Below are 69144 nucleotides of genomic sequence, written 5' to 3' on the forward strand. Positions count from 1 at the left end.
GAGGCGCTCTGAAAGTCCACCGCAGGCTGCCAGCCTCACGCAAAGTGGGGAAGAAGTCACGAGTCAAGAACAGAGCCTGGCAGCAGCCCAAAGTTGTCTTCTCCCATCAAATGCTCTTTTGCAGCTTGACAGCTTGACTGCCATGGCAGAAGGAGCCGAAGCCTTCACCCTGGCACAGATACCACCCCACACTATGCAGAAACACTTCCAGAGAGGCTCTTGCAGGGCATGGAGCCAGGCAGCTTTTAACGGGCACCCTGCTAAGGAGAACCGGGCAACAGCAGGCTCTCCACTAAGCTGATCAAAGACCTCCTTGAAGAGAAAACCAACTCACAAATGTCCCATCACCGGTACTGTCAGGTTCAGGGGTGCTGCACCTTTGGATGCAGAAGTCTTTGGATGAAAACCAGAGTTTTCACCCGCATGTGAAACCAGCACCATGGACGCTAAGCCCATTGAGTGCAGCTCACAGGTTCATGCTAAATGTGAGTCTGTGCACAGACGGGACCACTCAGAGTGCCCAGGCACGCTTTTGCATCACAAAGGGCTAGTGCCTCATGTCCAAGACGCACAGGGGAAAAGAAATGATAGAAGGAGGGAGACGAGCTAGTCCCCGGCGAAGCAAGGAACGGGTTACAACCCAGTGGGCTGGCAGAGCAGACCCAGGATCTGACAGCCACCCTCAGGTGAGGACACATGGCACACAGCCAGTTGCCACCTCCTCAGCAGCCAAGCACTTGTTGCAAGCCCCGAGCACCTGTGTGCATGGCAGCACCTTCTCCCAAGGCCCGGCTACCAACGCACTGCTGCACAGCAGAGGCAGCCCCCGGCATCCACCCGGCTCCTACTCACTGGCCTCCCTTTGCTGGCAGGCTTTTTGGAGCTGCTCTGGCTGCCTGGTTGTCTCCTCTTTCCCTGCTGCTGCTGTTCTTGGCCCTCAAGCTGCTGGAGGCGGCGTCGCTCTTTCTCAAGAGCCTCCAGTCCTTCAATCCGCTTCTCGATCACGGTGAGATGCCTGTCAAGAGAAAGGCAGGCATCTGAGAAGGAGCCGCTCTGTCCGTCTTGCACAGGCCATTTTCTGCTCAGCCACTCCTGTCATCCTGCTACGTGTTGCGCTGCTCCAGCAGTCCCTGCAGCAGCTTACAGCTGCCTGTCCAAGGCTCCAAACACAGACCCCACCGATGGGTTCGCAGCCAGCACAGGCTCCTTCCACCGCTGGGCTTCGTGTGTTTACTGGAACGTGAGGCTCCCGGACTTTGATCGGGGATCACGGGCCCCCTTCAAGAGCAAGCGTTACTTGGCCTTTTCTTACCTCTGCCTCTTCTTTGCAGCTGGCAAACTCCTCCTTTGCTCCTGCAGCAACCACTCTCGCAGGCAAGAAACATCAGTCCGTCCTGGCAGTTTGGAGGTACCCTCTAATTTGGCCAGGTCTTCCCAAAGCTTTTTCTGAAAGGTGACACCAAGTTGTGGCTTGCTGTTGCCTGGATGAGCACTCCTGCCCGCGTGTGCTAAGGCATCCCACAGGCCCAGGGCAGCGCTCTGCTCCAGCCACTCAAGGAGGGCAGAAGAGAAACGCGGCCCTCGGGGCTCTGCATGCTTGCATGTGACTTTCCTGCCTGCGCCCTGCACTAGCTCAGCCGCTGCAGAGCCCAGCCCGGCAGCACAGCCCTCACCTCTCCTGCACTGACCGCCTCCCCAAGGTGCCACAAGTAAAGCCCCAGCCCTCGGCACCATGCATCCACAAACACTCCGCTTTGCTCTACCTCCTCTCGGATGAACATCTTCTCTGCCTCCAGCTTGAGTGTGGTCAGATACTGCCTGTAATCATTGAACTCCTTCAGAGTGCAAACCACCTATGGAGAGATGAGGGGAGACATCCCTCAAGAATTTGCCAGCCAGCTACGCAGACTGCCTTCCCCAAAACAGCCCAAACCCAGCAGGAGGGGAGATGCTCCTCTGCTCACCCTCCCCTCCCCTTCCCGGCGGCAGGGCCCCTGACTCTTCCACCACGCCATGGCTGAGCGGTGCTCCTAGCTGCAGCGCCAGGCCTCGCACCGGCTGCCTCCTCAACACTCAGGCAGTGCAAGGCGGCCTGAGAAGAGCCGGAGTGGGACTTGCCAGAGGGATGCTGGCGCTGCTTCTGCTCCCAGGGAAACGAGCCCCACAGCCCTGTGCTCCCCACCAGCAACAGGCAGCTGCAGCAAGCGCTCTGGGAAGCCTGCTTGAGGAGGGCTGCTTTTATCAGCCCCATGTCCAGACCTACTTTGTTGTCACTGGTGATGTAACCCTCTCTCTTCAGCCTCTGCAGGTTGTCCTGGCGCTGGTGGTAGGCCCGCAGGTGCGGGTCATGCAGGCTCTTGTATTCTGTGCTCAGTAGGCGGCAGTACGGATCTCCCAGATTGAAATAACCAGAGGGCTGGTGAAGCTGTAGGAGAGATTTTCCAGAGTGTAAAGGAGGCAGGAGACCACAGCTAAAAGGTGCCAGGTGGTGCTTGTGAAAAGGTAAAGGTCACTTGAAGACCAGCGCTCTGCTCCATCCTTCTGAACGCACGGAGAGCACCACAGCCAGACTGTGGGGGCCAGGCTGGGCTGGGCTGGGCTGGGCTGGGGGAAAGACCTGGACACACTGCAGACAGGGCCCGGGCCACACACTTTCACAGTGCCAGAAACCGGTCCAGAAAACCCACAAGTCCTCCTCTTGATCACCACACCAGGGAGTCAGGAGCTTCCCTCTACTCTCCAGTGCTGCCACATGGAAGGGCTACAGCACTCGCTGTCGAGCGGGTGGCCACAAGGACTTCTTGGAATGGTGGGGACACCATCAAAGCGGAGAGCTTTTCTACCCCTTTCTACTTTACCTTTTCCCCCAGCCTTGTCCTGTAGAAGACAGGCCTGGAGCTAGGTGACACGGGGATCTTGACCCCAAGTGGGAGGTTCAGCAGCCTAGTAGCTCCTTCTGCCAGTGGCTGTCTCCTGTTGCCGAGCTAGAAAGAGGGAGACGCGGGCACTGAGGCACTATCTCCGTAAGCCTGCTGCACAGCGCTCGCAAGGTTCTTGGAAGACTCCAACCACGGGGAGCGCCAAGAGCAGCCCAGTCAAAAGCTGCTCTCTGCTTCCTTGCCCCCCTCCCCACAACTCCCATCCCTTCCGCAACCCATGTCTGTGTCCTTTTGCAGCAACCCCTCCCGCCTGCTTAGCCGTAAGCCACGCTGGGCAGAGAGGCAAGGCTGCCTACAGACCCTCCCTGCTTCCACCCAGCTTTCGATCCTTGTCAGCTCCCCAGGCACTTCCTGAGCCCCTGGGGCAGGCCTGCATGTTCCAGGCTCCCAGGCTGAGCCCTCCCCATCGGCTGGTTGCTCACCTCTCCCCTCTTCCTCAGTGCGTTCAGCTGTGCATCTACATTTCGTGCACCACCAGAGAGACGGTGCTCCATGGCTCCTTCCAAGAGCTCTCCTGGAGCTCTGATCCTGCGCTGGCACCCCTTGCTCCAGAGGCACCCAACTGTGGCCACCACGGCTGGTCTCCCAGCGAGATGCTATATAGAACAAGCGCACATTGTTGCATCATCACGTTGTCATGACACCACATTCTGTACACCTGCATCCTGGGAGGACCCCACGCCAGAGCAGGATGCCTGAAGGAGGCTGTGACCCCACGGGAAGTCCACGCTGGAGCCGGCTTCCGACAAGACCTGCATACCCATGGAGAGGGGAGCCCACGCTGGAGCAGGTTTGCTGGCAGGACTTGTGACCCCACAAGGGACCCCCACTGGAGCTGGGGAAGGGTGTGAGGGGTCCTCCCCCTGAGAAAGAAGCGGCAGCATAAACAACATGTGATGAACTGACCACAACTGCCCTTCTCCCTCCCCTGGCGGGAGGAGACAGGGAAATCGGGAGTAAAGTTAAGCCCGAGAGAAGTGAGGGCTGGCAGGAAGGTGTTTCAGATTTGGGTTTATTTCTCATTATCCTGCTCTGATTTGAGTGGTAATAAATTGAACTAATTTCCCCAAGCTGAGTCTGTTTTGCCCACGATAGTACCTGCTGCGTGATCGCTCCATCCTTACCTCGACTCATGAGCCATCGAGCACCTCCAGCCCAGAATGCAGCCCCAACAGCGTCCCCTTCCACAGGCTTCCTCCTGTGTCTTCTGTGGCCCTTCCTGCATCTGCCTCCCCATGGGTACCCCCTGCCATGCACCCCCACATGTCTCCCCCCACCTCCCGCCCCAGCAGCTCCACACAGGCCAGAGCAGCGGAGCCGGGCGCTCCTCTGACTGGTCACAGCACCCATGCCACGAGCTCTCTGTTTTGCTGATTGACTGCATACCAAGCACAAATGAATTCCAAGTCAACTATAAGAATGAAGGCCACTTACTAGATTACAGTGTAATACAGGAAAATAGCATGCAGTATGATAAAAGGAAACGGTACTGGTTCCGATGCACAATATCATAGAAGAGCAACAGGAGCGAAGCATCAAAACGTTACTGCAAAGCATGACAGAGTCTAAGAGAAGGATACATCACCAATTACCACCTGAACGTCATCCAGGCCCGCCCTTCGGCTGGGAGCCCCCTTGCAGCCAGTGCCACAAGTCTCTCGGGAACTGGGACAATTTCTACATGGTGCATCCGCACATCCGTGAGGCTTCTCGCCCGGGCCCGCAGCTTGCCCGCCTTTATACTCAGCAAAAACCAAAAATACCTTACATGTCTGGCGTATGTATGTCAATTTCTAAGTTTAGGCTAAGTGCAGGCGCGCACTATCTCATGCTGCATAAGGTTCACACACGCCGGGGCATCGCCCAGACGCCCGAGCGCGGTGGAGTGACCACCATGACACAGCTGCGCACAGTATCAATTGTCCGGATGGCGCTGCTCACATCTCGCTTGTTCAGGGGCTCAGGACAAACACCACCTGCTCCTTACAGTTGTCCTGGAGCTCCCCGAGTTCACTGCCCAAGTGAAGCCATGCCTAGTTAAAGACAAAGACTTTTTCATAAATATATTTTACAGTATTTCTTAGTGTAATAATATCATCTTAAACCTCAGCTTTTAAAAAGTTTTTTTTTTTGAAAGAAAATGGGGAACAGCTGATGAGCCAGTGTGTTCCTTCACCTCGGTTTGCTTTCCTCTTCCTCCCAAGACCCACATCCAGACAAGTCCCTAGCAGTCAAGCTTGAAAAAATCTGGTTTCTCTCACAGCAACAGTGTGATTAGAACTGTAGCACTCTTCTTCCTTCCAGACTTCAGCCATCAGCATCATGCATCTCCACCCCACTGGCCCTGCAGCAATTACTCACCGATATTTTAATATTTCCTCTGCCAGCTGAAGTAAAGCTGATGTTCCACACTCTTCTGTGAAAGCAGAAGGACCTGAATAGAATGCACTTGGAGAAGTTAAACAACAGAGTGGGGGTGGCCCTGGACCAGCTGTGGGTGCTGAGCAGTGGGAAGGAGGCAGCGCAGGAGGAACGAGAAGAGGAGGAGAGAGGCAGTGGCAATGACAGGACCTCCATCATCCTTGCCATGCCCAGTGGCTCCTCCGTTTCCACTTTTGGGTGAGCGTGGTGCCACATCCCACGGCCGGGCAGGAGAGGTTCCCAGCCGTGCCCACACCATCCCATGAATGGCCTCTGCCCCCCATGCAGAGCATGGGCAGGGGGCAGGATGCACGCCAGCAGGGAGGGAGGGAGGGGCAGATGTTTCCATGTCTTGCACCCACTGGTCCCCTTTCGGTTTCCAGAAGGGAAGGGCTAAAGCAGCTGCTCAGGCAGGACGGAGCAAGCCAGGCCTTGGGAAATGTCTCTGTCCCACCCCATGGGGCTTTGTCCTGCCCCTGTGCCCTTCCCCATGGGGCAGGGCCGTGCAGGCACCTGCGTCTGCCCAGGGCTGGGGGTCAGTGGGGCCTGATGCTGTGTCTCCTCTGCCTGCAGCTCCTGGGTGCTGAAGGAGCTGTGGGTGGGCACACTGCTGGGGTAACTGGGGGGATGCTCCAGGCACAGCAGGGGGAACCCAGCCCCGCAGCTGGGCACAGCTGCCCCTGTGGCTGCAGGCAGCTCTCGGGCAGAGCTGCCTGACAAGAGAGAAGAGGTGACTTGGGGCTCACCCAGCTCTCTCCCTCTCCCTTCCCACTGCACAGGCCACCAGAAGGAGCCAAGGGAGCCCGGGCGACCTGTCTCCCATCAGTCAAGCTCCTGGAGAAGGAGCTGAGCTGCCACTGTGCCATGAGTGTCTCTCTGCTCTGGGCCCTGTCCCCAAGCACTGCTCCTCCAGCCGAGCAGCAGACCCGTGGCTGCTCACCTTCTTCCCCTCCTTCTCTCCCGCCCAGTGGAGGACATGAAGTGCCAGGAGCCTGGAGAGGCTGACGGAGGCACAGGCAGAGTTGAGAATGGCTGCCTCGCACCTGCCTCTGGCTGCGCTGTAGATGTGCAGTGAGTGGTATAACCCTGCTTTGTTTGGAGGGAGGGAGGGTCCCAAGGTGCCACTCAGGGAGCAGACAGGGCTGGGGAGCCGCCAGGAGTTGTGGAGGACAATGAGGAGTGAAGTTGAGCCTGGGAAGAAGGGAGGGGTCGGGGGAAGGTGTTTTAAGATTTAGGGTTTTTTTCTCATGACCCTACTGGGATTGGGCTGGCTATCAATTCAGGTAATTTCCCTGTGCCAAGTCTGTTTTACCTGTGATGGTAATGGGTGCACGATCTCTCCCTGTCCTTCTCTTGGCCCGCAAGTCTTTTGTTGCCTTTCCTCTCCCCTGTCCAGCTGGGGGGGAGAGTGATAGAGATGTGCTGGCAGGCACCTGGTGTTACACTGGGGTGAAGCCAGCACCGACTCAAAGGCTGCAGACCCAGGCAGAGAGGCTGGGTAACAAGAGGAGGCTGCTGTCCTGAGGGAGAGGTCCCCACACCCCGGGACAGGCCACCCACACCCCAGGCACAGGCACTCGGCACCCACAAAGCAGAGCAGGCGGCCCGAGGAAAGGCTGCCAGGCCTGGGGAACAGCAGTGCCAATGGGTATCTTTATCGACAATGTAGACGAGGGGATCGAGTGCACCCTCGGCAAGCTGGGCCAGGGGATGTTGATCTGCCTAAGGGTAGGAAGGCTCTTCAGAGGGACCTGGACAGGAGATCCGTGGGCCAAGGCCAATTGTATGACGTTCAACACAGAGAATGCTGAGTCCTGCCCTTGGGTCACAACAACCTCCTCCCACAATGTTACATACAGGCTTGGGAAAGCTGCCTGGACAAAAAGGACCCGGGGGTGCTGGGGGACAGCTGGCTGACCATGAGCCAGCAGTGAGCCCAGGTGGTCAAGAAGGCCAACAGCATCCCAGTGTGTGTCGAAAAAGTGTGGCCAGCAGGGCCAGGGCAGTGATTGTCTTCCTGTACTCAGCACTGCCAAGGCCGCACCTCAAGCGCTGTGTTCCGTTTTGAGCCACTCACTACAGGGAAGGCGCCGAGGTGCTGGAGCGTGCCCGAAGACGGGCAGTGAAGCTGGTGAATCAAGCACAAGTCTGATGGGGAGCGGCTGAGGGAGCTGGCGGTGTTTAGCCTGCAGAAGAGGAGGCTGAGGGTGGACCTTCAGACTCTCTACAGCTACCTGAAAGGAGGCTGCAGGCCGGTGGGGGTTGGTTTGGTCTCTTCTCCCAGGTAACAAGCAATAGGACAAGAGGAAATGGCCTCAAGGTATGCCAGGGGAGGTTTAGATTGGATGTTAGGAAAAATGTCTTCACTGACTGGTTGGTCAAGCATTGGAACAGGCTGCACAGGGAGGTGGTGGAAACACCATCCCTGGAGGTGTTTAAAAACCCACCTAGATGTAGTGCTTAGGGCCATGCTTGAGTGATGGACTTGGCAGACCATCAAGTTAATGGTTAGACTTGGTGATCTCAAAGGCCTTTTCCTGGCGGGCATGCCGGGGCGTCTGAGCAAGGGGCTCTGGGATACACTGGAGGTCAAGGAGGGGCCTGGAGGCACCCCGAGAGCACCCAGGTGCCCACGGCTGAACCAGCCCCATGCCCCCCCCGGGGGCTCCGGGCCCCTCCCTCCTGGGCCAGTGGGTCACAGTGAGGTCTTTGTGACCTCATCTGGTGACACCACACTGCAGTGCATGTACTCACCACAGCTGTGGCCCCAGCCCACGGTTTCCATCAGGACAGCAACGGGACAGGGCAGGAGCATGGAGTGGGCGAGGAGCCCCCGAGCACAGCCCACGTCTCTCCCTGCTGCACCCAGCAGCCCCACGGCGCCCAGGCGTCTCGCCAAAGCTTCCCTTTTCCCCACACCTACCCCTTTCTGTCCTGCAGGATGATGAGGAGATCCCCCAGATTCCCCAGTGTAGCCTGGGAGAAGGATGGGGCTCCCCAGGAGAGCAGGTCTCCACCGGAGCCCCACGAGGTGTGCGTGGTCCAGCCACTGGTGACTGGTGAGTGAGGGGCCCTCTCGGCCTGGGCAGGGCTGAGGCCAGCGAGCGCCCCATGCTCAATGCCATGATAATCTTTCCGTGGCACACTGGCAGCAGGGGTCCCATGGCTTGGGGACACGATGCTGCCTGGGTGACAGGGCTGCTCAGCGCTGGAAGTGGCCCCAGCACAGCCTGTCCCAAGGAGGGAGAGAGCAGAGGGGGGGGCCCAGCTCCTGGCCTGGGGCACAGGCAGCCAGAGGCAGCGGTGCTGTGGGATGGGGACCTCTCCTGCCCGTCTGCAAGCCAGTTCCTCAGCCCTGGGCACCGGGGCTTTCCCCACCGCACCGTGCCCCAGCATCACAGCCCATTTGCCAGGCACCCTCCAGCCCTGACACACACGGGATGACTGGGCCCGGGGAGTGGGCACGGGCTGGACACAGGGCACATCTTCCTCTGCTCTCCTGCCACCCGCAGCCTCTCTACAGCCCTCCCTGCTCTCCCCCTTTATTAGATGCCAGCTGGTTGCCTGTGTACACACAGGAGAAGCAAAGCGTGGACTTCATCCAAGCCTTTGCCAGCAGCCCAGAAAAGGTAACCACGGCCCTTCCGAATGTGGCTGTGCCAGCCTCGGCAGACAGGGGCTCTGCTGCCGGGCTGGGCAGAGCTGCTTCTGCCAGCTCTCCTGCACCCCCAGTGCTGTGGTGCTGCTGCCCCTGTGTGTCCCCCTCTCACACTCCCCGTTTGTCTCTCTGTCCCCCCGCTGCCAGGAGGAGGGCCAGGAGATGAAGTTTCTTGAGAGCATCTGCAGCCTGTGCAGAACCGCCAAGCACCATGGCTTGTCACAGGGCCTGGATATCTTCTGCCACGGATACGAGCTGGCAGAGAAGGTCAAGGTGAGGGGACACCCGGTGGCTCTAGGGAAGGGGGCAAGGACCCCCGGCACTGGCACCCTGTGAGGACAATGCTTGGCCACAGCAAGGGGCTGGTGGTGCTGGGTGCTGGCAGCTGCCAGGTCCCATCTCGGTTGTGCTCTGTAGGAGCTGGTGGAACAAGAGCCCAGGGACCAGCTGCGCACAGCAGTGCGGCAACTTGCCATGCTTGCCATCGCCGAATTGAGGTACCTACCCATCCCTGCTGGGGACCCCTTCCTCAGAGGCCTGTGCGCACCCGCGCGAGGCCTCGAGGCACTGCTCCCAGCATCGGTGTCCAGCTGGCCCCTCTCTCTCTTTGCAGCTCAGTGCAGACGGTGCTGGAGGGCAAAGAGAAAAGCAGTCTACATGCCTGCTGCTTGAGTGTCTTGGGGCTTCCTCCAGCAGAGGAAATGGAGGGACTGGACACTTCCCTCTACTTCAGGGTACGTGCTGGGTACTTCAGGGACCTGCAGGAGCGCCCAGTCCCTCTGGGCTGCTCCCTGATAACCCTGTGCTGCCATACAACCAGAGATCTGAGGCAGGGCAGGCTCTTGCCTTTGCTTTCCCACCCTCGTCCCTTTGTGCCCTTCCCGTGGGCCTGGCCCCATCCAATGCCACAGGTTGCTCTGTCGGCAGCACACTGTCTGCCCCTGGGTCTCTCCTGGAAACTGCGAGGCCGTGTGGGACTCCTGCCGTGGCTCTGGGAGTTCAGATCAGTCTCCTGGGGGTGGAGGAACAGTAGAATCGCTGCCACAACTCTTTGTCCTCTCTGCAGACCCTGAATGCCATGGACACCATGCTGGAGACAATGGTGCTCAGCTCTCCTGCCTCCAGAGTCAGCAAGGAGAACTTGCAGAGTATCTTTCAGGTCTGGCATGGGCCAAGAGTGGGCTTCACAGGGGCCATTCCTCACCCTGGAGGGAAGGGGGTGCCCACTCCTGAGTGGGTGGTCCCCACGCCAGCGCCATGCAGAGAGACAGCATGGCAGGGAGGGTGCGCACCTGCCTTGGGTAACCGGGGGCTACCCACCAGGCTCTTCTGTAGCACAGCAGCTGCAGTGGGTGGCATCTGCCTTCCTGCCTGGCCACAAGGCAGGCTCGGGGCATTTGTCCAAAGCCTGTGAAGGACCCTAGGGGCAGGAACGCCACTACAGGCTTTGCCCCAGATCAGAGGAAGCATTGATGGACTGTGCAAGTCCAGCCCTGGAGCTGCAAGGCACACCAGCAGCTTTTCTCTTCCAAGGTGCTGTTGGCTTTCACCAGCTCTGAGAGACCAGCTGTGCTTGAGAGGACCGTGGGCAGGATTAGGATGCTGAGCCATTTGCTGGCCAGCTATTCCTCGCTGGAGGTATGGAAGGACCAGGTACTCTCCAGCCAGGCCACCTCCCATTCCCTGCGCGCCAGCACAGCTGGCAGCTTTGAGGCGCCTGCAGGGCAAGCCTGGGCACAGGTCTGGGTGCTCTGCCAGCCTCTGTGCTGAAGTGGGGGTCTTGGTGCCTCTGTTTCCCATGGGCTTCTCTCCCCAGCCCCCTCTTTGCCAGGAGCCAGCTTTGCCCCCAGTCCTGTGTTGGACGGGACTGCCCAAGGAACATGGTGGGAGCCCAGGCCTGGCAGCTCTCCCTGTGCGGGGCTGCCACCCAGCTAGCTGCTTTGGGAGCCGCGGCCAGCATGGTCCTGCAAAGCTCTGGCACACCTGGGTCCAGCCCTGGCCACGCTCTTGGGGCCGGGGCTCTGGCCCCAGGCGCCTGCCCTCAGCCCTTCTGCTCTTCTGCCTCCCTCACCCAGGCTGCTCAAAATGAGGACAGACATGCCTCCTGCAGAGAGATCCTCATCCCAGTCTTCGGGCAGCTGCTTGGACGTCTCCTCCTGCTCGTGTCATCTGGGGAAGAAAAGACCAGCCGTGTGGCTTTGGATGCCCTTTTCTCCCTTTTCCTATTCACCCGCCAGCAAAAACGTAAGAGAAGCAGTGGTGGGCTGCCTCCCCCGCCCCTGCACAACGACATCAATCGAGCCGTCTGCTTGTCTTCCTGCGCGTTGTGGCGGGCCCTTCCTGTGCTTGCTGGAGGCACCACCATGTCACCAGCACCGCCTCTCCCCTGCTCCTGACCCACGCTGTGTCCCACACAGCTGATCGTCCCGTGGAGCTGAGCTGCTCCTTCACTCAGGAGGCAGCCCCACTCCTCATCCCCTCTTCCTTGAAGAGCTTGTACCACTGCCCCACAGCACTCCATCCATGCGAGCCGTACCCCACGTCACTGTTATTCCAACCACAGTTTAACTGTGGGACTGCATGCAGAGCTCTAGGTCCTTGGAGTTGACCAGGCCAGGAGCATTGGCATAAATACACGGGAGGCAGGTCACCCTTTCATTTACATCTCTCTCCACCACCTCCTCCTTTCACTGTGGGTCATCACCTCCCTTCTCAGCCATTCCTAGATCAAAGCTCTTCTCAGGAGCTGGTAAGCTTGCTGGCAAAGCAGCTGGGTCTCACGCACTCTCCTGTGTTTGCCCTGCTCTTTAGGCACGACACTGTCAGAGGAGAATGCACAGCTGCCAGCGGCTTGGGAAGCTGAGACCACCTCCTTGTGCTGTTCACCCACCGCCAGAGACTTTGCCATGGTAAGGAGCTGCCCCCGTGCCTTGCCTGTGGCATCAGCAGGGCTCTTGTGTGAGAAGGCATCCAAAATGAGCGGGGCTGGCGTGGCCTCCCTGTCCCTGCTCTCAGCAGGGTTTCTGCTGTCCCCAAGCAGGGACAACGCGAGGGCTGCACTCCAGTGCCCAAGCAGCATTTTCCGCCTGGCCAACAGCAGGCCCTGGTTCTCTGTAGGGCCAGCACACTGTGCCCCAGAGCCCAAGCCTCCTCCCTCACCCTGGGGGCCCTCTCTTCTCATCCTCCCCCATGCAGTGACTGCAGCCTCTGCTACCAGCACTGCTGTGCATCTCTCACCAGGGCTGCTCGCACTGTCCAGCTTAGCAGCACCATCAGGGCACTCAACGTGACATTCTTCACTCCCTTCCTTCCTGCCATAGGCCTTTGCAAAATACCTTCAACCATCTGAGAGGACAGACATCGTCCTCACAATCATTGATACCCTGAGAGAATTAAATGCCAAGAAAAAGCCGCTGGGCAGCAGTGTGATGGACGTGGTCATGGCAGACCCTCACGTCTGGCTGACAGATGTAAGTGGCCTGTGGCTGGATTACCCTGTCCTTCAGCCCTGGCCCGCCTTGTTCCTCCCTCCATCCCTGCCTCCCGCCCAAAGCCAGGTGTCTCAGGCACCTGAAGCCACCTTAAGGCAGGAGAGGGATGGCAAGGGCAGCTGGGGCAATGGCTGCCCTCCAGTGGCAGCACCACCATCACTTGTGTCCCCTCCAGGTGCCAAAGATCATGAGCTGCATCTATGAATCCTGGGAATACGTGACCATGGAGTCAGGCCAGCGTAGCATGGAGTCACTGCTGCTCCTGATGGCTAACCAGTGCCCTGGGGACGTTGTCACCACGCTGCTGAAGATCGCTCCACGAGGAGACAGGTAGCGGTCCTGACAGCCAGGAGGGCTTGCTCCTAGTGGTGAGAGGGACCCGGAGACTCTCTGGCTGCCAGACCCAAGGAGTACCGCAGGACACCCCCGAGGAGCGGGGCCCTTCCCCCGTCCCAGCACCCATTCCAGCCCTGGTGGGCTGGCCGCGTCCCCAGCACCAAAGCCAGCCCAGAGCCTCGCCACCACCCTCTGTCCCACCCCATGGGGAGCACAGCACCTCAGCCCTCTCCTGCCTGCCCAGGGAGGAGGGTCTGTGTTACGCAGGGCTGGCCCAGGCCACAGTACTGGGGATGGGGTCACCCTGCTGACAGAACGCTCTGGCTTGCAGCACTGCCCTGGCACTGTGGGAGGTGATGCTCTCCACAGCCCAGACCTTGGAGAAGGTTCTGAAGGAGCTGTTCATCAAACTCCAGGACCGGCAAAACAGGCTCTTCTACACATACCAGGAGGACACCTGTTTCGTTCGCTTGGCTGTGAGTTACCAGAAGAAGCCCCAGTGCTCTTGTCCTCAGCTGCTGATGGGAACAGCTGCGCGGTGTGGGGAGTCATGCTGGCTCTTCTGGTCACTCACCGCTGGCTTTCTTTCAGCTGCTGACCTGCACTGATTTGGAGGATGAGGAATTCTCTCCAATGTACAAAGTCTTGAGGTTTCTGAGGGATCCAAGCCCAGCAGTGCTCTCATTGGTGCTCAGGAGCCTCATGACGCTGTCAGAGAGAGCTGAGATGGTGAGCAGGGCATCATCAAAGGGAGCCATATTGGCAGCCAGGGGCTGGGGCAGCGGATAAGCTGGTGGATTGGCCTTGGCTGGGAGTCAGGAGGTTGGGTGACTGCTCCAAAGGCCCTCCTGGCCATGGTGGGGCCTGGTGGCTGCCTGGGGAGCTTGCTGGGCATAGTCCTTTTCAGGAAACAGAAGCTCTGTCTTTCATGCAGGCAAGAAAAATGGAGGTCTTCATGCCAGACATGATGAAGGTCCTGGAGGATGGCAACACAAATATCAAGATGAAGTCCCTGGTGGTCTCGCGAAACGTCATAGGTCACCTGAAGACAAAGGCCAGCCCCATCGCTGTCCAGCTGATGGAGAAGCTCCTGCCCCTCTTTGCTGCGGTAAGGCTGATAGGGGAGCCCAAGCCTTGTGTCCAGGCGCTGGTCGGGGACAGCTACCTACAAGGACGCAAGTCCTACTCTGCTTCTCTCTACCAGGGCTTCGGCGAGGTGAGAGAGCTCTCCATCAGCCTCTTCAGAGACCTAATGAAGACTGTGGTGAGGAAGAACAAGAGGCAGATGAAGACAAAAGTGGAAATGGGCTTGCTCCCTCTCATCTTTCACATGAGTGACCAAATCCACAGCGTGGCCAAGGTACAGATTCCAAAGCTAAGCAGTGATGTAGGGATGAAAACCTGAGATGTTTGGGCCAGGGTACCTCCCAGCTTCCTAAGGGTGGGATGACCCCAGGAAGAAAGGAAAAGGCAGGGAGATGCCAGGTCTCCTTCCCCAGGCCGTGGTGCCATCTCCCAGTTTCTGCTGTTCTGCAGGCCTCCAGGGAAGCCCTCCTCTCTGCAGCAGAGCTCCTCAAGTGGAAAAAGCTCAAACACCTGCTGCAGAGCCATCAGACATGGAGGATTGCAGAGTGCTTGGTGAGGACAACCACTGGAGGAGCGCTGCGCCACGGGTCTGCCCTGCGCGCTCTGCAGCTGTGCCTCACCTGCCCTGCTGCAGCCCGCAGCCCACAGCCTGGAGCTGCATCCTTGTTCCCTGTCCTCGAGAAGAGAGCTCCAAGGGCTCTTCTCCACACCCCTCTCCCCGCACCCAGCGGGAGGGAGGGCTCTGGGCAGCGGCGGGTGCTGGCAGGCGGGACTGCTCCGGCCAGCTGGGGAGGCTGTGTGACATGCCCATACCCTTGTGCTCTCTCCAGCTACAGCGGGACAGGCGCAGGACCGAAGAGTACTTGAATCAGAGCCTGCCGTACCTGGAAGATGCTCAGGCCACCTTGCGAGCAACGGCCGTCAGGTTCATCGGTGAGCCACAGCCCCCAGGGTCCCGCTTTTGGCAGCCCAGCCCCAGTCCCGCCGCTGCACCGGCAGCAAGGAGCAGCCCGGTGTCTGCCAGAGCCTCGGCTGCCCCGTGCAGGGCCTTGGCCTCTCTCTCCCACCCTTGACCATGCAGGTGGGCTCGGTGGCTGCCTTGCTCAGTCCCACCCGCCTCAGCTACTGCTCTTCCCTGGGGTCAGCCTGGTGAGGGGGAGGAGGGCGTGCAGCCCAGCCAGCTGCGCTGGGGGCTTGCTGGGAGCATGCTGGGGAGTGGCGGGTCTGATGAAGCTCTGTCCCTAGGGCTTGCTGGGCAGCTCCTGAAGGACCAAAGGGAGGAGAAGCTGGCTGAGATCTGCCACAGTGAGTAGGGAGCATGGGCTGGAGGGGATGCCCGGTGGTTTTCGCAGACACGGCAGTTCATCTCTGCTCCGTTTCTTTCCATCACAGCCCTTCAGACCTTGGAGGAAGACAATGAACCCTCCATCTGTTCCCTGGCAGCTCAGACCACCTCCATCCTGAGCACTCCAAGGGTGCGGCAAACGTCACGATGCACCCTGCGATCACTGTGCTGCTGGTGCTGCTAAGCCAGGCAGAGGTGCAGCTCTTCTCCAGAGAACGGCTGCGATTCAATAAAGCTGGAACAAGAAGCCTGAACCCAGGGTGTCTTTCCCAAGTAGAACTGACGGGCAGCGAGGAGAGGGCATGGGATGGGTGGTCCCAGCTCTGACCTCCTTGTAGTTCTCCGGGCACCCCAGCGACACCACAGTATCTGCTTCTACTGCACTGCCACGTCCCTGCACCATGATGCACTCGGGAAGGTTTCCATGCAGAGTACAGAGGTGCTAAGGGGGCCAGAGGGACCCTGCAGGGCTCCCTGAGGGACGGGGGGACAAACAGAGTGCCTGGGTCACCATGACTGCCTCGGGAGGGCTCCCAAGGTCTGGCTAGTCGAGCAACAGAAGGCTCTGGGGCATTACAGACACCTATGGAGGAGTGCCGCGGGGACTCGAGTGGAATGGTCAAGTCTAGGGACCAGGCCCCCAGTCCAGCGGGCTTCCTTTGAGTGCTTGAGGCTCTGCAGAGGGGTCTGGGGTGCAAGGAAGGTCTCAGGACCTGGGTGGACTAGCGCGAGCCTAAGACAGCTCCAGGGCAAAGACAGCTCCAGCGCACTGCAGGGTAGAGGGTGCCCAGTGCCAGGTGGCCTCCACAGCCATCAGGGACCTGGCAACAGGCACTGTCATGCGGGGAGGCAGGGAGCGTGGCATGGGCTTGTGCTCATCATCTCCTTGCCCCTTTGCAGTGCCTTGATGTTGCAGCTAGTCCAGGCACTGCCCCCCACCAGCACAGGGACCCTTGCACAGCACTCCAGCTTAAGATCACTGGCACCGGCTGCCCAGAGAGGCCTCTGGAGACATTGCAGCACCACCTGCACAGGATTTTGTGCAACCTGCTCTAGCACAGCCTGCTTTTGCAGGGCGTTGGACTGGATAATCTCCAGAGGTTCCCTCCAACAACGACCATTGTGTGATTCTGGGACTCGCGGCACTTTGGCTGAGGAAGAAGAGGTCAGGACCCTCAGGCCACCCGACACCTGACTGCCTTCCCAGTGTCTGTCCAAGAAACCTGCCAGTCCTCACTAACAGAAGTTGGACCTGCACACATGGGCTTGCACATGTGCATGAGCACTGCAGGGCAACAGCCTTCTCTCTCTTCCCCGTCCTCCACTGCAGGGCGAGTGCAGATGTTCTGCCAAGGGAGCACCAGTCCCCACGGGCCCTGCTGCCCTCCCTGTCATGCACTGGCCGTTCTACCTGGGCTCCCTCTACTGTGTCCCACACCACTGGCCTGGTGTGATGGCAGAGCCAGTGGCACTGCCCGGCACTGCACCTTCCTGATCCATCAGGGCAACCTGGGTGCCAGTGGGAAGCTGGGAATTGCCCTTGGCCAGGGCCTCTCCCTGGAGCTGCCAGAGGAGGAATTCCTTGTGGGTGGCAGGGATGCCAAAGCATGAGGAGTTCCCCATTGGATGGCAGGGACAGTGTGTAGAGCCCCATCGATGTGGAGCCACCCCCGGCAGCCCCTCAGCCATGGCCATGGTCACACAGAACCTCACTGGGGAGCTCATCCATATCGTCCAGGACACCCGTATAGTGACCAGGCAGTACCAAAAGTTTCTGCAAGTAATGATGGCCAAGTGGCAAGAGGCGGTCTGTAGTGGGACACACACCACGCACACCGCCACCCCACAGCTGTCTCCCTCCCCCCTGCCAGGAAAGAGGAGCAGCAGGAAAGAGGAGCAGCTCTATCCAGGGCTGCTGGAGGCCAGAGGGTGGCCCCAGGTCCTTCGAGTGGAGCTGCTGGGGGCAGATGCGCACATGGAGAAGATGGCAGATGGGGACAAAGGCCAAGGGGAGGACACGGGGCCAAGCAGAAGCAGCCCTGTGCAGGTGGGCAGAAGGAGCCCAATGGGGATGAGGAAGAGGAGCCCCATGACACCAGACAGAATCAGCTCCATGGGCCTGGGCAGCACCATCCACGTGGGGCCAGGCAGCAGCACCCCAGCAGAGCCCAGGCCCCAGCACCATGTCCCCGTGGGCAGGGCACGTGGGCAGGCAGCCTCAGGACTGTGCCGGGCAGGACTGTGCCTGCAGGAGGGCTGCTCCCACATGTGGGGCTGCCCAAAGGCTTGGTGGAGATGCCACTGCCGGCTCCATTGTGTCCGTTTCTGCAAGCCCCGTGGTGGCAGCGCTGCTCCCACAAGAGCAGTGGGTTCCCCTGCCAGTGAGCAGCTGGTGGGGTGCAGGGCTGGGACCCCCCTGGCCTGCCCCCTCATCTGAAATGTTAAATCTTTCCTCTATCCATGGATCTATCTGTGGAGCTCATCCATCCATCCCGCAGCTGGGGCTGCTTCACCCTCAGTGCCTGAACCCAGTGGGGATGGTCTGGCATTGAGCACTGCTGGCACCCACAAAATGGGGGGTGGGGGTGTCTGGTACCACAGTGGGTGTGCTGGGAGGTGGGGACCCAGCTGGGCTAGAGAAAGGGGCCAGCAGGAACCTCATCAGGTCCAACAAGTGCCAACTCTGGCCCCTGGGGATGAACAAGCCCAGGCCCTGGCACAGGCGGGGGCCACCTTGCTGGAAAGCAGCTTGGCAAAGAAGGTCCTGGTGGGCCCCTCAACGAGCTGCCTGCTGGGCAGGGGATCTGTGCCCCTTGCAAAGGGGGGATCCAGTATGTATTGAGACCCCACGGTGAATCCATACACCACAAATAGAAAGGCATGTTATCCCCAGGTTGGCATATTCAAATGGATAATAAATGGGGTATGGGCTTGGTGCCTTAAACATTTTAGTCCAAACTAGATAACAGAGTTGAAACATGGGAATAAATCCCCCACCCCATCAGAACACTCCACTCAGGAAATGTTCATGAGCGATTTGTTGTGAATCGTGGAATAGAACCATGGCATACCCCAGACTTGCGAACCCTTATTCCAGGCATGTGTCCTTGTTGGGGTATCCAGGCACCAGGGTTTAAACTGCATAACACGTTTGCATAACAGGTTTGCAGGTCTGCAGATCCCACGTGTTATGCAAAAACTACCAATCAAGGAAACACATTGCAATATGCAGTTTTGCTTACCCACAAAACAAAATGAAATTTTGCGTGAGAAGGAAAAAAACCAAGCTACGACCCATCAACACGCTCCACCGTTCAATATCCAGCCCCTCAGGGTCCTTTCTGAGCATGTTCAGATGGGAAGATGTACTTTGTACTACCTACTTCCTCAAAATTATTTACATATGCATAAGGCACTTGCATATGTCACTTTGTTCCTGGGGGCCTTTCTTGGGGTCTTTAGAGATCGTTGGTGGTCAACAACCTGGTGAACTTCAGCTGAACTTTCCTGGGGCACCTGCACTCTACTTGTTGTTATAGAACTTCATTTATTCTCTGTGCTGTATGGTCTTGAAGGCAACACACCGTTACCGCACTACCCTCGTCTATTGGTATAGCCCAGGTACCTCAGAAAGCTTGCCACCCCTTACTGAGCTTATTCAATAGGTGGAGTTAATCACTGCTTTAGCTGCAGCCTCTCCTAGTGATTCTTTATAACTTAATCCTGTCAGCGAGAAGTGTCCAGCTCTGCCACTGAAGGCAGCAGCCTCAAGTCACCAGGCTGCTCCCTACAGGAAGCAATCCCGACTGCCTGGATCTCGCCGCTGACAGGCTGTATTTAAGAATGGAGTGTTTTCCAGCAAGGGAAACAAGGCTTGAGCACTCATACTCCGTCTGGTGACTCTCCCAGGCAGCTGCATATTGCCAGTCCCTCAGCAGGGCAGGTGTAGCCAGGGCCCTGCCGGAGTCAGCAGAAAAACACGCTAGCCCTATTCCTGCAGGAACTACAAACGCCGGGGTGGCTCTGGGGCCTCTTTCCCTCCTTAGCTCTCAGCTCACCCCCAGGGCTGCCCCGGCCGGGCCTGACTCCAGCTGCCCCGGGGCCTGGCACTCCAGGGGGTTGGAGCCTCCCCACAGAACCCCCGGGCAGCCAGCAGGCAGCAGACACCCCTGTGCCAGCCCAAGAGCATCCCTCATCCCACGGCCGGCCACAGGTCCCCTCAGCCCGGCCACAGCCCCAGCACAGGCTGTGCCTGCCCAGCCCAACATGGCTGCCAGGAGGGTGAGGGTGGGAAATGGCAGCTGCCAGCATGCCCTGGGAACAACATGGCTGCCAGCAGCCCCGGGCCTACAGCTCCCAGCATGCCCTGGGAACAACCTGGCTATGGGGCAGCCCTGGGCCTACAGCTCCCAGCATGCCCTGGGAACAACCTGGCCATGGGGCAGCTCCAGGCCTACAGCTCCCAGCATGCCCCGGGAACAACCTGGCCATGGGGCAGCCCTGGGCCTACAGCGCCCAGCACACCCTGGGAACAACCCGGCCATGGGACAGCCCCGGGCCTACAGCTCCCAGCATGCCCTGGGAACAACCTGGCCATGGGGCAGCCCCGGCCTACAGCTCCCAGCATGCCCCGGGGCATGGTGCCCTGCAGTGGGGCCCTGGGGGACACCAGCCCCCAGCCCCGGCCCTGCAGGCCCCATGGCCACTGCCCGGGGCTGCCCGAGCACAGATCCTGGCCCCGGAGCCCCCATGGGGCAGGGATGAGGGGGAGAGAGGCACCGAGCGACAGGGAGACGTGGGTCAAGGCGGAGGGGTGGCCGGAGAGGGACAGGAGGGGGCCAGAGGGGCAGGGGGAGCGGGAGGGGCTGGGCAGGGATGGAGAAAGGACAGGGACTGGCGAGGAGCGGGCAGAGGGATGAAGTGGGACAGAGACAGAGGGGCAGGGGGGTGCCCCAGGGAATACAGGATCAGCAGCAGGAGAGAGGGACAGGGAGAGGAGTGGAGGGGCAGGAAGGGGAACAGAGGCACAGACCAGCACAGACAGGGTGAGGGACCAGGATGAGCAGGCTGTGACTTTGGCAGTGGGCGGCAAAGCTGCTTCTGTGGTGTGCCTGCTCTCGTGAAAGGAGCTCCTGCACCAGCCTGAGGGCAAAAGAAGAGGGGCAAGGAGCAAGGTGTCGCAGTCCTTAGTTTGCAGGTTTAATGTATCGGCCCTGTTCAGAAAACACAGCGTGTATGTCTGTCAGTGGTGCCGGCAGATTTTTATTCTTTATAGCAATTTCTTTAAATACCGGACTTCATGCAGAAGGTTCACACGGTGCCGTGCTTCTAGTAAACAGAATTCTTTTATGCATGCTGCAGTCTGGAGGTGGCAAGTGCCAGGTTAGAGATGAAGATGGAAATGAAAGCAAGTGACGCACATGCAGTGGTGATCCTGCCACAAGCATGCTGTGTATTGACCTGGGAGAATGCTGCAGGGACTCTCACAAGTCAAGGTTTTCAGTGCTGTTTCTGTGTTTGATACCCAAGGGATGGTTTCCCTCTGCGTGTGTTTCTGTGCAGGCATGTGCATGGAACATGGTTGTGTCCCTGTGCCATAAGTGGGACTGATGGCAGCTTTTCATTTCATTCCAACTCAAAAGTAAAGAAAGACTGTACCTGCAAAAGAATTCAAACAGCCGTCTTTGTTTCCCAAAGCGAGCATAGAAGTGTGAGGGAGCGGTTTACAGGTTCAGAACTTCAACCAGCTCTGGATGGTAAACCCTCAGGAGAGGAAAGAGAAGCCCCACTTTTTTAACTACAGCTCTGCTTCCCTTAATGTGTCTTCTTGTTAGATTGTGTCAGCAATCAGATTAAAAGCACATGATTAAATTGTGCTTGTTTATGAAGATATTTGAGGGTTATTTACTGTCTTAAATCCTCTTAGGAAGTGAGGCACACTGTTGCCCTGTGGGCAGTACAATGTTGTGGCTGGTAATTTTCCTTTTCTTCCCTAGTGTACGGATGCATTTATGAAGGCAAGCGTTGGGTCTTATTGGTGCCGCACAAGAAACCAACGTGTGAAACCCAGACATTCACTGTTAGAAACAGGAAGAAGCTATGGGCCCTTGCTGCAGATTCTGCAAAAGATGTACCAAGGCTGAGGAAAGTGGCAAAAAGGGAAGAATTGCATAACTTTGGGATGGCAGGTGAGGTTTCCATCAGTGTTCCTCAAATGTAGCAGCCTCATTTTGTTTGCGGATGCGGTGTTAGACTCAAAATGCGAGACTAGTTTCCTTTATTGTGGGTGATACTATAGCGCACGTACCTTTCACGTCCCAGGTTGCCAAGGCTCTAGTTAAACTTCTGCAGAACCACCTCAAATTTTCCTTAGTGCGTGATTTCCTTCAACAGTCAAGTCCAGGTCTGTGGCACACAATAACCCCTACCCCATTTGGGATCTGGATGTGGCTGATTTTTAATTTAGACTTATCTGCTGTTAGAGATTTTCTTTTTTTGGTCCAAATAGGAAAATGCTGATTGTGTGCATTCTTTTGCTTTTTCATAGTATTGTTCCATGTTTAGTCATTTGTTCCTTACAAAAATAATGTATGGGTGTCTATGAAGCTGGAGGTGTTTACGTTCTTGTGGCTGAATGTAGCAGTGGAGCTATCTTGCTGTATTTAAATCAAGAGGAACATAATGTAACTTCACTTAAAATCTGGTCTTGGTAGGCAGATCCTACCCTGATAAGCATTTAAAAAAAAAAAATTCAAATCTGTGACGAGGTATAGGTGGAGCACCTGAACTGGTGCAAGGCAGCAATTCTCTCGCTGATATCCACACATTGCAGAACTGTTGCCATCATGACCTTGAAATAGTGAGCCATTAATGTTAACTACTAGCAGCTTGTGAACCTAACAATCAAGGTAGAAAATAATTTCCCACTGCCACCTTTTTTAAATTTTCTTTTATGTTTTAAAGTTTCTGATTTGATACTTTCTGATGTATTTGAAACCTGTGTCATATCCTGTGTAGTTTGTGACACGTGTGTGGCAGATGGGACTTTTCTGCTTGGAGAGGTGGTGAGATGGAGAGTGGAGAATGGTTTTATGGCACAAGTGTAAAAGTATAAAAAGGGATTAAGAGGCTTGTGTACCTTGCTGCCAGTTCAGTGGCATGAGAATTCCTGTAATGACAAATTCCTTCTGGCTGAGTTTCCAACCAGAGCAACACTAGCAACGGATGTCGTTCCCAAATGGTGAGGTGGTTGTAAGCTTCATCAGTAGTAGAAGCTGTGGAGAAAGTCACGAATCACCTGCCGTTCTGCAAGTCAAGTGCTTGGCTCTTTTGTCACTAGTGTTGATTTAAGGGTACGTTGCTTATAAATAGCACTTGACCTTTGTAATTCTTCATACTGCTAAGATCTCGGTGCCATCAGAGAACCATTGTGCTGTGAAGGCCCTGTAAACATACGGCAATGTTTGTGTTTATCCATTTTGCCCTCCCTTAGGTGGATTATTTTATAATTTGAAACCTTAGTGGCAGGATTTGGGGCTTTATCCTGATCAGCCATCTAAGGGCCAGCTTTCGGCTGCAGCTGCAGCACAAGTATTCAGGTGGTTTGAGCACCAAATGAAACTTCCACTTGGCTGTCATTTTGGCTTTTCCCTTCCTCTTAATTTTTATATTTTAATTAAGAGTTTTAAGTATTTGGCTTCCTTACAGAAAAAAAAAAAAAACAACCCAGTGCTATCCTTGTCCTGTTATGATAAACCCCTAATCTGGAGGGCAGAAAGCTGAGACCACCAGGAAGATGTTGAGAGGAAGGGGAAGAATGTTAGAGCCATGAGTTGGGTGTTCTTCAGCTGGCCAGATCTGAGGAGATGGAAAAGGTGCCTCAAAGGTAGCTAGAGGGAAGCACGGGAGAGCAGCTGGGAGCCAGAAGTGTGGTGTGGGCATACGGAAGTGTTACACTGTGGTGTGTCAGGCAAATTATTTTCAGGAAGTTTCACATTTGTTGTCATTTCCCAAGCTCCTGAGGTGCAGGAATGCTGGAGGCAAGCAGCTGCCAGCATCAACTATGTGGAGAAAGAACACTTCTATCTCCATTTTACTTTCCTCACTTCTGTGTTGCGGTGGCAGGGCAGTAAAGACCCTGACCCTGACCCTGACCCTGTGAGTACGCAGGCAGCTTGTGTGGCCAGTGCCGGTGTGGTTCTGGCACAGAGGATCAAGCGCTTCACGCTTCAGAGCTGTCAGGCTGACACTCTTCAGCACTCAATGAAGCTCTAAATTACAGCTAAAGGAAGAGAGAAATTTTGCTTCAGAGCTTCATAATGTCGTTCTGATCCATCCTTTTGCTTGTTCAGTGGCTACAGAAGGGAGCCACTGCCTTGGTAGGAGCATCCATTGAGTTCTTCCTGTGTGATATTAGAGAATCATTGTGTCTGTTTATGCATGAGACCATTACAGTAGGTGTTTTGAAGATGTTCATGTGTGGTACATAAAACCTTTGCCAGTAAAACAGTAAATCCACGCAGTGGGGTCTAAAGCACGCAGATCCAGTGCAATCCTCCAAAGGGCTTTGAAAGTCTCTCCCTGAGGGTACAGACCTGGCTGTTGGTGATTCTGTTGACCTGCCTTTTATAGCAGGTTGCTTGGAGAAGTTGCTCTGTCAGAAGTCGTCTTCTGCGGGCTGGATGCTGCAAATGGTAGGATGTTAAGGAAGCAAATGAATAACCTTCAGACTTGGTTTTATTCTTTTAACAGATTGTACACAAATGAGTAGGCTGCTTTTAGCAGGGGAACATGACCTGACTGCACAGGAGGCAAGGAACTCTCTTCTTCTCACTGACCATGAGCCCTCAGTTTCAAGGCAGATCTGAAGAGGAATATTTGACCCATGGGAAATGCAACTTCAGATACGTAACTCAGGTGGGACCGCCGTGTGTGCCCTGTGATAGGAGCCGTGTATCCCAACCGTGAACGTAGAGACTGGGCCTGGTTTTTAGCTTGGTTCAATATGATCTCTGCTGACTGATTCTGTGATCAAGAGCAGGCAAGTCTGCCCCCTGAGAGGATGTTGTCGTGGGTGGAAGGGTTGAAGTGCAGTGACTGCGTCAACAAACAGGTGGTTTGAAAAGTCTTTTGGGCAAGGGTCTGGTACCCTGGTGTAATGCCTTTTCCCTTTACAAAGGTGTCCAGTAAACACAAGTGTTCCTGCATGTGTCCAGTAGCGCAGAGACCTCTGTACTTTCTTTGGACTGATTGTTGTGTAAGATCTGGGGGTTTTTGGACAGCTCTGAAAATTGTTCAAAAGGTGTCTTGTATGTTGGGTGAAATGGGTCATCACTTCCATAAACCTCTAGCCTGTAAAGAAGAGCCGTGAAGTAGGGAGATTTTCTTTTTTTTTTCTATTTTTATTGTTACTGGGAGGAAAAGCAGTGATTAACTATTTGACCTGTGATACTCCCAGATGCAGACTGTGCAGTGCATTTGAGGTGGATCACTCCTGTACTGCCAAGGCTGAGCCCAGACTCCTCAATGCTTTGCACACTGGCAGTGGAAGTCCTTGTGCAACTGTGGGTACTGGCTTTCTGTGCTGTAGCGTGAAAAATACAAAGCACTGGGGTTAAGGTTTGCAGAGAAGTGGGAAAAAGTTGATTATTTTGTGCTAGGAAGAGAATGTCCTGTAGTTTTCAAACTTTGAATGTCTCCACTTGGAATTTGAAAACTGCTTTTAACTCTGCTGCTATGTTTCAGTGGGCGGGAAGGTGTCTTGTAGTTACAGATGATCCATTCCCTTAAGAAGGATCTTTGCCTTCTGAGCTGAGCTTTCTTGGCTTTACATGAAAAGTGCCTCAAGCTGTATGATCTCACATGGCAGTGAGGGAATTACATCTCCGTGGGGATTTAGAGAGAAATCCAGAAGTATGTTGCCTTATCGTTTCAGTATATGAATTTTTCTAAACAGGATTTTCTGGGTTTTGAGCAAGAGACCCACTTCCCACGTGCCTACATAAACCCCGTTTTCTCAGACAGACACATGCATTATGGTTTGTGATGCAATACTGACTTGATTCGTAAGCCGTACTGTGCTGTGCATTTCTGGGCTTGTCGTAGTCCTTTGAAACACAGCCCTGCGCATCAAAGGGGCAAGCTGTGTCATCTGCTTTCCCCCACAACAGAGAGCAATGTAGCTGTCGTAAGTACAGGCAGAACAAAACTAGTTGAGGGATTTGTGGGCTGCTGTTCGAATCATGGTGGGCCAGGAATCAGCCCATGCTTACTAATACGTTTAATTGTCCTACTGCCACCTGAGGGGCAGGACAGTGTCAGGGCATTTTCCCAGGGAATAAAACTGGACATGTCTGCTTCTCTCCGAGGGTCCCCTATGTAAAAAAACATCCTTCAGCACCATCTGGGTGCTTGGTGTTCTCAAAAGGACCCAAAGGGATGAAGTTCACTCCTGCTGCCTGCGTGACAGCAGAAATTATGTCTGCAGCTGTGCTTCTGCGCACTTTGAAACTGCCTCCGTTTCTTTGCTTGGCCAACCAGAAAAAACCAAAAAAGCCTAAGCTGAGTTGGCAACAGTGTCTTGCTGTCCTCTCTGAAGGAAGTAATTTACCATCATCTCGCAGCTTGTCAAACGTGCACCAAGTGTGAAGAAGAACATGACGTGCACTGTCCTAAGCTCTCAGCAGGTCAGGTTTTGCTGTCCTCTGGAAACTGTCTAGCTCTTCAGCTTTTCTCCACGAAGGTCACATTGTTTGGAGTAGTGATGAGGTGCCCTCCCAAATGCCCCAGCTTTGTTTCTAAACGCTACTGAAGTATTTTGCCTCCTGAAGAGACTGTGTTCCTCATGAGGAACAGTTACTTCTCAATAAAGTGACCCCCTTTCCGTCTAAAGGGATGGAGCTTGAGACTGTGGAGGTGGAGGTGCTTGGTGAGGGAGGCAGTCAGGCAGGGCCAGTCTGGGGTGCCCAGCTGCGCAGGGCAGTGACGGCACCCGTGTGCCTGGCGAGCGCTTCTCTCGCGGTGTTGCAGGGAGAAGGTGTGAGGGTGCTGGGAGAGAGCCGGCGCCCCTGGGAATGACAGCAGCTAAAGGTGAGGGCTGGCTGCGTGGGCAGCAAAGGGTGAGCCAGCCACTCCCTTTGCAAGTGCAGTGGAGAGGGAGGGAGCCCCTCCATCAGCACAGCAACGTCTGCTGGGGCAGGGCCGGAGGCACCGGCGCCCAGGGCAGGGCTGGCAGGGGGTCTGAGAGAGCCACTCCGCCACCCCCTTGCTTACTGACCCTGTGGGGAAATCGCTTTGGGGGCAGCGATTAAAAAGTACATGCAAAGTTTTTAGGTCCAGTTGGAACACTGAGAAGGGGTTCAGGGCCTTTCTCAGAGCGCCGCACGTTGCATAGTCATGTGTCATACACAGGTTTGGTGACTGGTTTCTGGCTTCTAATGCAAACGCGTACGCATCCTCAGTAGCACTGCTGAAGTGTTTTACGGACTACGCATGCTCCCCAAGCGGGATTTTGGCCTCTTTGGGGCAGAACTATTTCAGTTAGAGGTCACCATCTCCCACTACCACAATTATCTTTGTCCTACTTTAAACTCATTTTCTGTTGATGTCAGTGGATCCCAAGACCTGATCAGCTTGTGTTCTCTTGCAGCCAGAACTTTCCTCATTGGAAGTCTTCCTCCTGCGCAACTTAGATAACGGTGCTCTTTTCGCTACCTGGTCTTTTTTTCTCACCCCTGCCAAGGCTGCCTCCCTTGATGAGAAGTCCCTTCATTTGTAAATACTCTAGAGAGTGGGTCAGCTCGGTGGAGGTGTCACCTCGACAGAGGGGAAGGTGGAGCGTCAGATCTCTGCATGTGGCAGGGGCTGCATTAACCCTCATCTCCCGCTGCGTGAATGACCGCAGGCAGAGGCACTGTGCAAGGAACATCAAGCCTTTAATGAATTAAGACAGACAGATCTGGTAGAGGGCTGGGGTTGCAGTGGGTGGGTGCAGGTCACACGTCAGAGGGATCTGTGCTCCACACCTTCTCTATCAATATATCAACGGCGACTGGGGCAGCGTGGAGCACCTTGTCTCCTGGTGTTCCTCAGGGTTCTGGCTCGCTTGGTGGGCACATAGTCGCTATTGGATGCCCTCTGCTTGCTGCTGCCCCCCTGCTCCCCACTACAGCCCACCGCCGTGGCATCCCTGTCCGGCTTCCCCTCCCAGAGGGTTTTGGAGCTTTTTGCCACTGGGCACACCACCATCTTCTTCCTCTTCTTGGGTGGCATGCTGCCCTGTGGGGACGTCTCTGGCATCCTGAGGGTGTCAGCCAGTGTGGGGCACTTGGCCTGTTTGCCAGCAGCCTTGCCTGATCTGGGCACCACCCGGCAGGAGGAGATGCCCGGTGGTGGTGGCAAGTGGGTCAGAATGACCCGGGGCTGCCTCCGCAGCACCTCCTCCACCAGCTGGGCCATGCGGGGCGGATGATGCTGGGGTGCAGTCGGGGGGCTGGCCAGGGGACTATTCAGCAGGATCTGCTGAGGACTCTCTGGGAGACCCTGGTGGGGACCCTCTGAGCATCCCTTCAAGGGGCTCTCCTCTGAAGTGTCCGTAGGACCCTCCTGAGAGGGCTCCATGGGACTCTCTGGCAGCCGGGTGGGGAAGACCGCTGCCAGCCCACCCTGCTTGCCTTTGGCGTCCAGCAAGGGGGATGTTGCCACCCTCTGCCAGGAGGGGTTGGTGTCCTCCTGCATTGCAGCCACCACTTGGTCCTTGGGACAGTCGCCCTCCATCATGCACTCTTAAGAGGTCAGGGATCCTGTTGAGGGTGGTGGTCAAGACAGGGACATCAGGGACACCATGGTTGGTGTCCTCGCTGTCCCCCAGCCCTGCCGCCAGTGATTGCTCCTTAGAGCAGCCACCCTTTGCCACGTACTGTGAGAGCTCCGGGAGCTTGTTGAGGATGGTGGTCAAGGAGGAGCCACTGAGAACTTCAGAGAGCTCCAGGATGCTGTAGAGCCAGGTGAGCAGGTCACTGCTGTCCATGGTGGCCGAATGCTCATCCTGAAACTGCAGATTGTCCTCTGCCAGCTCAGGAGAGGCCTCATTGAAGGCATCTGGCCCCAGCTCGGGCAGGTCCAGGAGATTCTCTGGGCTTGCCAGGGTGGTCACCACTTCTGAAAAAGCAGACGAAGCCAAGCCACCCCCAGGGTGATGCAAGCCTTCCTTGGTGCAGGTCACCCCCCTATGGGCTCTGCCACCCTGCAGACCTCACCTTGGTGCTTGGTCCTGCTTCTGCCAGAGAGCATATCCAGGGCGGGCTGGCAGGAGGTGGCAGCAGGGATGCCATCCTCACTGGCCACCACGTCGTTGTTAAAGGCCTCCAACAGCTTCTGGGCGCTGCCAGGATGGGTGTGGAGCACAGGGGAGACCTGCACGCAGTGCTGAGCCGCAGGGTGTTGGGGTGGCAGGGGCCCAGCATGGGCAGGGACGTTCAGCACAGTGCAGCCCGTAGGGTAGAGGGGCTGCCCCTGGCCCACGTCCCATGGGCCCAGCCCCACTGGCTGGTGGGGCACAAGTGTCCCCATCACCACTTGCTGTCCCCGGCCATAGGCAGGGGGACAAGGAGCAGGCAGAGGGGGCAGCTGCACACCGCTGGGGAGCTGCAGCACGTGTGGCAGCTGCACAACCTGCCCCGAGTCCCCCAGGGGCCCCTGCACACCCTGCCAGGTTGCCTGGGCGGGCTGGTGGGTGATGGTGTGGAGCTGGGAAGGCCGAATGGTGATCAGCAGCCCTGGGACAGAGGGCAGCACACCAGCAGTGACCGGTGGCGGCATGGTCAGAGTGGTGAAGCTTGTGCTGGGCACCTCTGGTCCTGTCGGCAGCTGGAGGGGGAACCTCTCTGTTGGCAGAAGCGAAGGGGGGTGATGGGGTGCGATGCTGGCCGGCACAGCTGGTTGGGGGTTACCCGGAAGGCAGGAGCACCCCGAGGAGCGTGCTGCTCTATGCCGCGGCAGTTGGCCAGCGTGGCGTTTGTTGGGGCAAACAGTGTTCTGGGGTTCCATCTCCACGGCGATCATTCCGCCAGCACCTGGGTCAGCCAGCGTTGTGACAGTTTGACTTTTAATGACAGAACAACTTCCCATTTCAATGGTTTCCCATCCTGCTGATGCTTTCCTGCCCCCAGCACTGATTTCCCACCCCCACCATAGTTTCCCATCACAACTGTTTTTTGTTTGGGGAGTCGAGTTTCATGTGAAAGGGGAGTTTTCACCTAAATTTCTGTTGATGTCAGTGGATCCCAAGACCTGGTCAGCTTGTATTCTCTTGCAGCCAGAACTTCCCTCATTTGAAGGCTTCTTTCTGCCTTCTTTCAGCCAGGGCAGGGCTGGGAGGGAGTTTGAGAGAGCCACTCCTCCACTGCCTTGCTTAGGGACCCTGTGGGGAAATTGCTTTGGGGTGGGGGCAATTCGAGAAAACTGGGACCTCAGAGAAGCATAGTATTACAGGAAGCTTTTTAGGGTAAGAGACAGCTGTTGCTTTCAGGATGGCCGGCATTCACCATCCTAAATGTGTGCTGCCACGGCTCCCTAAGCAGCGCAGCCTGCAACCTCAGCACGTGCTGACAGGAGTAACGGGGGCTGGAGCGGAGTGGAGACCCTGCGGCCAGGCTCTGTTATGCTCCTGCAGGAAGGGGGACTTGATGGTACCACAGAGCTGATGAGATGTCCACTGCCATGATTTTCCCTTTTATAACAAATTCTACCAGGGACAAGCAATGGCAGAAAAGGCAGGAATATGGTTACGCCAGTACTTCACAGTCCCTTGAACTTGTTGTAGTTCCAGCGTACTGGATGGACTGTGCCCAGATTCGTTCTTTTCCAGTGTGTCTGGTGGAAGAGAGGCAGCTCCTGCAACCTCTGGTAGACTCCTTGGAATTTAACTTCTCGTGCTGGCCCTTGGCACTTTGACTCTGGGACTTCCAGTCCCAACTTGATTAGTGTTGCCCAAATGTTTTTCATTGCACCTGTAATGCTTTCTGGCCCTTCTGCCCCGCTGAGGATGCCATCGATGTATCGATACACTGTGAGGCCAGGTGGAATGGTGATCTGTGCTAAGGCTGTGGCCAGAGCATTGTGAGCGATAGTGGGGCAGTGTTTGTATCCTTGCAGAAAACTGTTTGAAAACATACTGAGTCCTACTCCAGGCAAAGGCAAACTGGGCTTTTTCTTGTGCGTGGAGCAGAATCACGAGGAATACATCTCTAACATGTAAAGTGTTGGGGCTCTTGCTGTATTGAATGATTATACTGAACTCTGAAGCAAGTGGAAAAATACTGAAGAGATAAGACGAGGTTACGGCCAGAACAGTGGGATGAAGAAAAAGGAGCAAATTGCAGATGTTGGCATAAAACCAAGGCCAACGGGACGTGATAAGAGGAGCTGGGAAACCGCAGAAAGGAGCCTACGTGCCAGAACAAGCAGAAACAGAAATCTTCCCAGTAAACAATTGTTAACCAATCATATTATTATACGCTTGTAAAATAGCCAACCACATTATTGCACGCTTATAGAATGCCTTATAAAAGTCTACCTGGTTTGTACAATAAACGGATCAGATCTTGAACTCTGTGAGTATTTGAATCTGACTCTCGCTCGCCCGAAATGCCCGCAGCATCTGGTGACCCCCGACGTGATCCGATGAGGGTCGACAGGATCGGTTAAAAGGTCAGGAGGATTCATTAAGGATCGTGTTACGAGCTGCGGAGCCGGCGAGGATCCTGCTGCCAGCGAGAGAGAGCTGGGCGCCCGAAGAAAGGCGGAACGTGCACGGCTGACCGGTGAGTCAGGAAATTTAAGCAGGATGGGAATCACTGCATCAGTGGTGGAAAAAGCAACTGTAGACAGTTTGATGAAACTGGCAGAAAAAACTGAAACGCCAGTCTCACGGCAGGCAGTAGTTGATCTGCTATGTTGGAGTCGCCGCCGTGGTTACCTTGCTTCTACGCAAGATGTATATAATAATGAAACATGGAAGAAAGTAGGAGAGGACTTATGGGAATCTGTGCAAGTTGGGACTAAGGGGGTAAAGACTTTGGCTCGCACGTATCGAGCTGTACGGGGTATGGTCGCGCAATTACCACCCTGGTGTCCTGAAAAGGAACAAGCGGCGAGCGGCGGCGTGCGGCCCGGCAGGCCCCGTCCCGGCCGCGGTTTCTCTCCAAGGCGGCACCCCCCCCTCCACCCCCCCCCCCCCTCCGATCGGCGCCATGGCGATGCAAGCGGCCAAGCGAGCTAACATCTGGCTGCCCCCAGAGGTCAATCGGATCCTTTATATTCGGAACCTGCCGTATAAAATCACAGCGGAGGAAATGTATGATATTTTTGGGAAATACGGACCTATTCGACAAATCAGAGTTGGAAACTCTCCTGAAACAAGAGGAACAGCTTAAGCTTCTCAAGGAAAAATACGGACTTGATTACAAACCCACCCCCCCCAAAAAAAAAAAAAAAAAAAAAAAGAAGGAAAAAAAAAAAAAAGAAAAAAGAAAAAAAAAAAGAGAAAAAAAAAAGAAAAAAAAGAAAGAAAAAAGAAAAAAAAAGAAAAAAAAAGAAAGAAAAAAAAGAAAGAAAAAAAATGAAAAAAAAAGAAAAAAAAAGAAAGAAAAAAAAAAGAAAAAAAAAGAAAGAAAAAAAAGAAAGAAAAAAAAATGAAAAAAAGAAAAAAAAAGAAAGAAAAAAAAGAAAAAAAAAGAAAGAAAAAAAAAGAAAGAAAAAAAAGGAAAAAAAAGAAAAAAGAAAAAAAAGAAAGAAAAAAAGGAAAAAAAAAAAGAAAAAAAAGAAAGAAAAAAAAAGAAAGAAAAAAAAGGAAAAAAAAAGAAAAAAGAAAAAAAAAGAAAGAAAAAAAAGGAAAAAAAAAAAGAAAAAAGAAAGAAAAAAAAAAAGAAAAAAGAAAAAAAAAGGAAAAAAAAAGAAAAAAAAAAAGTGCTTCAGATGTCACCTACAAGAAATGCGTTTCTGCTTTGAACTAGCTTTTGAGCCTTTGGGAGTAAACTATACGGCTATAAATCAATCATATTGGGGTTGGTTAGGTAAGAAGTATAATGACATGAATCATGGCCTTGGAGATAACTGTACCTGGTGGAATACTACACTTGTTAAAAATATGTACAGTTGATTTACCGTTTAAATGTATCAATTTATTTACCTCAACAAGAATTGAGGGTGGTTGAGGGATTTATTGAAACAAGGTCTGTCTATATTGTTGTTTGTTATTCTTTTGTTACTTTTAGTGCCTTGCCTTTTACAATGTTTTCAGAGCTGTGTGGAACGCAGTATTAATGCTGTATTTAAAAAGAAAGGGGGAGGTGTTGGGGCTCTTGCTGTATTGAATGATTATACTGAACTCTGAAGCAAGTGGAAAAATACTGAAGAAATAAGACAAGGTTACGGCCAGAACAGTGGGATGAAGAAAAAGGAGCAAATTGCAGATGTTTGCTCAAAACCAAGGCCAACGGGACGTGATAAGAGGAGCTGGGAAACCGCAGAAAGGAGCCTACATGCCAGAACAAGCAGAAACAGAAATCTTCCCAGTAAACAATTGTTAACCAATCATATTATTATACGCTTGTAAAATAGCCAACCACATTATTGCACGCTTATAGAATGCCTTATAAAAGTCTACCTGGTTTGTACAATAAACGGATCAGATCTTGAACTCTGTGAGTATTTGAATCTGACTCTCGCTCGCCCGAAATGCCCGCAGCAATCTCTAATTCTTATTTGTAGTACTATGTAAGTGTCTTAGGTTTTCTGATACTGTGGTAGTTGAAGTAGTTTCCTCAGTGGTGAAAGCCATAGTGAGCAGTCCACTGCTTCTCAAAAAATGAAGAAAAATCCTTTTTTGACAAAATGAAGCGCACGATGGAGGTTCAAATTTATGGCCTGCTCTAAAAAAAGAAAAGGGGAAACCAAAAGAAAACCCCCACCTAAATTCCTGTGATTTCCATGTTAACACTGAGGTAAAATGCATCTTCAAAACCAGAACTGAAGACTGGAAAAAGCAGTTATTTTTGTAGGAAATGGCCACCTAGAAAAGAAAAGTAGGAACTTGGGGTTTGCTACTACTCCCTTTTCTAGGTGATTTTAGTGATCTCCGTGCAGTTGGTGTTTTCCTTTTCATTAAGTTAATATGCCCTTTGTCAGGAGAGGGGAAAAGATGATATTACCAAACCAATCTCAAAAGTCTAAAGAAGGCACACATATTTTTATGCAGACCTAAGCAGGAGCTTTTTCTGTCTGTCCTTCAAAGGAATCTCTGCTCTAGGTGCTTTCTGTAACGTGGCTATTGGGTATAGTCCAGCTTAACCTGGATCTAGCTCAGATTCCACGTGTCCCCCGCACTCCTAGGGGAAGGGTTTTAAATACTTGGGCATATTCCATGATCTTTACAGTCAAGTCTGTGATTTTATCATAGATATTTTTTGTCTCAGTTGTTTCTGGACATCATCTTAATGTCTGTTTCACAGAAATATTTTTTATAAACCTAGTAACTTGGTGATTTCTTTCTTTCTTTCTGTGTAATGCAGTAAAATTGCCCTGAATGCCAAAGTTGCAAAGAAAGGTAAAAGACAGCCTTCAAAGCAGAGGGCTCATCAGCAGATGAGCTCTTCCAGTGGCAATCATGGTCAAGTACCGGATGAGAGCACTTCCAGTGAAACATCTGAGGATGAAGGAAGGTATGCATGTAAGGAATGTTGAAAATAAAACTTACTTAATGATAAAAATTGGCCTGAGAGCTAGAGGCAAGTTTGGGTTTTTGTTGTGTGTTTAGGTTTTTTGTAAACCTGATGCATATGAAGATTCTTGTTCTTTCATGTGACCGCCTGATGTTCTTTCTTGTTCTTTCTTGTTCTTTCCTGTGACTACCTGATGCGCTTTGTGTTGACAAACAGTTCACTTTTGTTTAGAGTGCTTTTGAACATGCTGGCCAAGTTAACAATAAGGTCACGTGCACAAATTCTGATTCATTACATGAGTGTGTGTGCACAGGCATAGAAGTATTTCATGTGTTTAAAAAGGGTGAGGTATCTCAGTTTTTTTCACGGCAGGTATCTCAGGATTTTTTGCCCTGCTCCCCACTCCACCTTTTCTCTTGCAGCTGCGTACCCTCCTGACTTCTTGCCCACCCTGAACTTACTTGTGTGGGTTGTGGCAAAGTGAGAAAGAGCAAGTTGTTGACACTGTTCAGCCCTAGCTAAAAATCTGGTGTGTTATCAACACTGTTTTGGTCAGAAGTCTAACACACAGCCCTGTGTGGGCTGCTGTGAAGAAAATAAACTGCATCCCAGCCAGACCCAGGACACCAGAGAATCCAAAATTACAGTTCTTTGACCTGTAGGAGAAGGATTCTCGGTACTGAAGAGAGCTAAACCCCTGGTATTAAACAGGGAATGCACATAACCGTATAGCTACATGTCTGTAGCTGTAAGATTTCTGTCACTTTGCGTGAAGTTTAGGGAACAGTTATTTCAACTATTTGCTTAATATCTTGCGGAAAAATTAGCCTTCCAGTAGACATTAATAGTACACAATAATTGTTTCAGTCTTGAACTATATCTAGCAAAGTTACTATACCAGATTTTAGTTTAATTCAGTTCTGCAATTAAGTTTTCAAAGCTACTGTAGGTATTATTCATAATGCAAAGTAAGCATTTCAGTACTGAAATATATTTCTGTTTTCTAGACCTGCAGCAACACCCAGGAGTGAAAGGAACGAGGTACTGTAAAACTAGTTTCTTGGTAAACAGTCTCTATCAGCTTTTAATCACGTAGATGGGAGCAGTGTTTATGTAGTGATCAACCAGATGTACAAATTGCTGCTGGTATGCAGCTTTATTGTATTTGATACAAATCTGTGGGCTGTGAAGGAGAGAATGAATCATTCATGCATTTGTAATGGTCTGTAATACTAGACAGTGGAATTACAGAAAGTACTGTATTTTTTGTAGGTCAGCATACCAATGGAAGTAACTGATGGCCCTGGTTTAACTCACTCATCTGACCCAGCTTCAGAGGATGTCCGGTTGGAAGCTTCAACCTACAAGGAGACTATGCTGCTGTTGGAAGAGCTTGGTGTGGTTCATATGGGTATGTTTTCAAGTCTCTGTCTTCAGCTGTTACAAGTTCCCCTTAAAACATGATTTCTTTGTATGCGCTCCTAAGTATTTTAATTTCATATTTTGATATAGTATCTCTTTGTGACTAGAGATCCCCCTCAAAAGCTGTGAAACTGTCACCTGACCTGAGATGTTGCCTGCATTACCAGCCGATGTGCCTTACGTTATCATTGGTTCTCTGTCTAGTCAGAGCTGGAGAAGCAGTTTCTTGCAAAGTACAGTTCAGCTCCTTCTAATGCGGTCATCAAAAGTCAGCAAGAGCTTTTTCTTCTTTATATCCCCTTGATGTGGTTTACGCCCAGCCACACCTAAACACCTAAGCACCACACAGCCACTCACTTGTTCCACCCCAGTGGGGTGGGGGAGAGCATCGGAAAGGGAAAAGTGAGAAAACTCATGGGTCGGCATGAAAACAGGTTAATAGCAAAAGCCACACACGCAAGCAAAGCAAAGCAAGGAATTCATCCAGCACGTCCCATGGGCAGGCGGGTGTTCAGCCATCTCCAGGACAGCAGGGCTCCGTCACGCATAACAAATACTTGGGAAGACAAAGTGCCATCACTCTGGATGTCCCTCCCTTCCTTCGTCCTCCCCCAGCTTTATATGCTGAGCATGATGCCGCGTGGCATGGCACATCCCTTGGGTCAGCTGGGGTCAGCTGTCCCAGCCGTGTCCCGGCCCGGCTCCTTGCGTACCCCCAGCCTGCTCGCTGGTGGGGTGGGGTGAGGAGCAGGAAAGGCCTTGGCTCTGTGTGAGCGCTGCTGGGCCGTAACGAACACATCCCCGTGCTACCAACCCTGTTTGCGGCACAACTGCAAAACATGGCCCCGTACCAGCGACTGCGAAGAAAATTAACACTATCCCAGCCACAACCAGCACACCCCTCAACAGCTAATGACAAAGAGTACAGCAAAATAATGGCTTTGCTTAAAAATAGTAAGTACATATATATAACAAATTTCAACTGTCATAAGATGCTTGCATATATGCACAAGGCATTATATAAACATAAGCATCACTTACTAGGGCTCTTAAACTATGCTAAAATTTCATTAGGCAAGTGTTAACCTTGGCCGAAGGCCAAACTCCCCCCCCAGTGCTGCCACTGCCCGTCCTTGACAAAATGGGGTGAAAAAGCTTGTGGGTCAGTGTGAAGGCAGGGCTGTCACTTCCCAGGGACTGTCACTGGCAAAACAGACTCCACCGATTAAAATACATTTGGATAGTGAGAAACAAAGACCCCAAACCTGAGAAGGACACGTCGGCACCCCCCCTGCTCAAGCTCTGCCGCGCTCCTTCCCTGCCACCTCCCCAGGCAGCGCGGGGAGGCTGCGGTCGGCAGTCGGGACGTAGCAGTTTCTCTGCTGCTCCTTCCTCGTCCCTTTTCCCTGCTCCAGTGTGAGTCCTCCCCCAGGCTGCAGTCCTTTGGGGAAAATCTCCTCCAGCCTGGGCCCTCCATGGGTCGCAGGTCCTTCGGGAAGGATCCGCCTGCTCTGGCACGGGGTCCTCCGCAGCACTGCGCTGTGGGTATCTGCTCCAGCATGGTTCTCTCCGGGGCTGCAGGGGAATCTCTGCTCTGGCACCTGGAGCAGCACCTCTCCCTCCTCCTTCGCTGACCTGGGTGTTCGTTTGCGGGGCTGGTTTTCACATGCTTTTCCCCTTCTCTGCCCGTGTGGTGGTTTCGCCCTTTCCTACATTTGTTTTTCCTGAGGAGCTGCCAGCACGGCTGAGAGGCTCAGCTGTGCCCTGCGGTGGGTCCATTGAAACCGTCCATGTCCAGCACGGGGCGACCCCTGGCTTCTTCTCACAGGGACCTTCCCACTAACCTGCCACCTGCACCTAATACAGCAAAGCACTGAACAGCTTATACATTGGGCAGTATTTGTGCAGCTTTGTGTCTTTTCTGTCTCAAAACAGGTTCTGCTACTTTGTTGAAAATGCAAAACATACTTCTTGAATATGAACGGAGAATAGAACGTCAGAAAAATCAGTATAAAGCGCTCTCAAGAGAAGTAAGGAAATTGGAAGACGAAAGGGAGGAGTCACAGTTCAGAGCGGAGAAGACTCAAGATTTGAAATCCGTGTTGGCTCACCAAGAAGCAGAATGGAAAAGGGATATCCAAAGCCTTAAGTATGTAAATTGTGGTCTGATAATGTATTATCTTGGTAGTGGTTTTGTTCCGAAAGACACTGATGGTGCAGGCAACAGGATGAGAAGTTTCCAGGCTTTTGGGTTTGGGTTTTTTGAATCCCGTGGGCCAGTTATGCTATGAAGTACATAATGTGAGAGGGGAAAAACGTCCGGATACCAGCTCCATGTACAGTCTTCTGGATGTTGTTCTAACTTTGTTTTCTAGCAAGAAAAGAGCAAGAGAGTGTGTACGGGGAAATCAGATTTATAAGAGAGATTTGAGAGATGGTTGGGTGTTTGTTTTTTTTTCATTTTGTCCTTGCAGCTTCAGTTGGCCTATAATACTAGGATTTCTGGTAACTCCACCCAGTGCAAGTCAAACCAGAGCTTAGAGCATTTGTTTGCTTACCTGTTTGTTTGTTGGAAGGGTCAAGTTTGGGATTGCCCCTTTCCCCACACTCCTGAGCTAGACCCGGAGGCGTGAGGTTTCTCATCGCTGTTGACATCACGTCCGACAGGGGTGGCCAGCAGGCACCGTAGGCAGTTGAGCAAGGACAACTGCAGAGCCCTGGCCTGGGAGGGGAGATCTCCTCGTGGTGATCCCCGGTGGGATGGCGTGGCTGGGGAGCTGGCCCAGCAGGGCCAGGCGGCCCAGGCAGAGAGCGAGCTCAGCAGGAGCCACCGTGAGCTGGCAGCTGGGGCGGCCCGCAGCGGCCTGGGCTGTCTGGGGGGCAGCAGTGCCAGGGCACTGGGGGCAGGGAGTGCCCACCCCTCCTCAGGGCTTGCTGAGCTGTGTCTCGAGCCCGGGGTCCGGTTTTTGGCCGCCCAGCCCAGGAGATCTTGCCCAGCCCGTGTGAGGTCGGCAGGGAGATGCCGGGCTGGCCCGGGGGCAGGAGCACCAGCCCTGTGAGGGGAGGCTGCGGGAGCTGGGCCTGGGGGAGTTGGGCCTCCCAGCGCGGGGGAGGGGAGTACGAGGAAGACGAGGCCGGTCCCAGCTTGGCCTGGGTTTGACTTCAGCAGGTGTTCAAAATCCTCAAGCATCTGTCAAGTATAAAGAAGTAGTATTTTCATTCTAAGTGAATTCTCCAAGCAGCGTTAAATTTATTTTTAATTCGCAACTTTTTGCGAAATTACACTAGAAATTACATGTAAAGCTTTTTCCTTGCAATATACACCATTCAAATACAAATGCTTCTGTCAGTCTTTCAAGTAATTTTAGTGGTGGTTGATTCTTGTTTTGCAGAATTTCTAAAGCAGGCTTTCAATTGGCAGTTCTTCCCTTACGTTGACGATTTTTTTTAATTTATTTTTTTGTTCACTGTTGCGAGTATATGGGAAAAAATAGTCAAAATAATGATCAAACACAAAGCTGCTTGCTTGTTTGGGTACCGTGGGCACACCATGGACCGTTTTTTACCATGTCAGTGCTTATTGCTGATTGTTTCAGTTGGTAAAGAAGCTGACCTTCCATAAGGCTTTCCTTGTAAGTCAGCTTCAAAATGGAATTGCTGTAGTTTCTCCCAGAGGTAGATCCAACTGAGGTTTAAAACTGTTTTTAATCGTATTCAGCTTAAACCCCATGCATTTCTGAATCTGGTTTTGAACACTGACATCCTTCTGGAGTAAACAGAAGCTGCTTGTTCTGCCTGTGGTCAGCAGTTGTTTTAGACTTACAGAAGGCTTGCTGAAAAATTGTTGGGTCTGCCACAGATAAGTGGCGTGCTGATTCACCAGTATTGCTTCTGGTCACTGAATCCGTAATGTGTAGGCAATGCTCAGTATACTAAGAAAATGTATACTAACCATAGTAAAAGTTTGCGATGCTTTGATCTGATGAGACAACAAACTCCTTTTTCAACAAAATGGCTGTAATATGAAGATGGGTTTTTTTAATTTTATTATAGAAGTGTGCACACTGGTGTGTGTTTCCCTATACAAACTTACAAATAACTGATAAATCACTCAAAGTTTTTTTTCTGTATCTTGTACAACTGATACCGTGCACAATGGAATGAAGTTAGAATTCTTTAAAAAGTTGAAAAGTACAGTAAAAATATGAACTCTGAAAACGTTTAACATTTTTTATGGTTTGAGTTGTCTCTGCAAGTCCATCATGTGGAATATCTACTTTTATATCAGTGCTTTTGTTTCTCAAATACTCCGTTAAATCCCAGATGTTCTTTGAAACAAGAAGAAGAAAAGAGGCTCAGAGTAGAAGTGCTGTGTGAGAAAAGGAGAGAAGACCTCCGAAGGAAAGAAGATCAATATTGTAAAGAGATGGAGGAGAAACAGAAACTTGAGTTACAGTCTAGGAATTTAGAAATGGAATTAAGAACACTGAGAAAGCTCTTGAAACAGGTATATTAAATAATGAATTAAACTCTTTGTCTTATTTTCTGCTTCTTTTCAATTGTATTCCGGTATGCCTAGAGAAGGAGGCGCTTTGTTCACGGAAGAGGCGCTGGATAACAATTGTCAAATTTTGAGAACAGTAGAGTACAGTTGGTTCACAATTGGGTTGTTCTTTTTTTTTTTGCTTTGCAGTTTATTATTCCTTTTTTCCTTTTTCAAAATTTAGGTTTCATTTGTATTTCAGGCAAAGCCTGACCTTTTTTTGAATTACTACAAAACATCCTGTATTTTGCCTTCTTAAATTTTCCTAAGAAAATTTAAATTTATTTATTTATAGGTGGATTATCATAACGGTGGGGAATCAAAAATGTTTTCAAGTATGCAAGGGAGAATGGGAAGATGTATTGCTAGCTCTGTTTTTTCTTAAGATGCAAGCAGTTTTATTGTATTACTGTAGGCTGAAGAGGAACGTGATGAAACACAGAGACAGCTCTCTCAGGAAAAGAGGGCCAGAGCCCTTCAAGAAGGAATTTTGAACAACCACCTTGGGAGACAAACGGAACTAGAAGAAGAGACAAGAAGATCTATAGGAAAAAAATCAGAGGTAAGCAGACTTTTTTTCTAATAAATCAAATTTCACCATGTTTGTTTTAAAGTCATAATAAATCTTACATAGCTTTTTCTGTTTCTTGATGGTTTATTTACTGTTTACCCGTGTAACTTACCTGGGTAAATACCTTTCTTGTTTTCTCTTATGTCTAAAAGTTCTGGAAAGCAGCATCACTCCTGTATGTACCTGAATTACTTGTGCAAGTAGGAAACTAATAGAAGACACTATTTACCCCGTTTCTTAACCTATCTGTTATTTTCCATTTCATAGACATTTTGTCATCGCTTTTTAGGCTTTCTAGCAGTGAAACACCTAGCTACCTATGGCAAGGTTGACCAGGAAGAAAGTTGTTTGACAGTGTTTGTGTTTCCATTGCTTTTTTTTTTTAAATTAGTTATTCCCTTATTGAACTTACTTCAAGTATGCCTTTCTTTGCCACCTCCACATAACTAAAATTTTATGATCGACTATCAGCAATGAATTCAACTCTCTGTAAGAGTCAGAGTAACTGGAGGAGAAAAAGCAATCATAAACACTGTATTAAAAAAGATCTTGAAAAGAGTTTACTGAATTTCCTAAAGAATGTGCAGTGCCTTGAAGCCTTTTTGTTCTTGGCTGTGCTGCCCAATAAATGTAGGGTGAATGTGTTCAAGTGGAAAAAAGTTATACATACAATAAAGAGGAAATATACAGGACTATTGCATTCCGGGGGTGATTGAGTCTTATAGCTAACTTTCAGTAATACAAAAGGATAAGTGTTCAGAAGACATTTGAGAAGGAAATTACCCTTTCTAGCCTTGTTTTTACCAGATCTGTAGCACAACTAATTCAACCTTAAAGGCAGTATTATAAAGGCATGCACATACAAGAAAGCGCTGTCATTTTAAAAGCTTTGGTTGCTGGTTTAAGGGGGGAAAAAAACGAAACTGTGTATTTGGGATGTTCATTTAGGTTTTAAGGATATGTTGCACTTCTGTTGTGTACGTACATTGTACATGTGCATGGGTTCACAGAGTAGCTTATTGCCTGAAACTTCATCTTTGAAGTCATGCTTCAGTACTAGAAATGTTAAAATGCAGTTTATTGCTGCAGGTTTTTTGTAGATTCATTTCCCAATTGGCTCTTTATTCATTTTCCCTGTCATTCAGGAATCCAGCACTGATAGAGAACAGGATCTGTTGTACAAGAATCAGTTACTACAAGATGAGATTGCTGTGCTAAGGCTAGAACTCACTCAAGTAAGACTTAGGCACCAGGAGGAACAAGGAAAATATTTAAAGGAAAATGAGACCTTGAAAGAAAAAAATGAAGCTCTCAAAAAGGAACTTAAACTGAACAAGGAAGCATTAAGACAAATGTTTTTTCAGTTCAACGCGGAGCTGGACTTAGTAAAGACAGAATCTGCAGTGCTGACTTCCAAACTTGAGCAGACGAACAAAAGCAAAGACAGACTAGAGACAGAAATTGAATCATTTCGTTCCTCCCTGAACGCTGCAGTTCAAGAACTTGAACTTCATTTGTCATCAAAAAGCAATGCTGAACGAAGATTTCCCAGAGAACGTGATGAATGCCTTTGCTTGCAAGTCGAGCTCCATCGTGACCTCTCTGACGTGCAAGAAACCAACAAGAGCTTGTCTCTGCAGCTGTGTAAAGCTAAAAGCAAAGCTAACAGGCTAGAAAATGAGCTTCACCAGTTGAAGCAAATGCTCAGAGAAAAAGCTTTGCTTTTAGAAATGACAAAAAAGAATTAAGTCAAGGCCAGTGTCGGGCACAGGAATGTGATCATGCTCGACAACTTGAGAAAGATCCAGTAAGCGAACCTGTAATAAAACAGGAGTCCTTGCAGGAGCGATTGGCCCAGCTCCAGAGTGAAAACCTTTTTACTCCATCAGCAATGGGAAGAGATGCAGAACAAGGGGATCATGAAAGAAAAAATAGTGGATTATGGGCAGGACCGTTTTAATGACATTTTCAACAAACTTAGAGCTGATACAGAAAAGCAAGTTTATCTAATAGAAGAGTGAAACAAGGATTTAAATGCCAAGTGTACTGATTTAAGGGAACAAGTCTTTAAATATGAGACTGACGTAGTAGAAAGACAGGTAAAGTATATGCGTAGAAAGAACAATTTAAAGTTTGTCCGTTCTTGAAATCAGTTTGTTCCTACAATGTATCCGGTGCAAGTTACATGCATGGGACCAAAGAATACTGATTTGTTCTGGTTTGTTATGTTTCCCTCGGAATTGCGGAAAGTTTTGGCAGCGGGGATATTAGTCCTCAGATCTAAGCAGAGAACAGAAAAAAGGTATCCAAGTCTAAGCTTTGATCAAGAAAGGTGATTCTTCTCTAGAACTTTTTTCCATCTATTTTCCTTAGTCCATGTTATGCCCTATAGAATAGTCTTAAGTATTGGATGGTTTTGATGTAAGTATTGCACTGATGACATGAATGAGAGTGGTATAAAAGGAGGAACCATCCAATACACGAGGGCTGAGAAATGAAGATACAGAGAAGTGAAGTGGTTGGGGATAGATTTATATGAAGCTTCTATAGAGGGGAAAAAATAGGTTCTCTGTAAGCTGCTATCAAGACTGAAGAGTATTAGTAATGTCCAGCTGTTGATTTCTGTATGTGTTTTGAGAGTTCTGAGGGGCCTGCCTGTTCCTCAAAGTTCATGTCAGACGGTGACCTTAAGCTTTCTCTTTTATGATGTGTAGCCACACTCCAGCAGTACTGTCAATCATTGTGAACTGTGACTTGCTTTGTATTCTTACTACCAAAATAATGGGTTTCTTTTGAAGATCATGTGAGAGAGTGTGTGTGTGTATATGTATATAGCTATATATATATATGAGCTATCCAGATTTTTGTAAACCTAATCTATCAGTATTTCTAAAACGAGCTAAGAAGACTACAAGAGGATGTGATTCAACATACCCTTAAAGTGTATCTCAAAGGAGCTTTCAGATATTTGTATTCATTTAATTGTATTTGTATAGTGAAGAAACAGAACAAAGAACGATCTAACACAAAGTCCTGCCTTCAGTCACCAGAGTAGTATTTGCAGTCAAACTGTGGCTCTTGGATCACAACAGATTTCTTTGGGTTTTGTTAGGAAAAAATACCCGATTGCAGTGTGTTCCTGTGTATTGTTCAAGGAAGAACAATACCTGAGCCTTTTTTATGTGTTAGGAAACAGAAATCCTCATGAACAGCTGCTGATAGTCAAAGGTGCTCAGCTGAGAAAGATGATGAGAGGTCATCATCTGTGCAGATGCCTGCTGGTGGCAGGCAAAATTTCATACTTTTGGGTTCAATCTAGACAGGTCTAATTGTATAACAAAATAAGTTAAAGGCGTATTTCATGTTCTTAGAACTTTCTTCATGCTAATTTAACTGTTTCGTTAGGGCATGTTTGGACAACTGCAGCAGGAGCAGTGCCCTCGATTAAAAAAAAAAAGCCCAGAACTGCTTTGTGCAAGGAAGTATGTAAACTCTGCCTATCAGCATTGCTGCTTTGAGCAACTGAATTGTTCTTCAGTTATCCGACAAGCCGACACGCTGCCCATCAAATGAGAACCAGAACGTATGCCATTTGCAAGATGGGGCAGCCATAAGCTTTCAACCACTTTCCAGCAAGATCAATTCAAGCAAGGTGGTGTATTCATGGATCTTCTCCTCTGCAGAGCCATGAAGAAAACATGAACCGCACTCCCCAAAGGCAAAGGAGCAAACTGAGGGAGAGCAGCTCACTGGCGCCTTTCAGAGCTTCAACAGTCTGGAGAAACGGGAAAAACACCCATGCAAAGATAAACAGCAGCCAAGAAGCACTTTTATAAAATTTATATTGGGGCCTGTTCCAGATCTCAGAATGACTTTATTGCTTTGCATGACTATTAGACCAAGGCCTAAAGTGGAGTGATAGCTTCTGCTTGCCGGGGCATGGTAAGATCACTCAAACGAGTGACCTGAGGTTAAAAAAGTGCTCCATTTCAGTGACACTCCCCAAGCTGCTTTCACCACCAAACAAAAAAAGATTTGCTTTCTCCAGTATGGTGGGAATGATGCCATAAAGTCGGTCAGGGAGAAAAACCCTCTAAGCCTTGCTTGCAAGTTTCAGAAGGCCGGCATTCTTTATGGCAGTGCTGGGAGCACGGGGGAATGTTTCCTCTGAGCGTGCTCACCCAGTTCCTCGAGCGTACGCACTATGGACAGCAGAGCACTTGCACACTCATAGCGCATTACACATGCATTTTCAGTCAGGCACGGGATGGGTTACAAGTTGCTTGCTTTAATGCAAACGAGCACACACCCTCAGACAGCACTGCTGAGGTTTTTTACTAGCTCCCCGTGCTCCCCAAGCGGGGCCTTGCCCTCTCTCGGGGGGTATCTGAGTCAGAGGTCACGATCTCCCCCCCCAACAATTACCTTTGTCCGAATTCCAACCAACATTCTGCGGATCGCAGCACTCTTATCGGCTTGTCTCCTCCTGCGACCACAACGTCCTCACCCGGAGGCTCTTTTTTCCCCCACCCATTCTTTGTTCCCCATCCTTCCCAAGGCTGACTCCCTGCATGAGAGGTCCCTTAATTCGTCACTTTTAACAGCTTTAGAGAGTCAGCTTGGCCTAACCTTTGTGCGCAGGTGTGTTTAACGTAGAGCTACACAGCAAATCAGAGCGTGGTAACTGGGGAGCTCAGACATCTTGTCCCTTTGCCGAGCCAGCAGCCTTCCCTTAACAGAATCCCTGGACATAAATGTATATACGGTGGAATCTATACAGTGGCATCAAACGTCCCGCCAGACACCACATCCGTCCCTAAAATCCTTCCCCCCAAACAACCCTGAAAGACTTCCCTTGACCCCCTCCTCCACCCCAGGCTGTTCCTGAAATCATCCCCCACCTCCACCTCCCCGCCCTGGCCCTAAAACATTTCCCCCAGACCCTGGTCCAGCCCTAAAGTCCCTCCCCCAACCTCCGTCCAGCCCTAAAGTCCTTCCCCCAACCCCCCGGTCCTTCCCTAAAGGCCTCCATCAAACCATCCCTAAAACCCTTCCCCCAGACTCCCCACTCTGTTCTCTAAATAACACACACACCCCCACCCTACCCCACCCCGATTTATCAATACACACCCCCCCACCTGCCTCCACCTCCCCCACCCCCCATACACCCACTCCCACAAACACACATCCTTGCCCCACCCCCCACCCCCACACACCCTGGTCCATCCCCACCCGTCCCTCCCTAAACCCCTTCCCCCGCCCCCTCCCCTACTCCCGTCCCTCTGTCCCTGGCATGGCCCAACTGCCCAGCACCACCAGACCACTCTGGCCCAAACACCGCAAGGCAATGGTTCCCACCTGACAATAGCCAGTCGAGGAACATTTTTTTTTTTCCTAAATAAAGACATTTTTGCTTCATATGCTGCCCACTACACCAAATTATGTCTTGCTGACTGACTGGATACCCAGCAAAGATGAACTCCACATCAAATCGATCAAACATATCAATCATTGAAACATATCCAAGGCAGTTTCTTGTATTATAATACAGGAAAATAGCATGCAATATGATAAAAGGAAACAGCAGTAGCTATTGTGAGCGATATGATAAAAGAGCAATAGGAGCGAAGCACCAAATTGTCACTGCAAAGCCTTAACGAGACTAAGGAAAGGAGACATCGCCAATTCCAACCCCAACATCACACAGGACCACCCTTTATCTGGGAGCGCCCTTGCAGCCGGCACCAGCAGTCTCTCGGGACCTGGGAAATTCCCCTGGAGAAGGTGCCAGAAAGGAATCCTCTTGCTGCTTCTCAACCTGCCCTGGCAGACATATGACGCACATCATAAAAGTTCTGCTCCCTGCTTTCTGTGGTGAAAAATTGGCACAGCACATTTACACCCATACAGAACCAAAAAACATGGCTTGGGAAAGCGCAGCACTGTTCCCCTGGAGAGGGTTCCAGGCAGGAATTCTCTTGCTGCTTCTCACCCTGCCCTGGCAGCCATGTCAGGCACAGCACAAAAGTGCTGCTCCCTGCTCTCTGGGGTGAGAAAATTGACACAGCACATTTGCAATAATACACAGATTTGGACACCCGGTCATTCTATTCATAATAGATCTAGGGGGATCTAGGTGGAATAGACCTTTCCATTTTCTTTCTTCAACGATTTCCTGACTTGATGGCCTCCTTCCCTCCTTCAGGTGCCCACCTTTTCTTTTCTAGTTAGTCAGACTAGATGCCTTTCTCAACACAAACAGAGCATTGCCATTTATTTATTTATTGATTGATTGATTGATTAAGACCTTGTGCTGTTTCACAGGTGCAGCAGCTGTTTCTTGGCTTTCTCCACACCCTGGGCTGGGCCCCTGATGCTCACGGTGTCACTGCCAGAGCCCTTGGTGGGGAAGTGGATGTGGACTCCACCACACTCCTTGACGATGGAGCAGACGAAGCGGCCTTTGGCACCAATGAGGGAACTGTGCAGTTTGGAAGGAATAGAGACCTCCACCTCTGTGCTGTTGGCCTAAGGGAGGACAGTACCAGCCTCTTGAGTCAAGCTGCAGAAATGTGTTTGCACCCACTCTGCTTACCCTCTGACTCCCACCTTGCTAGGAGCTTTATACAGCTGGAAGAAATGCCTGAGCAGAGGGCTTGGAGACTGGCTACTCCTGACAGGAGCAGTCACAGACTTTGGTTTACGAGTCACGAACAGACCGACACGTTTGTCTCCACCCTGCCCTCATCCATTACAACCACGTCTGTATCTGTGTCTTCTAGCAACATTGTCAAGTCCCTCAACCGCAAAAGGCCAGTCGCTTCACTTACCAGCTCCTTCTGGATGGCAAGAATCCTGTGGCGAGCAGCCTCACAGTTTGCCCTCTTGCCTGTGATAACAATTGTCTCCGAGCTGCTGTTCTTTGCTGGGAGATCAATTTTGGTGTTGCTTTCTTTACGGATCTGCCACAAAGAAAAAAAAAATCATCTCAGAAGTGTCCCATGTCAGAAGAAAAGCCCTTGCAGGCTATATTTGACATCACCAATGAGCAGGAGAGAGCATCCAGTGGGCTTTTGCTGCAGGCAGCGATCATCACGAGCACTTGAGTTAGGAGCAATATCTCACCTTCTTGATGTTGGCACCTCCTTTCCCTATGATGTTCTTGTGGAACTGTTTGCAGATGGGGACAGAAATAGAAAAGCTGTTTTCAACCTAAGGGAGAAAGGAAGGGAGAACTGAAGATTACACTGTCGTGGCAAGGGAGGCCTGACTTCAGGAACTCTGATAAACGAGCTTTTGAAAATAGGCTTAGACCCAAGGAAGTTCTCTATACGAGGGACTTGTAAGACTAAACAAAGGCAAGGACGTTCCCCTATAGCCTTCACATAACAGGTACTACCCCCTGCCTCCATTCAGCCAAAACAGCGTCGACAGCTCCCTCCTCTTGAGGTGTTTTAGCTCTACCCAAGCCAGTAGAGCTCTGCTTTGCCCCAGGGTTATCCAGGCACGTAGGAGGGAACAAGCACTTCTGCTATTAAGCAGAGCACAAGCATTCCTCTGCTTTGAGAAGAGAGCATTGTGCTCATGAAACATTGAAAAGACTTACTTACATGCCTCTCCAGCTATAACAAAGAGAATCCTTCCTTCTCTGCAGCAAAAAAATGAATGCTGACTTTTCAAGAATGCTATGGATGAGTTTCATAACCAAGGGGTGTCATCCACCTGCCACACAATTTGTCTTCTGCAACCTCGATTAAGCATGTCAAGACATCCTATGGATGTGATAAACACCTCATCACCTCTGCTCTGTTGCCCCTTCTTCCCCCAGTTTCTTACTGGAACTAGTAACTCCAGCTCACCAGTTCCTTGACCATGGCTTCAATCTGTTCCTGAGCCACATGCACATCTTCCGTAGGTCCTTCCAAAGTGATGTTATCCTCTCCTCCAGTGAATTTGATGTGAACCTTGAGGTGAAAGACAATGAACCTCTTAAGAATTTGCCAAGATCCAAGCCAGGCCAATGCTCTTGGTCAGGCCTACACCATCGATCCCTGCCACTAAGAGATGTGCTCCTTCCCAAAAAGCCCAAACCAAATCCCCACAATTTTACAAGTCAGTAACTTAACGATTTCGGCCATATGGCAGTGCCTAGAGCCCAAGGCTCTGGTGCTGTCCCAGTTTCTGCAAGGGCTTTGGAGAAGTTTACTCATCTAGCCTTTATCTAGATACCGTCTAACTCACCAGGGAGAAGCCTCGCTGCACTCGCCATTTCCAGGTATCCTACTACATCAGTTCTCAAAACAGCACCACATAAAGCTTCCTTGGAAGGGCTCAACCCATGACAATAACATAGGATGAGCAGTGTTTGCAGCAGTAAAAGAGAGGGTTCCCTTGAACAGCAAAGATCTGTGTCATTTCCCCCTGGGTTTACCCACGCTAGAAGACACCTCTCTCTTCCGTGACAAGTGATCTGGACTAAACCTTTTTCTACGCCGGGGGTGCTAAGCTAACCAGCTCATCCATACCTTTGGCATCTGCTGAGTTATTTTGGCCAGGTTCTGTCCTTTCTTTCCGATAATGAAACAATGAAGCCAAGAGGGGGCAGAGACCGAGGAGACGGTAAAACTGTTGGCCTGAGAGACAGAAAAACAGAGAAGCTGTTTGATGGACAAACTGGGAGAGGCCTTCACAACAATTCAGTTCCAATTCCCATGCTGCACCTCCGGTATTGACTTCTAAGCTGCACCTCTAATGGCCCAAGAGAGAGCACCCCCGCTACACCTGTCAGTGCTCACAAATGTATCTTCGCGGGACCTTCAAAGGAGGCCTAGCCCATCTTGTCAGTACCTTTGCATAGACTTCAGTCAATGCTTGCCCAAGTTTCTCAGGCTTGCCTCGCAGTATCAGCGTCTCCGAGCTACTGTCAGTGGGTGGGATCTCGACAGAGACTCCAGTCTTCTCCAAGATCTCCTGCAGGGAATTCCCCTTGGGGCCGATGACATACTTGTGCTGGGACTTCTTCACCTCCACTGCAAGAGTAGTAGTCTTCTTTTTCTGTAGGGGCAGAGACACCGAGGCATCAATCACAAGGGGGCGGGGAAGGACAAGAGCGACAGGAAGAGGCACAAGATGCAGTCAAACTCTGCACCCAGCAAAGAGCAAAGCCAAGCTGAGCACAGTGGCTCGGCAGCACCCTAGCACCCCTTGGACCCCTGCCTACAGAAAGCCTTGTGCTCAAAAATTCACAGGGCAAGTACAAAACTAGCATGCTGGGTCAAGCTCCCTGGGACACGGCATGCAAGAGACCACACACACACACAGAGGCATGTCGTTGTCGTCGTCCCCGTCCCCCCGTTGGACAACAGGGTTCAACTCCCAGCCGTCTCCCAGGCAGTGCTGTGATGCAACACTGTGCAGGCTATAAGCCGATTGTTGAAATCCAGACCGGTACAAATACAGACCTAACCACGAGGAGAAACAGCCCAGCAACCCACAACAAGGATATTCACAGCAGCGTTGGCTGTGGGAAATAAACTGGAGTGACATTCGCTCTTCAGCAACTTCTGCTTATGTAGCAACTTTGATACTGTCAGCTGGCCACCACTGTAGACTTCACACTTCTTTCCTTCCTTAGTAGCCCCGGTGTGAACAAGAGCCAGGGGAGCTCTTGGTGGCCTGCTAATTCCCACGATACAGAAAAGCCAGAAATCTGTCACCTCCCGGATAGTATCAGCCCAGCTCCCACTCTGCCGAGTGAGGAAACGGTAGGATTCGGGGTCAGGTACTGCAAGGGCTGCTGAGCCAGATGCAACCGAGGGATGCACAAAAGTAGAACAAGAAGGGAAGAGTGCCTAGGAGCGGGTGCCAGGGGAAGGTGGGAAGCTTTATGGACCATCCGTACCTTCTCCTCATAGATCTTCTTAACGCGAGCCACAGCCTGGGCTAGTTGCTCCTTTTCTCCGGTGAAGACTATCTCGGTCTTGTTGACACTGGGTGGAGGAATGTCGATGCGCGTCCCTGTGTCCTGCATGAGCTCCCTCACCAGCTTGTTGTAAGGGCCAGCAATGAAAGGGTGGTACACTTTCTCCACTTCCAGCCGCTCCACGGCACGCTTATCCTGGAAGAGCCCACAACAGACCTTGGTGGGAACTGCCCTCTATATTACAGTCTCTGCCAGGCACAGCTAAGCTCCCAGGGGTGTCCTGCCTGACACTCTGGCCCAAGCAACCTTCTCAGTTTGCGGGCTTGTAGATCTCCACCTCTTTCAATCTACAAATACGGTTGCTGCTGCTGCTCCTTGTTTACGATATTCACCCCTGTGATCTCCTGCCTTATCCCAGCTGGCACCTAAGACGCTTCACTTCAACTATCAAATGCTTGTTTGGGCTTCAGAGATGGACAAAACGCAGCACAAGAAGTTTCAGGACCTGGCAGCGGTGCTCATACAGCCGGCGAGTGGCACAGTATACGTCTCCGTTCAGGCTAACGTTAGCCACTGACTCTAGCCACGGTGGCTACAAACTCCGACTATACCGTGGGGAAGCAAAATGGCTGACCAGCTAATGCCATGAGAGAGATCACAGTACTGAGGTACCTGCTCAGCGGAGATAAGCAGGATCTCGTGCCGGGCCTTCTCAATCCCTTCTTTAGTGCCGCTGATCTTGATCTGGTTGCTGGGGTCATCTGGGCGGGGGATCTGCATTTTGGTTGCAGTTTTGAGCTTCAGGTCCTGCAGCTTCTCACCCTTCTTTCCAATGACAAAACGGTGGTGCTCCTTGGGGATGGCAACTGTCGCTGAAGCCTGCAGCAGAAGAACCAAGCATCTGTGAAAAGCCTTGCCTGCACTGGCAGATCCACAGGAACAGAGCCAGGGAAAGCCAGGTAGACGCTGCTCAGCGGTACTGCTCCTCAGAGCAAACACAACGCCTTCCCAGCACATTCTGTCTGAGGGCTGACACTGTACCGGTTGATCTACAGTGCCTCCATGCCATGGTAGCGGCCTGGGTGAATGACCTGAATCCCCGCAGCAGCACAGTCCTAAGTGCACTTGTATCAGCTTAACATGCTTCTATATGCAAAGGGAAGAGTATGTTTTGGGAAAGGCAGTATCAGCGGAAATACTGTAACCAATAGCCCATCTTGATTTTCTTTGACAAGGTGTGAACCGCACAGGGGGGCTTATCTGGGATGGCTCTGCACTCTGATAACAGCTGTAAAATCCAGGGTTACAGATCTCTCTTCCAATAGGCCGTACCCTCTTCAGAAGCAGCTTAATGTGCATTGGGAAAAAAAGACTAGCTACCTGACCGAGAGCAACTGCCCTTATCCTACCAAAGAAAAAGTTACCATTGTTACTGGAGAGCGGCGGGGAGGCGACTGGGCGACCGCCCCCCGCAGCCCTGTCCCCTCGGGGGTGGCCCCGGCCCTCCCACCAACCCGCGGGGCAGCCGCCACAGACGGGGGAGCGCGACGTGACTCAGGGCTTTGGTTCGCGCCCTGGGTGCTGCCGGAGCGCTCCCCGTTGCCGGCGCAGTGCGGGGCGGCCACTGCGTGGGGGAGCGGCTGGGGAGGCCGGCAGGCTGGGCGGGTGCAGGAGGCCGGTGGGCCGAGCCCCTCCGCGCAGCCCCCGCACCCCCGCTCGCTGCGGAGGGTTGCCCTGGCGGCACGTGGGCCACACCACGCCAATGGGAAAGGCCGAGACCACAGAGTGCAGTCAGGTGCTCGCTGGACATCCCGCTTGCGGAGCCCGTCTCTCTGCTGCCGCTGTCTTGTTGGAGGCAGCGCAACCCGCCCGGCCGCAGAGACGGGCCCGCACCCTCCTCCCGCTATAGCTGAGGCTATACCCCCAACCCCCACCGCCCGCCCCGCGCGGCCAGTGCCACCGCGTGCCCCGGGACCGGCCTTACCTCTAGTAGGCCCGCAGCTAAGCCTATGCTGGGCACGAGGCCCAGGGGCCTGCCGCCATCGTGGTCAAGAAGAGAGATGTGTGTGACCTCCCAACATACGGGTGGTCCCTCCCCTGTGTGCCCTTTGTCAGCCGGTTGCTAGGGGAAGAGCCCGACTCGTTCCCATAGCAACCGACCAAAGGGCACATGGGGGCGGGGCCACACCTGTGTTGGCAGGTCACGCACTTCTCTCCTCTTCACCAAGATGGTGCCCCGGGACCGGCTTCACCTCTCGTAGGCCTGCAGCGAAGCCTGTGCTGGGCACGAGGCCGAGGGGCCCGCCTCTTCCCGCCAGCTGTGCGCGTGGGAGCGGCGGTCGGGGTCGCTGGCTGCGCGAGGCGCGGGGCAAAGGTGAGGAGACGCGGCGGGAGGGGGGCGGCCAGCGGCGCTGCCCTCCCTCGGCGGGGCTCGGGGGTCTGCCTGCGTGGCCCCCGTCTGGAGGGGCGGTGCAGGACAGCCCCTTCCCCGGCTCTCCGGGAACTCTCCGGGAAGCCCCTCTGGGGTGCTGAGCAGGTGCTGGTGAGGAGGAAGCAGCCGAGGGGAGCTGCGGGGTGGGGCACACACACACCCCCACCACCACCCCCATACCCACAAACACCCCCGCCCACCCCGGTCCATCCCTAAAATCCTTCATCCATTCCCACCCGTCCGTCCCTAAACCCCTTCCCCCGCCCCCTCCCCTGCTCCCGTCCCTCTGTCCCTGGCATGGCCCAACTGCCCAGCACCGCCAGACCACTCTGGCCCAAACACCATAAGGCAATGGTTCCCACCTGACAATAGCAAGTCGAGGAACCTTTTTTTTCCTAAATAAAGACATTTTTGCTTCATATGCTGCCCACTACGCCAAATTATGTCTTGCTGACTGACTGGATACCCAGCAAAGATGAACTCCACATCAAATCGATCAAACATATCAATCATTGAAACATATCCAAGGCAGTTTCTTGTATTATAATACAGGAAAATAGCATGCAATATGATAAAAGGAAACAGCAGTAGCTATTGTGAGCGATATGACAAAAGAGCAATAGGAGCGAAGCACCAAATTGTCACTGCAAAGCCTTAACGTGACTAAGGAAAGGAGACATCACCAATTCCAACCCCAACATCACACAAGACCACCCTTTATCTGGGAGCGCCCTTGCAGCCGGCACCAGCAGTCTCTCGGGACCTGGGAAATTCCCCTGGAGAAGGTGCCAGAAAGGAATCCTCTTGCTGCTTCTCAATCTGCCCTGGCAGCCATATGACGCACATCATAAAAGTTCTGCTCCCTGCTTTCTGTGGTGAAAAATTGACCAAAACCTTTTGCGCTCATGCAGAGCCAAAAAAATACATTTTAGGAAAGCGCAGCATGGCTCCCCTGGAGAAGGTACCAGGAAGGAATTCTCTTGCTGCTTCTCAACCTGCCCTGGCACCCATGTGAGGAACAGCACAGCACAAAAATTCTGCTCCCTGATTTCTGTGGTGAGCAAAATTGACCCTTTAGAGTTGCAATCATTAAGAGCCCCAAAAAATCATCTTGGGAAAGTGCAGCACAGCTCCCCTGGAGAAGGTGCCAGGAAGGAATTCTCTTGCTGCTTCTCAACCTGCCCTGGCAGACGTGTGAGGCACAGCACAAAAGTTCTGCTCCCTGATTTCTGTGGTGAGCAAAATTGACACGGCACATTTGCAATAATACACAGACCCAAGAAGTCACCTTGGAAAAGTAAAAGCGCAACACTGCTCCCCTGGAGAAGGTGCAAGGAAGGAGTTCTCTTGCTGTTTCTCACCCTCCCCTTGCAGCCATGTAAGGAACAGCACAAAAGTGCTGCTCCCTGCTTTCTGCTCTGAGAAAAAGAAAATTGACCTCTCATACCTGGAATCATTCACATTCCAAAAGAAGCCACCTTGGGAACATGCAGCCCTGCTCCCCTGGAGAAGGTGCCAGGAAGGAATTCTCCTGCTGCTTTTCACCCTGCCCTGGTAGCCCTGTCAGGCACAGAGCATAAATTCTGCTCCCTGATTTCTGTGGTGAGCAAAATTGGCCTCTTTTCATTGGCAATCATGCACAGCCCAAAGAAACTCACCTTGACAAAGTGCAGCAGTGCTCCCTGGAGAAGGTGCCAGGAAGGAATTCTCTTGCTGTTTCTCTCCCTGCCCTTGCAACCATGTGGGGAGAAGCACAAAAGTTCTTCTCCCTGCTTTCTGTGGTGAGAAAATTGACTCGAACCTTTTGCACTCATGCAGAACCAGAGCTCACCCGGTGAAAGTGCAGCACTGCTCCCCTGGAGAAGGTGACAGGGAGGAATTCTCTTGCTGCTTCTCACCATGCCCTGGCAGCCATGTGAGGCACAGCACAAAAATTCTGCTCCCTGCTTTCTGTGGTGAATGAAATTGACCGGTTTAGTTGTACTCGTGCAGAGACAAGACTTTTCTTACTCGAAAGCAAAACCAGAAAGCCACACAGGCTTGGGAATCCTCTTGTTCTTCTGCGTGGCTGGTGACTTCCCATGGCTTTTCCGCAAGGCAGGAGAAACAACCATGAATTTGGAAGCCCGCGTAAATTCAAGTACACTTAGTCCTCTGACAGTCACTACTTATGGGCCAGCAGTCCTCTCACCCCTCCACAGATCTGCCTCTTAGTCCTCTAGCAGTCATCCTCCATGGAGGGACCACAAGTCCTCCATACCTACCTACCAACTCACCAGAAATGAGTCAGACCACATCAGAAGTAACACTGCCTGACCTGCAGGAGATATAGAAACCATCGTTACTGGTTGACAAGACAGAAAAAACACCACCATCCACCAGACAGCAGAAAAACAACCAGAAGAAACATTGTATACAAACCAAAGGCCCCCATCCAAACCCTGCAAAGGCCAAAAAGATGAAAAAAGGCACTCTCCACATAAAAAAACCAAACCAAAACCACACAAAGAACACATAATAAGATCACACTACCATAACCCCAGGAACTCAGAGCCAACAAACCCAGATTCTGTCCATAACAATAACACGCTTTAACGCTTCACTCGCTTAACCTCTGGCATACCACAACCTTGTCGCCCCCAAACCCCAGCACGCTGTAGCCCTAAGGCAACACAAAATGGAACACAAAGTCCCTGAAGATCTCCGCCAGGGCCTTCAAATGGTCCCTGACCTCAGGCATCGCAACCTTGAAGTGGGAGCCAGGTGGAGGCACCAGAACATCACCGGCACCCATCTTCACACCCTGAAACAGTGCCTGGGATAAACGCTCCTGGGCAGAAAGACTGAGGCACTCGGAGGCTTTGAACCGGCTGGCCACAGTCACAGGGCTTGAGCTCATCATTTCTGTGTCAGAGCCACCAGGCAGGTGGCCCCATCCTCCCAGAGAGACTGCTCAGGGCACCTGTACCCAGCTCCAGGGGGCTGGACACACAGCCTCGGATCCATGGGGGGAGGGGTGCTTTAATCCTGGGAGCAGGATTTGTAACAGTGCCCCTGAGGAGGAAAGCCTCCTCAGGCCTGGAAGCCTGAGAGACATCCCTGCGCTGCTCCACACGTCACCAAAAGCAGGGGCTGAGGAAGGCTGCTTTGGGGCCCGTCGAGGGAACCAGCTCCCCTGGGCTGCTCTGCGGCCACCGGCTGCCGTTGCTGTCGCGCGGGTCTCAGTGCTGCTCTGCAGTCGGCCGTCACCTCCCCGCGGGACACTCCCCAGCGCAGCACACGTCTGCACTGGCTCTCCCTGGGGACAAAGATCACAAGCGAGGGATGGGCTTGGCTTTGCCCCCAGTCCCAGGCTGCCCCCAGAGAGACCTGCCACCCCCGCCCCAGCTGTGCGATGTGGGCACCACGTGCAGCTGCAGACGTGGGTCAGGGCAGCTGTGGGCAGGGGGCAAGCCCCGTGGCGGTGCCCCCGGCGCTGGCAGCAGGCAGAGCTGGGGGAGCGAGGGGCAGCCCAGGGCAGCCGGCAGCCGGCGGCGGGGCCCGTCAGGGTGCAGCACCCTCAGCAATGCCCGGCTCCTTGCGCCTCGGCCCCAGGGCTGCAGCGCAGGGCTGGCCCCAGCCGGGGCTGGGCTGGGAACAGCCAGGCAGGGCCCCTGGCACCCCGGCACGCACCTGCTCCCTGCGTGGGGCGGCCTGGTCCTTTGCAATCGACCCCGTGGCACCCAGAGAAGGGCCCTGCCCTGGGCCTGAGCCATCGCTGCAGGCAGGAGGCCTTCCTCGGCGTCCGTCCCTCAAATCCCTCCCTCCGGCCCCCACGATCCGTCCCTAAAACACTTCCCCTCGCCCCCAGTCCCTGCGAGCGGGGAATCCGCCTCCCCAGCTTTGAGCCCGGGCGGCGCAAGCCCCCCCAGGGCTCACCCTGCCATCCATGTGGTTCCTGGAAGAAACACCATCCCACCATGCCCGCAGGCAAACCGCTATCCCTATGGACACAATGGGGGCAGCCGGCACGGGGCGGGGGGGGGGGGGGTGTCACTCTCGGGGCTATTCTAGTGAGCAACACTCAGAGAGGCCAAAAACTGGAGTGCAGGGGTGATGCCGGCATTACAGCCGGCTGCAAGCGAAAGGCACTCAATGGGCATGGGCGCTGCTGGGAGGGAAAGCGCCACGTCAGGACGGTCGGCAATCTCGGCTGGCTGGGAGGGAGCTCCATCGAGCGCTCAGAGTCGAGGCTTGAGATCCTTGCAGCCACGGAGGTTGTTGCACGGAGAGCTGCGCTAAGCAAGGCTGGTTTATCACTTTGGCTGCAACACGAGCGTGCTGCACCCATGCATGTGTGCTTCCCCTGAGCCGACAGAGAACTTTCTCTCCTGGGCTCTGTTCCCTCTGGGACAGCGGCTGTGAGCGAGGCAGGGCTGTCAGATATGCACAGCAGGGGTCGAGGGGCTCAGAACGGATAAACCCCCCGGCCTGCGCCCGGCCCTGCCCCTCTCTTACAGCCTCCATGGCAGTTCCCCTGCAGCTGAGTAGAACCATCAACGCTCTGTCTTCAGTGCAGTTTCTTGTACATAGAAAAAGGGGACAGCACAAAGCGTGAAGCAAAGCCAAGAAGGTGGCACCTGATTTTAAAAAGAATACATTCAGTACATCACAAAAAAATGCGGTGGAACTCACTCTTCCAATTGGGTTAGGCAGGAGGAAAATGGATTTGGAAAGCTCACTTCAAGCTATAAGGTGGCTACTGAACACAGACTCTCCCGTGCATGTCCTGCACATTGGTTCCGCGCCTTGGACATGCCTGCGGTTTCCCTGAAGCACCCTCTCTGGGTTACTCTTCCAAAGGGGTTCCTGGGACATCTGCATAGGGAAGCTGCCTGAAGCAATCACCGTTTGTTATCCTGTCAGGTTTCAGCCAGGGCAGATAGCCTGTGCATGCAGGGACTACAGACTTTTTCTGTAACTACAGACTTTTTCTGTTAACACACTGATCTTGCAGAGAAGTCATGCACTGTGCAATTAAAAACAGAGAACAGTGCGAAACTAGTTTTGGCCTTCAAGGCATTTCTGACCTAATTACATTGAACTTTATTTGCTCAGAAGCCCTTAAAAAGTGCTCCAGTTGAAGGCAGTTTCCTGATCAGCTCTGGGTTCAGACTAACTCCTATACACCTACAGCCGTCCAACTCTGAAAAGTCACACAAGGACCCCCCTACATCACCCCAGCTTTGAAGTGTCACTTCCAGTGCCTCCCCCTGGGCTAGAAGCATTTCCTTGCTGCCCCAAACGGAATTTCAAAGCTTCAGAGACACCCTTTGGAGAGCCTGCCCCACCTCTCAGCACCATGAGGACACAGGTGCTGACGCCCAAAGGCACTTCCAAGTCCTGTCCCTGCCTTCCCCGCAGAACCCTCCACCTCCGAACTCTCCCCAGCCCCGGAGAAGGGGCAGGGATACCTCGTTGTGCTGGAAACCGGGACAGCGCGAGGCAATTCAGCATCCTACAGCCGGATGGCCTCAACGTTCGGGGCCAGCAAAGCACCCTGCCCTGCGCACTACTGCAAAAGCAGGCTGAAGAAGGTTGCCATCCTACCAGAGCTGGAGGGGAAGAAACTGCAGTGAATATCACAGCAGGTACGCTGCCTGCAGCTGTTAGGTGCTACCGCTCAACGCCGTCCCAGGTAAGGAGTGCCGACACTTTCCTCAGCCTCACAGACCCCCTGCGAGCCCAGGGACCTGGCCTCACTGATTTAGGGCTCCCACAGACGGGAATTTGCTCTCCGAGGAAATGCAGTCATTGCAATCAACCTTTCCTCCCCAAAACATCAGCTGGAATGTGGATAACTGGCTAGCTGAAAAGGGTCACATAGACATAGTCCAGCTGGCTGGACAAAAATGCACATCGCTCTCAGCTTATCTGAAGTAAAGCAAAAATACACTGTCCTTGGCTGTCCTTGTTACACAATAACAGGAAGATTGCGGTGGGAAAAGAATGTTGCAGGTGGGAACAGAAAACTACAGAAGAGAAACAAGGGGCGGGCTTGGTATTTAGGCAACTAACCAATAATGAGCTTAACTTTTGTAATATGTATGAGCTAATTATAACAAGGTATAAAAGGTGACTGTGAGAAACAATAAACGACGTCTGCTGATCACTCATATTGAGTGACTGTGTCTTCCCTCCGTCGCGACAAATGGCGCCCGAACATTCAATTGCTGAAGTTCAGCATAAAAATCGTATCAAGCAGGATTCAACACACGCTGGATCACTCAACAGAAGAGTTGGCAAGGACATTGCCAAGAGATGCCAGACACGACTGGGTATCTGTTTTGGTGGTGACGACTAGATCTGGAAATCCCAGAGGGAAGCTGTACAGGGATTTACAAGGTCCTGCCTACGTATTTCCACAGTGAAAAGCAGCAGCCTGCTTGAATAGCATCCTGGAAGCCTGCTTCAACAGCCTTGCCAGGCTTTGGTAGGAGCCTCTTGGACCTTCACGCTTCCCAGGAGAAAGAGCAAAGAGCCTTCTCTTGACCCCTGTTTTCCTGGGGAAGAAACTGAAGCAACTCAGGTGCACTAAGGCAGATGGCACGTCTTTGCTGCGTTCTGGACCTCAGCTCCTGCACCAAGACCTCTGGGACCAAGCAACTCGGAGCTAACTACCAGCCAGCTGAACTGGTTTCCTTGCAGGTGCAGTGTCCAAAATGCATTACCTTCTCCAGTTCAGCAAACTGGAAAAACAGTGACTGTCTTCTCAGACCAACAGGAACAGTACAGGCTGTCCACGACACAGCACACATCGGGCACTTGACCAGGAGACTGCCCAAATACCACGTGCTTGTGGCCTCCCAGGGAATGGGTATATTTGTCCAACAGGGCCACATAACCATTTCAGAAGGTGCTGAGGATCAAGGAGGTTGGTGGTGGCTACTACAGCATGCTAGAGCACTTTCCAGGAGATCTGAGAGAGACAAAGCTCTAGAAAAGGCTCCCAACCCACGCACCAGGTATTTGCTACATCTTTTGCCGGTGCGCCCATTGGCATTCTGGTTTGGGGCTAAAGTGTAGTTTTGAAGCCGCTGCCAGCTCATCTCCACTTAAGAGCTCATTCTAATGAAGAATATTTGATCCCAGGGACCAGATCAAACCTACTGGAGAACCAGGTCCTGGACCACACCCTGTTTTTGTCAGGGTCTCGATACCAATTGCTTTGATCTACAATCTCTGATTGCACTTGCTACTCTAGACAAACTGCTGATAAAGCTGCTGATAAATTCTTAAATGTCTCTTCCACCAGCTCAGAGCTTGCCCATTTCTTAACACTGCCCTTGGTCTGCAGGAACTGAGCTCCTAGAGCTGTCGTCTGCCCCGCAGGATCTTCCACAGCCCAAGGGCAGTCCAGCTGCCTTCTTACAATTGCTCCTTCAGTCTAACAGAATCAGTCTTGCACGACTGTGCTCTGAAGACACCGTTGCACTATAAAACTCCACTCTGCAGCTTGCAGGGTTTTAGCAGAGGTTGCGCCATGCTTCAAACACTATAATCAACAGCAAAACCCACGTGCCCTGCCCATCTCCAGCCACGGCAGCAGCACGGCAGCTCAGGTGCTCCGGTTCCTTTTTGTCGCTGTTTCCCAACTATATTATCACGCCACAGTGTTTTGCACAAAAAAAGATGAGCTCCCTACCTCTGCGTGCTGATGCAGTAGCGGGCCTCCCGGTTACCAACATTGCGAACCAGCAGCGTTTTCTGGGTGCTGTACTTGACTGGACAGGCTGAGAAGTTCACCTGGTCGGGGAAGTCCAGGATAGCTCGGGCACCTATAGCTCGGATTGGCACAACAAACTTCTCCCTTTCTGTGATGCAGATGAGCTCGTGGAAATAATCCTGCAGGGAAAGAAACAATCTCAGCACAATGCTTTTAGTACTCTCCCCATGGCAGAAGGAAAATTGCTGTTTTCTAGGACTGTAGCAGTATCATTCAGTAACGCAACAGTACTTTTTACCTTCATGACCTTTCATTCCAGTAGCATGACTTGCACAGGGTTGTTAACTTGCAAAGAAGAAACAAGCCCCCTGATTCACCCGCTTTCGCAGCAAGCTGGCAGCACCACAATTATCTGATGCTTTGATTCCGAGGCACCAAAACAGAGTCGCTTCACGCAAGGGATCACAGCACTAATGGAACCTGCTTCAATCGCCACCGCAGACTGTTGGAAGCACCACTGAGGATCCAGCTGTGCCACAGCACTAACTCCAATGCCAGCAACGCGGCGACCTCGTTGAAGCTTGGCAGGGGATGCTCAGGTACACTTTCAAAAGGACTTCAGCACATGCATGGTCAACGGTCAGTCTTTGGTGAAATACTTCACAAGCTGGACACGGTAATTGCGGCAGTGTCAGGGCAGTGCAGGGTACGGCTGTATTTCCTGCCCCTTCTCACAGCGTTATAGGGCCAAGGCTGGGGACATGCACCCTTCAAAAGCCACCTGACCCATCTCCCCACACCAGAGCCGGCTCAGCTCCAGACCCAAACTGTTTTTGCAAGAGGTTTCACAAGTACTTAAAAGCACTAACAGTTCCACCCCTGCCCTCAGCAGCCTACGCCAGCTCTGCGCTAGAGTTAAAGGGTGTTAGCTGTGTCTGAACTCAGTTTCCCTTTACATCTCACCCAGCCCCAGGGGACACAGAGACAGCTCTGGCTGATGCCTTAATCGAACCCCTCTGTAAGGTCTGTTCTAGAGGAGTAAGTGACGGCGTGCCTGGTTAGCACACCCACCCCAGGCAGGCGGCATCGGGAGCTGCACACGGGGGACACTCAGACACCCCACCAGAGCAAAGCCGGCTGTGCAGTCCCAGCCACTGGCTCGTTCAGAACAGAGCCAGGCAATCCCCCCCGCGCCCCGGCTGCCTGGCGTTTAGCAGCAGGAAGGCAAATCAAATTACCAAAAGCATTTTACTGTAGGGATGAGCAGAGCAGTCTCCAGATGTATGGCATGGCGTCGCTGCGCTGGAACTATCACCTTGCCCCCACTGAAATCAGTGGTAAAGCTGCTGCCATAGGGCCAGGAGCCATTACCCCCAGCAGCGCTCTTGTTGATGAGCTGATCAAAGCTCTGCTTCTCATCACTCACTCGCTGCCCTGGTTTTTTCCTCAGTGCTTTTAATTAATTTGATATTTTCATCATTGTTGAAGCAGCAGGTGCTTTGATTTAGGAATTGCATACAGCAGCAAACTCCCTTCAGCAGAACTGATCCAGACTCCTCCACGGCTGGGATTTCCGCTCCCATCCCCATCCCCTCCTGGAAGGGCCCTAAGGCAGCCAGCCCAGGCACAGACACGTACCTATTGCTCTAACGCAAGCGCTGACAGCCAGCGCCTCACCCACCACCCAGCACCTCGCCTACCACCTGCTCAGCTGGGGTTTAAGGTTGTCAACACAGATGCTGCCCCATTCAAGACAAAAAGAATAATCTCTTTTTCTAGACATCTCAAATATTCACCCTAGAAACTGCAGAAGGGCTTTTGCTTTTCCTATTTGGAATGTAAAATACTAGGAAGGGAACTGCAGCAAGCAACCTGCATGATTTAATACCACATTTCAGGAAAGCGTTTCATCTTCAGCAAGTCGTTCTGAATTAGCAAGTTTGTACTCAATCTTGCAGCTAAGCCCTCTAAAATAAAAGCTATGGGCAGCCCATATGAATTTAAAGCACCTGTTATCTGGGTACTTCACGTCCTGCACTGTTTAGATCCTCAGAAACTCATTAGCAAATGAAGAATGTTATTTGCTTTTGTTGTTGTTCTTTTGGCCACACTACTGTAACAAAGGCATTGCAAAGCCAATTGAAAGCTACCTGCCTTATTAAGTCTTGGCATGCCATATTTACTTATCTCCCTCTTCCAGGTGCCAGGTAGGCAGGGGAGGATGCAAGTTCAGATCAGCAGGAGGATAAAGAAAAAAGGAACTTCAACAACTGGAGCTACTTGAAGGAAGTAAAAGGAAGTAATTGTCAAGTCGTTGTCATTGCTAAGGAGCAAACGGATCAACAGCAATGCAATTAAGAGCCCAAGAAATAAATCCCCCCCTCCCCCAAAAGCAAGCACAGGCAGCCTTCCCAGCTCCATTGCTGGTGAGGGGCACTGGGACCACCTGCACAGCAATGCACAAGGGATTTCTCCATGGACCTGAGGGCAAGGCTAAAGCAGCAAGGATTTGGTTTCACAGAGACAACCACGACCTTGGGAGAGAAAGCTGCCTCTCACCATTCATGCAGATGCACATCATGTCCCAAGCCCCCTCTCCAGGGACACCGTGGGACATGGCATCCCGTGCAAGGCTTGACTCAGCACTTCAGAGCAGGCTGACCCTTCAGCCACGCTCTACCACCCCACCAAAGTGGGACCTTGCACCAGGCTGAATGCAGCGTCAGCCCAAACAGGGCGAAACCCAAGGCAGGAGGGGTGCTAGGCAGAAGCTGGCTGTTTGTGTCGCTGTGGACCCATGGTCCCTTAAGCTTTTGAAAGCTGAATTGCCCTCCCTTGGGGGCAACAGGTTGCAAAGTCTCTACTGCAGCACTGCCTCGTGCTACGAGGGCACTAACCCTGCTACGCACTTGCTTGTAGCCTAGGGGCACAGTTGAGACCAGTGCAAAATGTTGTTCTGCTTCGCAACTGCAAACGCTTAGCAGACTGTTTAAGACCAGGTTTCTAAATAAACGTGCCTGGATGACAGAGGGGTTGCATCCCATCTATGCTCTAAAGTTTGCTGTGTTTAGACACAGCTTCAGGCTATAGGTTTTCATGCAAATATGACTTCATCCTTCATACAACTCCCCTCTCAGTTTCAAGGAAGATACAGACAGTTGTACGATGGTTCCCCTTCTCGTGCTCCCCTGTGACAAGCAGTAAATTACAAGCTCTGGCCTTCCAGGTTTCACCACTGGCAGCTGAACTGGCACCCACTGAGACTGAAGCAGCTGCTCATCTTGGGTGTTGTTTCAGGCTCTTTGTAAACTCAGGCTAACAGTAATTACTGTCACAGCAATATTAACCCTAACTGCCCAGAACCCCAAACTCAGATGTCAGTTTCCCTGCATAACCTATCCCAAATGCTTCACTGAATTCCTTGCAGCAGCCAACTTGCACAGAAAAGATCATTGTAGCATGAGGTCACACGGCAAGCCAAGCAGGGAAAGCTCCCGCTGAAACCCCGATACCAGAAAGTCTGGAAAATAAGGGCCGTGACAACAGAGGAGAGACCGGAGGATGAAGATCCGTTCGCAGCAGAGGGGGTGCCCCTGCGCCTGCCCCCCTCAGCCGCCGGTTCGCAGGAGTCTTTGAAATGAGTCACTTGGCTTCACGTTCATGTGGCGCCGGGCCATTTGCCTTGGTCTTCTGCCCCTTTCCTCCCCACACGAGTCATCTTGAAAGTATACTTGGAATAGCTTCTGGGCGCTACAAAGCATCTAACAGGGCTGCGCTGAATTGTAAAGGACTTCATTTCAGTCATGCAATAACTCACTGTCCTGTCATATTTCATAGTAATCAATGTGCATTAATTCAGTCTCCACCGAGCACCAGTAATGAATTTCACAAACCTCACAGACTGAACTTGCATTGCCTGAAAACAGTGCACTGCTACAGTGAAAAGAGCAAGACGACAACACGGAATAAGCTGTGCTATGTTTTTATGTGCTTCTTACTTCCTTCTTCCTTTACAATAAACTATTAATAAGCCTGTAGGACGCGCAAATGGAAGTATTTCTGTCTGTTGTTTATCTGCCAGTCAGTGCCACAATGGTTTCCAATTCAGCAGAGGCCGTCAGACCGTAATGCAAGAACATGTGGGAACAGGGGCTGGCACGAGAACACCCACGCTGTACAACTGGAGCCATAAAACAGAAACGTGCAAATCAGAAGCAGCAAGAGTAACAAATTGGAAATGTTGCCCAGCAGAAAAATTAGCAGTTCATTTATAACACAAGTGCCAATAAACCAAGAGGCACACCAGCTGTTTATTTACTGACAGTCCAACCACGTGGCACATTCCCAAATGACTGTGAGACAGCAGGAAACTGCTCATTTTCCAAGAAAGGGCTACGTGGCATTTCAGCCACTAACAACTCACAAGGCCCTACTACTTAGGGCTTAGCCACAATTTTACTCCTTTGAATCAGGAGTGACTTCGCTGAAGTCAGACTTACCCCAGGGAAGAACAGATTCAAAGCAAGAGAATTATACAAACCAACTCCCCATCAGGAAGACCCGCATCCCAGTTCACTGGGTTACCCACAGTCCCTGTGGATCGTGCAGCATCAGGGATGTAGAGGTTGTTCAAAGGCAGCACTCCTGAGCCTTCCACAATTAACACACAGATACTCTGCAGGCAAGCAACTGCAAGCCCAGCACAGGTGGCTTTACGGAACCATTTCCCAAAGCCTGCCTCTTGGCTAAGGGCTTTGCAAGGTGCTCTGCACATCCTGACCATGCTACTGATGCATTTCTAGCTCAGCTACAGCACTCTGGCACTCCGCTGATTCACGCTCCATCAAGTATGAGCCAAAACATTCCGTTTGTACAACATTCTGGTTCTGCTGTACAATCCCCTTGTGCTCCTCACCAAGCAGCCCACATCGCTCCCCCAATGCCCTGCAAGGAGCACAAAACCCAGGTCAGCAGAAACTGCCGTGGTGTCGCTGAAGCTGTGCAGAGGACCTCGCTGGCACAGCTCCCTAATGCCACACACTCACCAGTTCAAGGGCAAGACAAGGGACAAAGTACTGGACATGAGTGCTCCTGGGGGTTCTCTCACCCTACTTCTATTTGGGGTGATGTTCATGTGTTGCTCTGCTGCTTCTCTATAGTTGAAGAGCAGCAATTTGCCCTTCATGGGAACCGATTTACTTCCACCCCAAAAATGAATGCTCATGAATACTAATAAATCACATTTTAAAGGAAGCAGCGTCCTCTGCAAAGCCTACCTCGGTGAGGTTAAGCTCTTATGTCACTTGGGCAGTACGGAGAACTGCCCTAGGCCAAGGTCATTTTAACCTTCCATACGAATGATGTAAAACCATTTCTCAGTCCCTCCCCAAAGCAACAGATCATTTCACAAGCTCAGGGAGCCAGGGGCCGCAGGGCATTTCCTCTTTAGTTTGCTACAGCCACGCTGTTTGAGGATAGGACAGGGCATTAAACTAAATCTAAGCAGCAAACAGAAGATGAGAGAACAGCTGTGCCCAAAGAGAGAGCCTGCACCTCTGGCCTGGTGTGGAAACGCCAGCTGGCTCAGAGCGACCCCCTCACCTTGCATCACCCACAAATTCACACAAAGAACTGTGCCAAGAGGCAGCAGAGTGCTGGTGTAAAGAATCAGCCTGTCTGTCTGTGTTCCCCTGTAGGACAAGGCCTCAAGGACAAGAGTCCAAGTACTGATCGCCTGATGAGTAGAGACTTGTTAGAACTTGCAGGGCACAAGCCCTGGGAACCAAGGAACAAGCTAACTGCAGACCCCTGAGCCGTCACAGTTGAGGAGGCAACCAGACGGACAGAGAAACAAGTAGCCAGAGAAGGGAACGGATGGCGCCGATATGTAACTTTGTTAATCAAGAAAGCCGCGTAGAAAGAAACCCCCTAATTTGGGAATAGAAATTGTTGCTATGTCAAGGTAAACTAATAAGTTCCTATTGTTCTAACGGTGTGCCTTAAATATCAACCGATCAGTGTTTTTACGCTTAAGATTTAACCAATCAGTGTGTAATATGTAGAAGGTAGAAACGTATAATTGTAAGAAAATCACTAATAAACCAACAACTTGCTTGCATCAAGCTGTGTCCCGTCTCTTCATTCGCCGCAAATTGGTGACCCCGACGTGATCCAGTGAAGGATCTGACGTGGAGGGACTCTCGAATTGCCTAACTGAGCGACATGCAGCGAATCCCACAGAACTCTGAATGATCCGCTGAAAGGAAGCGGGAGCCGGCCAGAAATCCCTCCGGAGTTGAGAGGTGAGCTGTGGGAAATCCGTAATGGGGAATCAGGCTTCGTCCCCAGAAAGAGACGTTTATGAGCTTATGAAAGGTCTCCCTAACAAACATGAGAAAAGTATTTCTGGGCATGACCTTAAAGCAATGCTTAAGTGGGTGCAAGTAAATATGCCCGCAGTGACTGCAACTACAATTTTCACGCGGGAACTTTGGGACGACACAGGGGTGAAATTGTGGGATTCTGCGACAAAAGGCAATACTGAGTCCCACCGTCTGCTCTCTTCGTGGAGAGTTATTTTTGAGACTATGAAAGCACAAAAAGAAAAGGCAGAGGAAGGAGAGGAGGAGTCGCAAGCTCATATAGCCCTGTCCTTATCAGCCTCTAAATCACAGTGCTCTAAACCCCTGGGTGTCAATGCAGTGGGGTATCCGCCAGAAGAAGACCCCTTTGACCCGGGACCGGTAGACCCTGAACAAGAGCCTGATTTATACCCTCCTGATCTGCGTGATGTGTGGGCAAAAATAAAGAAACAAGCCTTAAAGGAGGGGGATCTAGAAATGGCTAAAACTATAGTTGCTCCGGTCTTGTATTCTCAGGGTCTGGCAGGGGGAGCACGATGGGAGGCTCTTTCCTTTTCGGTTGTTAAAGAACTGCGCCGCACTGTTACGGAACGTGGTATTTCTTCTCCCTATTTTATAAGCCTGTTATCTTCTGTGTTTGATACTTATGTCATGCTCCTCATGATTTGAAACCTTTAGCACGATTGCTGCTAACCCCGACTCAGTATACGTTGTGGGAGTCGCACTGGAGAGGGGGACTGCAAGCACTCCTGCTCACGTACGTTAACCGTAATGATGCTGCATTAGCTGCACTGACAATAGAGCATCGTACGGGCACCGGGGCACGTGCTGATCCGGTAGCGCGGGCTCAACACTGCCCCCGTGCGGCTCTCGAGGCAATTAGAGAAGAGGCGAAAAAGGCTTTTTTCCAGGTTCCTGATGTACAAAAGCCACAAAAAGCTTTTACTAACATCACTCAGGAGTCTCGAGAACCTTATATGCAGTTTATTGATAGACTAAAACAGGCTTTGGAACATCAAGTAGATAATGCGGAAGCTTGGGATATATTGCTAACAAAACTAGCTGTTGAAAATGCTAATGCCGATTGTAAAAGGCTACTGAAGTCTCTTCCCAACCCAAACCCCACTCTGGTGGAAATGGTGGAAGCATGTAACCGAATCGGTACGGTTGACCACAAGTTTGAAGCTATGGCTGCTGCTTTTGCAACGATGCATGGTGTGGGGAATTGCTATGGTTGTGGTAAGCCTGGTCATCTAAAAAGAAATTGTCTTGCTCGGGCTGCGGGGAATAAACAACAACCTCCTGGTCCTGGAGTTTGTCCGAAATGTCGGAAAGGGCGTCATTATGCTAATCGATGTCGATCTAAGTATGACTTCCAGGGACAACCGATACAGGGAAACCGACCACGGAGCGCGGGGCAGCGATGCGCGCAGACACAAGTGCCACAGCTGACATTTCAACAAGCTCGGAGAGAAGCACCGACACCTCAAGTCCCTGTCCAGCAACCTCAGGCAGCGCCGGATTGGACCTGGCAACCTCACACACAGTAACACTGCTCGATTCCTCGGTTCATTTATTATCAACAAATGTCAAAGGACCATTACCCCCTGATACACAAGCTCTGTTAATTGGTAGATCTTCCACAACATTTTTTGGTCTATTTGTTTTACCAGGTGTTATTGACTATGACAGTGTGGACGAAAGCAAAATTATGGCACGGACTCCATTTCCACCCTGTACGATAGCTCAGGGTAGTAGAATAGCGCAATTGATTCTGATCCCGGCAGGGGTGAGCTCTCTTATCACTGATCATCCTCCGCAGAGGAGGGGAGGTTTTGGATCCACAGGGTTACCTCACATTTTGTGGGTACAATCCATTTCTCCACAGCGACCTATGTATCAGTGTACCCTTATTTACAATGACCAACAAATAGCACTAAATGGGATCATTGACACTGGAGCTGATGTCACCGTAATTTCTCAAGCCAAATGGCCTCCGCAATGGCCACTGACTAATGTCTCTCAGGCACTGGCTGGGATAGGGGGGACCGGTAACAGTCGTCAGAGTTTGGAACTAATTCAAATTCAAGGACCAGAGGGACATGTGGCTTCTGTTAAACCTTTTGTGCTGCCTGTCCCTATGGTTTTGTGGGGACGTGATGTATTGTCACAATGGGGAATGTCTATCCGCAC

General features: G+C 51.9%; 3 protein-coding genes and 1 long non-coding RNA gene across 4 annotated transcripts; 3 read left to right on the forward strand and 1 right to left on the reverse strand.

The window, feature by feature from the left end:
- The first annotated feature begins 8199 nt into the window (after window positions 1–8199).
- On the forward strand, window positions 8200–14250 carry LOC129735013 (maestro heat-like repeat family member 5). Its single transcript, XM_055700398.1, has 14 exons — window positions 8200–8419; window positions 8910–8989; window positions 9166–9291; window positions 9436–9515; window positions 9632–9752; window positions 10085–10177; window positions 10552–10656; window positions 11094–11262; window positions 11830–11927; window positions 12339–12488; window positions 12685–12839; window positions 13177–13321; window positions 13437–13574; window positions 13780–14250. The coding sequence occupies exons 1-14, from the start codon at window positions 8302–8304 to the stop codon at window positions 14248–14250; spliced, it is 2049 nt and encodes a 682-aa protein (XP_055556373.1). The 5' UTR covers window positions 8200–8301.
- A 571-nt stretch (window positions 14251–14821) lies between these two features.
- Window positions 14822–15511, forward strand: LOC129735010 (uncharacterized). The gene is made up of 3 exons (XR_008730497.1): window positions 14822–14864; window positions 15177–15236; window positions 15324–15511. It is a non-coding gene; the product is annotated as an uncharacterized LOC129735010 (long non-coding RNA).
- Window positions 15512–33940: 18429 nt separating this feature from the next.
- LOC129735003 (ankyrin repeat domain-containing protein 26-like) lies at window positions 33941–42205 on the forward strand. The gene is made up of 6 exons (XM_055700391.1): window positions 33941–33995; window positions 35326–35406; window positions 37353–37566; window positions 39741–39924; window positions 41677–41766; window positions 42026–42205. The coding sequence occupies exons 1-6, from the start codon at window positions 33941–33943 to the stop codon at window positions 42203–42205; spliced, it is 804 nt and encodes a 267-aa protein (XP_055556366.1).
- A 4611-nt stretch (window positions 42206–46816) lies between these two features.
- LOC129735004 (vigilin-like) lies at window positions 46817–53397 on the reverse strand. The gene is made up of 9 exons (XM_055700392.1): window positions 53344–53397; window positions 51126–51332; window positions 50433–50648; window positions 49379–49585; window positions 49063–49164; window positions 48391–48495; window positions 47657–47743; window positions 47362–47493; window positions 46817–47059 (listed from the first exon to the last, which is right to left on the reverse strand). Exons 1-9 carry the CDS (start codon window positions 53395–53397, stop codon window positions 46850–46852), a joined length of 1320 nt encoding a protein of 439 aa, XP_055556367.1. The 3' UTR covers window positions 46817–46849.
- Between the last annotated feature and the right edge of the window lie 15747 nt (window positions 53398–69144).

The sequence above is a fragment of the Falco cherrug genome, unplaced genomic scaffold, assembly GCF_023634085.1.
Source record: "Falco cherrug isolate bFalChe1 unplaced genomic scaffold, bFalChe1.pri scaffold_101, whole genome shotgun sequence".
Classification (NCBI taxonomy): Eukaryota; Metazoa; Chordata; class Aves; order Falconiformes; family Falconidae; genus Falco; species Falco cherrug.

Coding starts and splice junctions, on each gene's coding strand:
- LOC129735013 (XM_055700398.1), top strand. CDS start 8,302: ATGATGAGGAGATCCCCCAGATTCCCCAGTGTAGCCTGGGAGAAGGAT. Junction 8,420..8,909: donor GGTCCAGCCACTGGTGACTG/GTGAGTGAGGGG, acceptor CCCCTTTATTAG/ATGCCAGCTGGTTGCCTGTG. Junction 10,178..10,551: donor ACTTGCAGAGTATCTTTCAG/GTCTGGCATGGG, acceptor TTCTCTTCCAAG/GTGCTGTTGGCTTTCACCAG.
- LOC129735003 (XM_055700391.1), top strand. CDS start 33,941: ATGGTCAAGTACCGGATGAGAGCACTTCCAGTGAAACATCTGAGGATG. Junction 39,925..41,676: donor TGAGAAAGCTCTTGAAACAG/GTATATTAAATA, acceptor CCTGTCATTCAG/GAATCCAGCACTGATAGAGA. Junction 41,767..42,025: donor TAAGGCTAGAACTCACTCAA/GTAAGACTTAGG, acceptor TGAACGCTGCAG/TTCAAGAACTTGAACTTCAT.
- LOC129735004 (XM_055700392.1), bottom strand. CDS start 53,397: ATGATTGATATGTTTGATCGATTTGATGTGGAGTTCATCTTTGCTGGG. Junction 49,586..50,432: donor AGAAGATCTATGAGGAGAAG/GTACGGATGGTC, acceptor CTGCCCCTACAG/AAAAAGAAGACTACTACTCT. Junction 47,060..47,361: donor TTGCCATCCAGAAGGAGCTG/GTAAGTGAAGCG, acceptor GTCCTCCCTTAG/GCCAACAGCACAGAGGTGGA.